Genomic DNA, 60,948 nt, shown 5'->3' with positions numbered 1-60,948 from the left:
AGTAGGCAGAGAGGCAGGCAGAGAGAGAGAGGAGGAAGCAGGCTCCCTGCCAAGCAGAGAGCCCGATGCGGGACTCGATCCCAGGACCCTGAGATCATGACCTGAGCCAAAGGCAGAGGCTTAACCCACTGAGCCACCCAGGTGCCCCGGAACTCTGCTACTCTTAACATGAAGTCCTAGTCTTGGTCCTCAGCATTCCCTGTCTTCCTACTGCAGAACTGAGAGCCTCTTTCAAGGCTACCAAAAAGGCCTGTAGAGCTTTCACACTTAGCTTTTAACTGTCAATTATCTTTGTCCTTATTTATTTATTTATTTATTTATTCTGGAGCATCAGTGGGGCTTTGCAATTGTCACTTTTATTAGCACAGATTTTCACATCCACATATGGAAGAACTTGCAATGGAGTGATAGATGCAAAAATATCATTTTGGGTCTGATGGGTTCAGACAATAAGAGTTTTTAATGGAATGTCTCAGAGTTTGAAGAGAAACCAGAAAACAGACTATTTTTAGTAGTTTGGGTACAAGTGAACAATAAAGACCAAATGGAGGTCTTAGCATTACTTGAAAGCAGTGGTTCTCAACTTGGAGCAAATTTGCCCCCTGGGGATGTTTGGCAATGTCTGGAAACATTTTTGATTGTGAAGACTAGGGAGGAGCCTGTACTATTGGTATCTACCGGATAGAGGCCAGGGGTGCTGCTAAACATCATACAAATACACAAGATAGCACCCCCTAACCCACCCATGAAAAAGTAGCCTGCTTTCCAAATGTCAACAATGACAGCTGAGAAACCCCGATTTAAAGTTCTTACATTTCAATAAGAGGAACACCCCCCCCTCCCCCCAGTTCCTCAAATGTGTTTGGACTCATGAGCCTGTCTTGACCCAGGACCTGATGTTAGGGAAACTTCTTTCATAGCGTATGTTTCTCTAATTCCCGTTAATTTTATATAGTGCTTTACAGTGTTCATAAGGCAGGGGATTACTTTATTTGAAGGTGATCCTTCTTACTCGCTTAAAAACAGAAATGCTCAGTTTGAATATAAAGTCCCAATTTTCCTCAAGACTTTGCTCATAAACCTTTTTATCTTTTGCAATTCCCAATCCAAATTCTCCCTGAAATTGGGATGAGATAAAGGGAGGCCAAGACCTCAAATTCATTACTAGAGATATTGTGTTCCATGGGACTGAAAAAATATGAAATCCTGAGCCTCGGATGACCCTTCTAAGGAAACATTAAATTCTGCTGCTTTTCTTAGGATCTGTACCAGTCTGACCTATTGGTTTTGACATTACTGCTGCCACCCTGCCTCTGCACAAGGCCAACAAGTAACGCGTCCCGGCAGATAAAGCTGGGCAGCCCTCGGTCCCCAGACAGAACGTAACTCCCCGCGAACAGCCTTGTTCGATGGTGGGCGGAGCGCGGGGGAATTGGGGGCCACACACCTCCCCTGCGCACTAGACGCGCACGGTGGCCGCCTAGCCAGGTCCAGGTTGGAGGGGGCGGTCCCGGCGGCGAGCGCAGGCGCTGGCTGGCGCGCCCTCCGGCCCCACCGCCCGGTTCTCTGCCGCGGTCCGCCCTCTGCGGGGCGGGGGAAGGCGCGCGAGCCGCGGCCGCCAGTGCCCGCCCCTTCGCCTTCCCGAGCGGGAGGGCGGCGCGGGGAGGCGGGGCCGCGGCGGCCGGCCCTGTCTGCGCCTTGCTGGCCTCGGAGCTGGCAGACGCTCGGGGGAACATGGCGGCGGCGGGGCTGGCTGTCCCGGCGCTCCCCAACAGCGGCGGCGCGGGGGCGCCGTCGGGCACGGTCCCCGTGCTCTTTTGCTTCTCGGTCTTTGCGCGGCCCTCGTCCGTGCCGCACGGCGCGGGCTACGAGCTGCTCATCCAGAAGTTCCTCAGCCTGTACGGCGACCAGATCGACATGCACCGCAAATTCGTGGTGCAGCTCTTCGCGGAGGAGTGGGGCCAGTACGTGGACCTGCCGAAGGGCTTCGCGGTGAGCGAGCGCTGCAAGGTCCGCCTCGTGCCGCTTCAGATCCAGGTGGGTCCCGCGGGAGGGCCGCGCGCCCAGCCACTGTTGCCGGTCCCCGCGCGTCTCTGTCTCCGCCCCCGCCGCGCTCCTCAGGTGCCCCGCGCCGCGCTGGCGCCGGGCCCTGCGCGCCTCGCTGGCTCGGGAGGGCTGCGCCGCGAGCGCAGTCCTCGGGGACGGCTCAGAGAATGGGCCAGTCGGAAGGTGACGGTCACCAGCTGTCCTCGCCCGAAGCGGGGGCGTGGGCCTCCCGGCGCGTCCGGGCACGCGAGAACGCCCCCACGTGTGTGGTCCTCGACCGGCCGCATCCGCTTTGTGTGCCAGGAGCAAGTCCAGCCGCCTGCGTAACCGAAGGGCTGTGCGGTACTCGCTGTGGTTTTCTGTGCGAGTGCTGCCGAATGGGGGTGAAGAGTTGTTGAGGGTATTGGCCTTAGGGTTTGTTACCCGGAGTTTTGTTTACCACTTGCGGAAACACAAACTTCAGGAGTCAGGCCTTTCCCCCGCTCCTCTCTCCAGTTTGTAGTTCCTGGAGCTTAAGCCTCCGTTAACCTTAAGTGAAATAACCTTTTGCGTAGCCTCATCGTGGTAACCGGTTACTGGATCTCTTAATTATATATGCATCGCCTACCTTCAAAAAGTCATTTGACGCCAGGACTGTAATACCTTGTTAATCACCCAACTTTCCCTCCACCAGGATTTCCCGATGGTGCTGGCTGAGAAAGTTATTGCACCTGAGGATGATTTTATAGCTTTTAAATATATATAGATATATATTTTTAAAAATCATGCACTAATAACTATGCGGGCCTGTCTCTTGTTCTTTTTACGCTCAGAGGATTCACTGGAGGATTTTTATTTTTGGAAAGAGAGAACATAAGATATATTTTAGGTGCTACACTATCAACAATTTTTCTTTTGTTGAGAAACTGATAAGCCATTTCTTCAGAAGACCAAACTGAAATGTGGGAATCAGGCTTAGAAGGCGTTTTAATATTCAAGTGTCATATTCTTTTTCTTTTTTTTTTTTTTTTTACTTGTCATATTCTTAAGATTATTCTCTAGATTTTTCTTCCCCCCAGCTGTAGTCAGTAGCTACAGAATTGGTTTTGTTTCTTATCACCACAGCACCCATGCCAGCCCCAGCACTCCTGCAAGAAGCTTCCAAAGCAGATACTTTTACCTGGATAAATTTCCTGTGTTCAAAGGACAAAGGCTGTGAGGATCCACCGTTTAGCCCTGTGGGGATTCTAAAGGGATGATCTCTGATACCCCAGAATTTGCCCTGTTGTCCATACGGAGAATTGTGAGAATGGTGGTTGGTAGGTGTTTACTACAACTCCCTCCACCCCCACCCCCCCATTTTTATGTCTTCAAGAGTTTTCGTGGCTGACACCTCTCTGCAGTCTTCCTTGTTCTTGTATTTAGGTTATTGTTGCCAAAATACCCAAGAAGTTGGATGCACCTTTGACAAATCCATTAATAAAGGCCAGAATCCAAATTCTAACTGAGGAGGTCTGCAGCTGACCTGAGGATGCAGACTTCTTTGTGATGCATTTTCTGTAGTGGTTGGGAGGGAGGGTGGGCTATACCTAATAAGATATTATACCAAACTAGTGACCCCCCCACTCCACATCTCTAAGTCTATTCCCCTCCCCTGCAAGATAAGACTGACTTATTTTGAAAAATTCAAGGCCCATGTCTGCCAACTGTTTTTAATGAAACGTTCTGGAAATTAGTAATGTATATGTGTATACCTGAAATGTCCTGTACATTCTCAAAAGCCATTTTATAATTCAGGTAACTTGTGGCTTTTGAGATATTTTGCTTGGTATAGGAGATAACATTTTTTTGGTGGTGATGTTTAAAATAATAATTATAATAGCACAACTCTGTTCAGTCTTTTTAAAGATATTATTTATATCTCATTAAGTAGCCCAAGAGTTCTTAAAAGTCTGTTACATAATGCCTTAAATATTTTAAAGTTTTTAACAGTATTTTTCTTAATGCTGTCTCGTTTTAGTAATAATACATTGACTTCTTCAGCCCGGTGCCTCCTCCAGCCATAAAATAAATGTGGAAGTCTACATACATTCCATATATACCCATAAAGCTATTCTGATACCTATTTATATGTATATGAGTATATGTCTCTAATATAGACATATGTGTACTTATTGTATATATACTTAGAAGTGAAAGGGAAGATAGTTCTTTTCATGAACAATTTATTACATGTTTTTGGAACCTAGCTGTGTAATCCTACAGACACGGACATTTTATAGCTAACTGAGACCGTAGAGTTCATCACACAAACATTTGAGTGGCAGCTTTAAGTGCCTGGCACAGTGAATTCAAACATGGATAAGACCCCATTCTTGTTCCTCACCTGATAACCTCTCATTTTGCAAAATAGCAGAAAATGGAAGAAATTGCTCAAGGTTCTCTGGTAATGGTGGAGCCATCAAAGCTTGTGAAGGCCCTCCCTGGTGGCTGACCATAGCATTCATCTTCTCTTCTCATGCTTAATGAAAATATCAAGCAGAATAGAGAACAGGCCACAAACTTTAGCTTGTGATATCATTTGTTTTGCTGGTGTTCATTGTTCTTTGGAATCAGTGCCTATCACTTAAGAAGACTCAGGATGGCCCTTCAGTGAGGCCATGCTCCTGGGGCCTGATGGTCCCTTTCTCCCAGCAGCAGGGACAGAGAGCATAAGTTTGGCCATATGTCGTCCTCTGCTTAAATAATGTAACTTGTTATTTGCTTGAACTAGACCTTAGAGCCTCTAGGGCCCTGGCTCACATACTTATATTCTAGAATATATTCTTAATTTACATAGGGGAGTGGCTTTGCTTTCACGCTTGTTCTGACTGCTGCTGCCATGACCTTGTAACACACAGTGGTTGCCTGTGCCGTATTGTGTGCACCTGTAGTGGGTTAGTGGTTCTGTGGGGACTGATCTTTGAGATCCCCATTGTGAATATTGGACTTTTGAGTGTCTTCTTCTCTGAAATCATCTCACAGGGACCGAGTGTCTGCTGACAGCTCAGGTAGCTGAAGACAGCTCATGTTTCAAGCAAGGTTTATGTGTCTTCTGCTTTGTCAGAATGCTTGAAGTCCGAGGCATTTTGAGACACAAAGGAAGAGATGTAAATGAGAGGATTGAACAGTGGGAATTTAGGTCATTTTTATGACTTCCAAGTTTTAATTTTTCCTAAGGTATTTCCCAAGTTTTTACTAATGGAAACATTCAATCCTGGAAACTCCTGTACATTTGATATCCTACCACCTCCAGTGTATTTTCCAGCTTGTCACCATGGAAGGCAGAGCCCAGACAGAAGAGAGGAAGAAGTGGACATGACGAGGAGGATGCCAGTGAGGCCATTTTCCCTTTGTATGTGGGAGGGAAGGCTCTGGCAGCTTTGTGTGGGTGGGAGATAAGGGCTTCCCTGGGAAGGTTATTTTGACCTTTCCTGAGATGGTTAATTGGGAAGGTATTTGGCTCCAGAGCACCTTCACTTTCGTAGAGGTTTATTACTACTGTTAATATTCTATTATTATTTTTAACAGAGGGCATGGCATTTATTAGCCAGAAGAGACCCCAGAGAGTTCATGGTGGGAAGGGAGAGAAGACCTGGTTTGGGAAGATGAAGGAAAGGAATCTGTTTCCCCTTGGGCTTGCTAGTTTGAAGGTGGTGATTTTTGATTATGAAACCTTTACTGTGGGAGCATGTAGGAGGAGCAGATAGATAATAGTGCTCAGAAACAGAATAGAGAAGCAGGTGGGACAGATCTCTGTGAGGTGAGTAGTGTCAGGGCACTGAGAGGGAACAGCTGGAATGTGAGGGATGTGGTTTGTCTCTCCCCCATTGGTTTGATGGGAGAGAGAGAGAGAGAATGTGTGTGTGTGTGTGTGTGTGTCACTTAAAAAAAAAATTTAACATTTTGTATTACTGCCCCAAGCATTGCATACTTTTTTCCCCTTAGTGGAGGCTACCTGTAAATAAGCAGTGTTTGAGAGTAGGGACTATGAATTTATTATTTATTTGTTATTGTTTGATTATATGAAGCCCATTTAATCCTTGAAGTAGCCCTCTGAGGTAGATACTGTTTTGTTGCTTTGTTACAGATTAAGACACTGCTGTTTGAAAATGTAAATGATTTGTCTGATTTCATGTAATTGAATTTAGGGAAATTGAGATCTGGTCTCAGATTCTATTGCCCACAGCTCTGCTACCCCAGGGGAGCAAGGCCTTGCTGTAGCTGTGGTAATCACATTTCCTTGCAAACATTTCTGAGAGGAAATACTGATACCCGACCATCCCTTCGGGACTCTCTCCCAAGTACATCATGCCTATCTTGTGACTCTCATAGACTGCCTCGGTTTTGAACACATCCCATTTACAATTCCAAACTTTAATAATTCCTAAAGACACACAGTTTACTCACGGTAGTAGTTCTCACTAGAAGGCTGTTAAAACAAAGTACCACACACTGAGTGGCTTATACAACAGAAGCCTACTTCCGCCCAGTTCTGGAGGCTAGCATTCAGGGTCAACTCCTGAGGACTGTGAGAGAGGATGTGTTCCATGCTTCTTTCCTGGCTCTTGGTTTTCTGGCCATCTTTGGCATTGCATGGTGTATAGACCCATCACCTTCATTGCTGCCTTCATGTTCCCAAGGCCTTCTCTGTCCAGATTGCCTCTTTTTATAAGGATGCTAGTCATGTTGGTGTCGGCCTTCACCCTGCTCCAGTGTGACCTCATCTTGACTAATTACTTTTCAATGATTCTATTTCCAAATAAGGTCACTTTCTGAGGTCCTGGGGGTTAGGAATTCAACATACGAATTTTGGGGGACACAATTCAACATAAAACACTCAACGTGAATTGGTTTTGTAGAAACACAGACCTGAGGCACAGAGAGAGCATCCCTGAGCAAGGCCAGCCTCCGTGTATGTGCCTGTCCTGAGTAACTGGGGGCATTTAGCCAAGGAAGCACAGGTTTCTTGCGGATGGACAGCTGCTGTTAGAAAATGGTCAGAACACAGGTGGTAATGAAGAGGGGCATATACTGTCATGATAACATAATAATGTAATAATGGGACTTGGGGATGAAAAGTCTTTTAACTGTTAAATCTGGTTAGAGTCCAGCTGTGACATTTCTTAAGAAAGTGGACAAAAATTTATACTTGAAATTGATCTCTGAAGGGTGCTACAGGTTCTGACCAGTTTTTTGTATTTGAATGTTTATTGAGATATGTGTTATCTATGTATGTGCATGTATAGAGATGTTTGCAGATATATAGATAAATGAAGGTGTGTATGTTCGCACACACACATTTTTTATATGTGATTTTTTTCATGGTTCTTGAATATGCAATGATTTGTAATTGCTGTGTTTTAACTTGTGACAGCATTTGACCCAGTGTACTTTTAATTTGCTGTCTTGCAGTTGCAGCGTATGTCTGAGCAGCATTTTTAGTTATCTTCGAGGTTTTGCTTTAAGAGAAATTCATGAGTCAAGTTAAGAAGTCCCTGGGTTTTCGAGTCAGTGTGTAATTGAATAGCAACTTATTGAATTCATGTGAATTTGGGGGATGGATTGGTGGGACATGGTTCGAGTTTCTGAGGGTAGTTTTGTTTTGTTTTTTCTCCATTTTATTGTAGCCTCAAAGCCTTCTTTCTGGCTTATCAAAAGTAGCAATTTTTTTTCCCCAACTACCATAGCGTAGGGATACCTCTTTGTTGTTGTTGTTGTTTTGTTGTTGTTGTTGTTGTTTTTAAATAAGCTTTTAGTTTTAGCACAGTGTTAGAGCATAGTTGCAGAGATAGCCTGGAGAGTTCCTGGATACTTGTACCTAGTTTCCCCCCTGACTGTCGACTTACATTGCTGGGCACAATGCTTGTCACAGCTAAGGAACCAGCACTGGTACATTCGAATCTCTTGAGTTCTACACTTTATTCACGTTTCACTAGCTTTTCCCGAATGCCATTTTTCTCTTCCACAGTCCATTCCTGGATACTAATTATGTTTGGTTGTCATGTCTTCCTAGGCTCCCTTGGGTTTTCAGACTTGTTTTATCTGTATTGTATTGTATAGTTTTTGATGACATTGACAGTTTTGCGGAGTACTGGTCAGATATTTTGGTAGAATGTATCTCAGTTTAGTTTATCTGATGTTTTTTGCACGCTTCAAATGGGGCTGTGGGATTTTGAGAGGCAGATGGTGAAGGTTGTTCTTATCACGTTTTTTCAAGTCGATATACTAGCGATGTGGCATGACTGATTCTCTCAGTTTTGATCACCTGGCTGAGGCAGTGTCTGCAGATTTTTTCCATTGTAAATAGTCATCCTGTTGCCTCCTCTATATTCTACTTTGAGGAAGCAAGTCATTTTATACAGTCCACATCCAAGAGGGATATCAGGAGTTAAACTCTGACTTACTGAGAGGAGGCTGTCTGGGCATTTTTGATTCACTAAATTATAGCCAGTCATCTCTGCACAAGAACATGCCTTGTCACATTATCTCTGTCATTTCTCTGTTTGCTGAAGGTTAATAGATGAGTTCCTATACTAGGAGGGTTTTGCAAGGTGGTGAGGATTTTGTGGCTGCATTTTTGACATCCTCAGTCTGTGTCTACTATGACATATATCTGATGTGTCCCCCTGCCCAGAATAGGAGACCTCACAGCTGAAAGGAGATAGGAACAGAAATACCAGGAGACCACAACTCTGAATATTTAGGGTTTCTGGATAGGTAAGGCTTTATTCCTTTATGTATCCCAATACATTTGGCCATTTTAATATCATAGTCCTGAAGTATTATATAATTTAACATTTTCTTAGTTGAGTGTGCTAAAATGATGTCCCAATTTATGTTATTATATACATACTGTTCCACTAGAAGTCTAGATGTGGAACTAGTTGAGTTTTGATCTGCTTTTAGTGTACTTTGAATTTTTTTTCTGTCACCTATCATTTCTTGCTGATACCGGTTTGCGTGTCTCTAGCTGCTTACTTTCTGATTTGCTGTTCATAACCTTCTGTGAGTTTAGGGTCAGGAGGACTAAACTTGTTGGGAATGTGTACAGAGTTCGTCCGTTACCTGAGGTGAGATCTGCGAGCTAGAGATAGAGCGGCTATGAGCTCTGCGTATGATAATGCTTGGCCATCTGGCACACTTAGTTTGGCTTACTTTGCTTGCTTACTTCTTTCACTGCCGTGGAATGACGAGAATGACTGAGTTGCATTGCTGTAATTTGAAACAGACCAGTTGCAGGTAAACTGCATTCTGTCATGTGCCCTAAACATATTGTGGGTGTCTAGGGATCCACTTAGACTTTGAGCCCTTTGATCCAGAATTTAATTTTTACTGAGAATTTAAAATACGTATTCATAAATAGTGATTGGTTTTAAAAATTGTGTCCTGGGTACTTATATATATGTCACACTCCCTGCTTTGGAAAATGATACTTGCATTAAAAATTTAAGGGAGCGAACAGTTAAAGATAGAATATATAATTTAAGATGCTTGAATATTTATTTTGATCATCCTTTATTGGCAAAGTAGGAAAACCTTTTACATAGTGTTAGCATTACAGATGGCACTCCCATTCTGCCATGAATTTGGTCTGTAGAGGGAGATGGGTGCCAGAGTTCCTCAGACCAGCACATAGATAAGGAAGTATAAACTCACTGGAAGGATAAGAGATTCCTTTTAATGATGCACCTAATTCCTGTAGTAAGTGTTTCCTGGGAGTGTGTAGGGCCAGGCTGGTGGGGAAGCCACCACCATGTAATTGGGACACAGTGTTTTCTCTAGAAAATTATTAACAGACATTATCCATGGGTGGTTTTTGGGCAAAATGGGAAAATTGAGGGGAGATCTAAGGGCTGGCTAGTAAGAGGAGGGGCATGGGTTCATCCAGGACCAGATTGCGTCCTCTGCAGTGCTTTCTGAAATTTGAGAAGGCAGGAAGAACAGCATCATGGACCTTGAAGAATGCATGAGTGACATGAAATTCTTAACATTCACCAGCGGTTTTCCACTTTTTTGTAGACTCCTCTTGGGCCCACGTTGTTACTGTAGACCAACTATGGCAATTAACGTCAAGCTGGATAATCTAATACCTGTTTTTAACCTTAATTCATTAATTTCCTGATGGTGATGAATTTGTTGACGAATGCAGGTGTCCAATTTATGTCTGTCCATTGAACAGTGGTGATGTGCTTGGCATTATTTCATTGCATTTCTTTTTTTGAACTCTGAGAAGTTATTCCTGAGAACAGCATCTTAATATTTCTGTCTTGATGACAGCGGCAGTTCTGAATTTGTTCTGATTTTTTAGTTTTATGTTCCATAGTCTCTGCTACAGATTATTTTCAGGGTTACTTTTTGTACTTAGAAGCAATGCCATCATCAAACTTAAGTTGTTTACCATCATAACATTTTTTTTCTAACAGTAAAAGCGATGTGTACTTTTAAATAACGTTTGGGAAGGGTTTTTAAATAGCATTTGGAGAAGGTAAGAAAAGTATAAAGAAAAAATATTACTGACACCCATAACTGTGTAACTACTTGTTAATATTTACATGTATTTGCTTCTACATTCTATTTATATTTTTACATGATTGAAATACTGCTGAACTTCAGTGCTCTCTTTTTATTTATTTACTTATTTATTTTTAAAAGATTTTATTCATTTATTTGACAGAGAGAGAGACAGCGAGAGAGGGAACACAAGCATCTGGAGAGGGAGAGAAAGAAGCAGGCTTCCCGCCAAACAAGGAGCCCAATGCAGGGCTGTATCCTAGGACCCTGGGATCATGATATGAATCAAAGTCAGACACTTAACGACTGAGCACCCAGGCGCCCCTGTGCTCTCTTTTTAAAATTAATATTAGATCATGAGCATTTCTTCATAGATGGTTCAAATATTTTTAAAAACTTATTTGCATATGTTATTTTAGTTCTCTAAAAAATATTTTCTCATGGGAGTGTGTTAAACGTTGTGAAGTCTTTTCTGTATCGTTGGTCCTTGGTTTTCTCATTTTCATTATTAAAAACAATTCAGTCAACATCCTTGTGGATAATTTTTTTTTTCAATAATTCAGATCACTTCTTTTGGATAATAGTTGCAGAAATTGACTTACTAGGTCAAACAGTAGGAACACTTTTCTCCTTTATTGACCTCCACTGAAAATAAATGTCTTTGTATAATGAGTGCTAAATCATTCTTTTTTCTTCTTTCCTCAGCTCACCACCCTGGGAAATCTTACACCTTCAAGCACTGTGTTTTTCTGCTGTGATATGCAGGAGCGATTTAGACCAGCCATCAAATATTTTGGGGATATTATTAGCGTGGGACAAAGATTGGTATGTTTGCTTGTTTATTTTTTCCAATTCCCTGAAGCATGGTATACATTTATATGGTTACAAAATACATAAATTGCTAATTATCCTTGTTTTCTGTTTGTTTTTTCCAGTTACAAGGGGCCCGAATGTTAGGAATTCCAGTTATTGTAACAGAACAGTACCCTAAAGGTCTTGGAAGCACCGTTCAAGAAATTGACCTAACAGGTGTAAAACTGGTCCTTCCAAAGACCAGGTTTTCAATGGTAATACCAGAAGTAGAAGCAGCATTAGCCGAGATTCCTGGAGTCAGGAGTGTTGTATTATTTGGAGTAGAAGTAAGTACATTTTGTTATGTTTGGGGTACAGTGTCATTTGTAGAAAAACTGCAGTGCGATTTTATGTGTAGGCTAGGTGGTAGGTGATAGTAATGATGAGAAACATCCACCACCCTTCACTGAGTGTGGACTCTTTGCATGGCAGTGATCTGTAGCTCTTCAGTCATTCAACACTCCCAGTGACTTTCTGAGCCAATGAAGTACTTTGGGTCTCCCCCTATTACAGATGAGGAAACTAAAACACACATTCTTTGTAACTTGCTTGGAGCAGGTAGCTGGTTAAGGGATGCATATCACAGCAGAAAAACACAGTGCCCCAAAAGTAGTAGTTAAAAGCAGAGGCACAAGAATCGATCAGCCTACATTCAGAGGCGTTATTTTTGTTTATGTGTTATAGCATTTCACCTTGGTCATATTTTTGCTGTAGAAAAACCTCAGAAGTTATGTAGTTCTTGTCCTTCCTACTTGAATCACTTACGTACCTTTTTGAAGGAAAAAAAATACTCAAGGATTCTTTATGTGGATTAAAATGATTTTTTTAATCTTTTTCTTGGCATTTGTATATACAGAATATATGTATTTATTCAAAGCATTTAAACAGCTATTGAATTAAATTTTTAAATTATGGAAAAAAACCGATAAATACACTGAAATCCAAATAGTATAAATTTAATATACCTATGATGGTAGGTTTTCTACTGTAGGTTTTAAGAGTAGAAGGATGCAGCCTTAGTTTTAGGTGTGCATTAAATATTTTTGTATTTTGACTTCAATAATGATAATACAGAGGAAGCCTATTGATACAAATATGTCATGCCAAATACTTTTGCTGACTTGGGCACTTTTTTTGCTCATTCGTCATTATTATACCTCATGCCTAATCAAAATCATCTTTGAACAGTCCTCCAGTGCCAATTTTAATGGCATGCCAGTTGATAATTCTCCAAAGCTCACTCGTCACATGCACATAAGGTTGGCATCCTGGTATTATTGAAATGTGCTTTCATTGCTTATGTAACAGAGCTCTTGTCGGGCATGGTTTTGCTCTGTATTGTCTGCTAATGAATTGTTACAAGTTAGTACCTACAAAGACGGAATCTGTATGATACATCTGCTTGTGCTGTATACTGGATATTTTTTGCCTTTGTCACTTGTTATTTTTAACTTGGCCTACCTTTACTACTGGGTACCTCGTACCAACTTAGTTTTTCTACTTGTTTCTCCATGTACAGTACTGCTGACTCATTCTTTGTGTTGGGCACTCAGAGTGAGTTCAGAAATAAACCCAACCATGAGCAGTATCAAAACGGAGTGGTAGTAGTCAGCCTTAGGAAGGTCATCCAGATGACAGATGAAAATCCTTTTGAAAAAATTGTCACGGAGCTCCAAGTATATGCTCAAGGATCCTAGTGTGAGGAAGCTTGATGGAATTGTTTCTGAGTTTACAGTGAGGAAACCAAAGCCTGAGATGTTTATTTTCAAGATGACCTAGCAAGTTAGAGGCAAAGCCAGATGGAGGGCAAGGTCATGAGAACTATAGTGCTTTTTTCTGCTTTATCATGTTGTCACATGTTTGTAAAACGTGTGCCCGCATTATTACATAGGATTTTTAATGTTCCTCCTAGACTCATGTGTGCATCCAGCAGACAGCTCTGGAGCTAGTGGGCCGAGGTATTGAGGTTCATATTGTTGCTGATGCCACCTCATCGAGAAGCATGATGGACCGGATGTTTGCTCTTGAGGTAATTGTCCTCTTTGAAAATGAGTAATTTATCAATTTTTCCCGATTAATTTGAAGAATCATGAATACTTCATAGCAATGAAAAATTGACATCTTCAATTTGCGTGTCTTTTGACAACTTCAGATTCACTGACTTCTGGAGTCTTGGTGGTGTGCTGACCGACCTTTGAGGTCTTGCCACTAAATCTTGTTTTATATCTTCCATCTCCTCAGATCTAGATTTCTAGTGATACCAGAAGCTCTCATACATCTTTCCTCATGACTTTGCTATGGTTTGATGTATGAACTTGTAAGAAGCCTTCTAGTAAGCTTAATTTGCATCACTGAGAGATTTGCAAATCAGAAACAGCCCACCTAGTTTAACTCAGCCCAACCCTAGGGCATGGGGGAGCCTAAGCCTGGTTCAACCTCTGTTGGGTTTCCTCCGTCTTGAGTTTCTGGGCAATGGGAGGTGTGTCACTGCCTCTGGACACCACTCACACACAGTATTTCTTGGCTGTCTGCCCCAGAGGATCAGGGTGGACCATAGTCAGGGAATCAGAGATATTTTGTCAGTGTTGCTTAACAGTACTCTTTGTAAGCATTTTCTCTTCCAAGACTGTTGAAAGGCAAACTACCACATAATCCTTTGAAACACTCACTCCATATTGTAGATTGTTCTCTCTCTCGCATTTAATTCTAGTTCTGTAATAATTTTAGAGTCATGTCCGTGTGGATTGAGTTGCCATGTTCTTTAACTGATGATTTTTATTGAGAATGGGAAATACAGATTTTTTTTTTTTGTCGTTGTTGAGATCCTCCAGTGTTCAGGCCCAAGCTGGCCTATGAACCACTTTCTGTGTTGGATTGCAAACACAGAAAGTGTTCCCAGGAGTGTTGAGGTAGGGCAAATGAGAGAGTATAGGCAAGAAAGGAGAAAAGTCTGTGCAGAGGGCCGAGGCAGAAGCAAGTGGGGAGCTGGCAGCAGCAGCTTCTTTAAGGCCCTGGTTGGCCATCCCTTCTCTAGGAAGGATGAGGGCCAGAACTTGAAGTGTTTCCACAGAAGTGGAAAACTAAAAACATCCAAAAATAACAATCTTGCTTATAAAGAAATTGCAAGGACTTTCGTCCTCCACTCAAATAAGTTTTTGAGACGTGTCTTTATTATGGCATTTATTACAGAAAATTATGATCGTTGGCAATTCTGTCTCCTCCTAACACTGGGGATACAAACATGGTGACCCTCTTTACCATCTGACTGTCTTTGGGAAGTTGTCTCATCTCAGTGATTAGGAGTCTGGACACTGGAGGGATATTAGGGGTTTGAATGCAAGGCCTGGCGTTTTGTAAATGTGTGTCTAGGGACAAGTTATCTAGTACACGTGCCTCAGAGTTTTTTCTTTCTTTCTTCCTTTTTTTTTTTTAAGATTTTATTGGGCAGAGAGAGACAGTAAGAGAGGGAACACAAGTAGGGGGAGTGGGAGAGGAAGGGGGAGTGGGAGAGGAAGAAGCAGACTCCCTGCTGAGCAGGGAGCTCAATGCGGGTCTCTATCCCAGGACTCTGGGACCATGACCTGAGCCGAAGGCAGACACTTAATGACTGAGCTACCCAGGAGCCCCACTGCCTCAGATTTCTTACCAGGGAAGTGGATATAGTGAAAAGCCACCCCACCGGGGGATTTGGTATGGGTTAGTGAGGTAACGTGTTGACGGCACTTAGTGTGGCGTCCGATGCAGTAAACATTCAAATGTTAGCTGCTGCATTTATTTCTCTTGTGGTTATTATTTGTTGTTGTGTCCATGCGGTTAGTCTTACCCAAAATGTAGAAGCAGTAGGTCAGCTTCTCAGACCCGGCAGGAAGGAGGGAGTGTGGTTCTCTGGTGGCTTCGGGTGAGGCAGAGCAACCAGCATCTCGTGGGTTCAAGCACGGAGGTTGTAAAGTGAAAAGAAAGAATCAGGTCAGATGGCGATGGGGGAGGCGTGCCACACTGCAGATTTTTCTCTTAGTCTTAATTTTCGATGGAGGTGTTGTAGTTTGTACCTAGATTATTGGGAGAAGTGTTAGTTTTATTTCTTTTACTGTAGGACTTTGAAAGTTAAAGAGCGGTCTGGCCAGCTCGCCTTCCCTGTTCCTTTAGAACACAGCTCCTCACGGGAATTCCTGAGACTACCCACATTGCCTGTTGAGATCATTATATTAATAAGATTTATAGATACTGTTACTGAAAATTCAGGGCCTGGGTTTGTGGTATGTGCTGTCTTCAACAGAATATTTTGAGCACCAACCATTTGTCAGGCATTGTTTCTTTCAACTAATAATTGTAGAGTAAATGCAGAATAAAATAGAATGAAACCCTCTCTGGAAGTTGATACCCTTGGACTTGCGGTAGGGGTGGGGGGGTTCGTGTTGATTAGAAATTTACTGGGTATAGCCCCCTCCCCCTTTGCCTTCTCTGAAGGTCTCATGGCTTTGTGCCCTTTCATTTTGAGGTTTGTGGGTCAGAGTAACTTTTCCTTCGACCTTGCTGGACTGGTTTTGTAAGTGTAGGGGATGAACTTTGGTAGTCGATGGAGCCCTATACCTGTGTGCATTAAAGAGGTGCGGTTTGAAGTTTTTGCCTCATTTTCAGCCGGGAAAGAAAGAGAGTTTGGGAGAAGGACTGGAGGTGTCCTTATAGCGCCTGTGGGTGTGCCCAGACCTGCCTGTGTCTGCAGAAGCTCCTGCTTTTCTCTCTTTGCTCAGGCACTCGGTTTGGGGTTGGCAGGCACCGTGGGAAGGTCCAGGAATCGGTTCTGAAAACTTTGCATGTTGCCGAGCCACGTCTTCTGCCTACACAGGTTCTTTGCTTGATTTGGGGGCGGGGGGGCGGGGGTTGATTTTTTTTTTTTTAATCCAGTCAGCCTTGGCCATATCTCCGTTTTGAAGCCATGGTTGGCGTCAGTTGACTAAGATGTGTTTCTGTGCCTCGAGCATCCCAGCCCACCTCTGCCACAGTGACCCGACTCTCACCAGGGACTATTGACCTGCCATCAGTCCACCAGATTGTGGTCAGCAGAGCCCTAGGAAAAGCTGGTGTTTTCAGGGGTTATCTGCTTTCTTCCGTAGACCTGGGAGCAGTTCTCTATCCTTCCTGCCTCACGGAGGAACTAGAAAGATGAGTGAGAACTGACTTCTTTGGGACTTCTGCACGTCAGGCGTGTTCACAGACACTGCAAGTGTGTGATTAAGAGTCAGAGTGAATCCTTGAGAGTCCCCTCATTGAACCACAAGCTGTGAGGAAGGCCAGGCCGGGCCTCCAGCTGGTCAGGGCAGGAGCTGCTCTGGTCTTACAGTTGTCCCCTGCTCTTCTCTGGGAGGGAAGCACACAGTCCTGGAGATGTCTAAGGGTTTTGATAGGATAGTCAGAAGTGGACTAAAAGGAGGAGGACTTTAGTTTCCAGAAGTCTTCAAAAAACTCACTTTTGCGTGTTTGTCCCCAACATACAGGCTACTAGTGCACTTGGTTTTTTCTCCCTCTTTCCTATGTAATTCTGCTGTTTTTTCTTTCCTCGAGCTTGCTGGTCAGCTGCCCTGCATGCTTTTCCACACAGGCTGCTGAGGTCCACGCTGGCTTTCTGAGAAGTGGGCTGAGCTTCTCCCTTCTGCATCCTTGGGGACAAAAAGGAGGGGTTTACTCAGCCAGTGGGAAGGTTAGGCCTGCACATCTGCAAGCGTCTGAAGGCTTCACCTTCACTCCTGGAGGATGTCCTCGTTCTTGTTCTGAATCCTCCTTCATGAAGAGTCACTGACCTGGGTCTTTTCCCCTGACCTGCCTGGGAATTATGTCTCTGCCTGTCTCCTGGGTTCTTACAGCAGAGGGTTCGAGGGACAGCAGTTGGCCAGGTTTTTCCCTATGGTTTCTGATAATAGAGACGGCCAGAGAAGACAACTCTAACTCTAGAATTCTCTCTCATTCCCTTCTCTACCCCTCTCCTGCTTGTTCTCAGTTTTGTCTTCTTTGCCCTCCTCTCTCCCTCCTTCCCTTCTTGAGACTTCTGTCCTTGCTTCTTTATTATGATGCCACTGGGGCAGTTTGGCAACAGCATTCTTTGATCTGTCAGCGAAACTTTAAATTTTATGCTCTTGTTTCATGATTCTGAAGTTTATGGTGGCGGCAGTGCTGGTGGGTCTGTTATCAGCCCAGGGGCACACTCTTTTTTTTTTCCCAAGATTTCATTTATTCATTTGTTAGAGACAGTGAGAAAGGAACACAAGCAGGGGAGTGGGGGAGGGGGAAGCAGGCTTCCTGCAGAGCAGGGAGCCCGATGTGGGGCTTGATCCCAGGACTCCAGGATCATGACCTAAGCCAAAGGCAGGCACTTAAGGACTGAGCCACCCAGGTGCCACAGGGGCACATTCTTACACGTTGCACGAGGCTCTCCTACCACCAGTTCTTTCTGACTTATGGGAAGGACACACATTGCTGTATGTCATATGTTTGGAGACAGAAAAAAGAAATTAAAAGTCATTGTTTTACCCTCATAGTCTTGATGTCCCTTCTGTGCCTGGCACATATGAGTCATAACATTAGCTACATGTTTTCTTTTCCTTGTTTCTAGTGCACATTACTATTACTGAGAATAATTCTGATCAGTTTGTGGTGTGACTAGTTGGAAATCTGTCCCCATCACTTAATTGGATGGTCTGGCTAAGGACCATGGTTTTAATAGAGGACACTAATTATTGTATCCCGCCATAGCTTTTGCTATTTAATACAGTGTTCCTTGTCGTGCTCATTTCTTGATTTGCCTTTATTTTATTTTATTTTTTTTAAGCGTCTTGCTCGAACCGGGATCATAGTGACTACGAGTGAAGCTGTTCTGCTACAGCTGGTGGCAGATAAAGACCATCCAAAATTCAAGGAAATTCAGAATTTAATTAAGGCGAGTGCTCCAGAGTCAGGCCTGCTTTCCAAAGTATAAGGACATTTGAAGGTCTGGTATGCTGCTCACCATCAGGTGACAGGACTGTAAGCCTGGACAAGCTCTTGTCTCTACTAGAATTAAAATGTTAAAGTCAAAACTTGGCTCCTTTTTTGCGCCTCTTAGTCAGACATAACCAGTTAGACCATTTGGGTACCAACGTTTAGTTACAAATGTCAAAGGCTTCAGGTGCTGCCTACCTTCTTCTTCTTCTTCTTCTTTTCTTTTTTGGGTTAATGTGCTTTTATTTATTAAAATAATTATAATGAAGGTGCCTGTTTTGTGTATATTGTGTCCACTGGTCATTATTTTTTTAACATGAATATTCTTGTGACATTTTCTCAAATTGTGCACTGTAAAGAAAAAAATGTACCAATAATGGTTTGACTTTCATAGTATTATTAAGATGTCTGTTGTAGACCAGACTCAGTGCTTTTACTTTACAGATAGATTGAAATAGGATTATTAGGTGAGAATTTCAAACAGACCTATGGATCATTCTACCCCTTTCTTTCACAATGCAGTCAACTTACTTGAGTAAGTAGCGTTGATCTAACCAAACAAATGTATATTGAATAATTATGTATCTTTCTTGATGATGCTAATTTTCTTATTCTAGTCACTATCACTCATTCTCTGTTAATATTCTCTCTTTTTTTTAGCGGTATCTTTTCCTTAAAATACTCATTGGGCCATTCTCTGTTTTAATTTTTTAAACAGAATGGTTTGCAATGTTACAAAATCAGGGGAGAACTGTTTTAGATTTTTTTACTTTGGCCGCATGCGTTTACAACAATTTTGAATATGTCTTCTGATAGGCACCAGCTTTAGCGAAGAGTCACAGGCTGGATAAAATAGGGTTTTCAAACGTCCATATTCTTGTTTGGTATTTTCTCTACCTACCCTCCAAATATTACAGTTAAGGCAAAGGCTTGAGTCATGATTTGGTGATATTAATTTTGTAGTCATTGCTACCCTTCAATAAATTTATTTTCATTAAAAACTTATCAGAGGGTTTTAAAACTTTTTTTTTATATCATGTGAAATATGAAACACTGCTGTCTTTTATATTAAAGTAATTAAAGAAAATGTATTATGTGAATGAAATTATTTTGTCCTCCACAACATGGCTCTGTGAGTACTATGCCAGGAATTCTAATATTTTTTTCCAAAGTGTAAAACTTTTGACATTCAAGAATCTATCAACCGAAGGGAATTTTTAAAGGAAAATTCTTTGCAGGTGGGGCAAATGGATTTTCCTGAAGGGCCTTGTCATTATTTAAGAGCAGTAGAAATGCTGATTTCTTTTGTCAACGGTAACAAACTGCAGCCAGCAATCTTGTGGGTGTGGTTGAGTATTCTTTCCCCCAAGGCAATTTGGGTATCAAAAATATTTTAAATCAGTTTTGAAATAGTTTTGAAGAACTTCAAACCTACTGCTCCTCAAACTTTAATATGAATGTCATTCACCTGGGCTCTCATTAAAACACTGACTCTGGTTTCGTAGGTGTGCAGGAGGGCCTGACATTTTGCATTTCTAAAAGAAAGGCCTCTGTGCACCAGGGCTGCTCAGAATGGACCACATTTTGAGTAGCAAGCATTTCAGAAACAATACCTGTTTCCTTCTGCTGCATCCACGCCCTTTGTTTCTCATGAAATACCACTGCAGTGAAGCCTTGTCAGAGCTGAAACCAATTCCCTGATCCCCAAGTTAGCTTCCTATGACTCCCATAAGAAATTAGCGCAGATTTAGTGGCTCAATACCACATTTATATAATTATTACTATATAATTATTATTACTATAATGTATTAATATAGTTTTGTAGGTTAGAAGCCTGAAATGGCTATCACTGGGCTGAAATCCCTCTTTCCCACTAGATTGTCAGTTTTTTGAAAGCAGAATCTGTGCAGTTTCTGTACTCATTCTGGAAATACATTTTGAGAACCTGCTAAGTTCTAAACATTGTGCTATGTGCTGAGAATAAAAAGATGCTTGTAGGAAACTCCTGGTCTGGTACAAAGTCAGATCTATCATAACCTCTCAGCAAGTGTAAATTGAAATAGGTTATGTCAAAAGTTCAGGAATGTCTATATTCCAGAGTTCAGAAGAATATAATTGGGAATTCTGGCTTCTTCTTTTTCACAGATCATGCAAAAGCAGGGTGACATGGCCTTGTTATTATGAGAAGACTGAATTGATTTTAATATATTAGGCTTTGAATTAGGAAGTACCTACAATTTTGTAGAACAGTGTTCTTTTAATTGATGGAAACAAAGGAGTTGAGCACTGAAGCAGAAGAGGAGTCCGGTATTGAGGGGTTCGGAACAGGATTAAGATGCTTCGTTTACTGAAATGTAAAAACATGTGCAGAACTTTAAAAGGAATGAAGGTGGAAAAAAAAAAAAAGGGAATGAAAGTGATAACTAACTCCAAGCAGGAACCAAGTACCCTGTTACTACCCTTTTTGAATACCACATTTCTCTAATCGGAATATTTTCCCTTTTGACAAGTTGATGTTTGGATAAATATGACTCGAGCTGCTTGGAACTTGAAAGATCATGATCTCAAAGGTGAGATTCAGCTCTAAAATTCTAACATGGTTTTATGTTACAGATGTGGCCAGTGAGACCCAGAGATAAATGCCTTTTCTAAACATGCCCGAATGATTAAAGGTGTAGCAGAATGAGGATAAGGTTTCTTTTTTTTTTTTAAAGATTTTATTTATTTATTCAAAAGATAGAGATCACAAGTAGATGGAGAGGCAGGCAGAGAGAGAGAGGAGGAAGCAGGCTCCCTGCTGAGCAGAGAGGCCGATGTGGGGCTCGATCCCAGGACCCTGAGATCATGACCTGAGCCGAAGGCAGAGGCTTTAATCCACTGAGCCACCCAGGCGCCCCGAGGATAAGGTTTCTTAACACATTATCTTGTACTTCCTGATACCAGTGGTTCATGCTGTGAAGATGATCATAGGGAAAGGGGAAAACAAGGAAAAGGATGCACGTTACAGTCTAGAACAGCATGGCCGTTGACATTAGCAAAGTCATGGGATACCCCCAGTGTTCTATCTCTCCCTGGGCCTGCTGTCTTCAGTCTAGTCTTATTTCTCTCCGGACAGCTTTCTTAAGTAATTCAGGAGGATGGCTGGTAATATGGAAATTATTTACATTGTCAAATAACTATAAATCAATGTTCACACATCATTAATGCTTCCTTAATCCTCCACAGAGCCTAATTATCAACAACTAACCTTTGATTAAAAAGAATTTAAAAACCACTAGGCTACCATAATGGGAATTATCAATTATTTAGATGAGATGGAAATGGAATTTTAAAAGAATTGCCATTGGCTTTTAGAATTCTGGTTTCCAAGTTGCTTTTCTTTCTCTGTTAGGCTGAACAAATCAAGAAAGTTTATTTTTTTAGAAGAGATTAAAATCCAAAATGCTGGTTCAGGAAAAATAACCTAATAATTCCTATTGGATAGACTCTAATCCCTGTTTGCCCGCCATAGGAAACAAAATTCCGAAATGGCTCCTCAAGTGCGCAGGGAATTAAACCTCCTGGTGTCAGTGTAGCAGGAAAGGGTTTTTGCTCAGGTGATTCAAGTTTCAAATCAGTGCCCCTTAAGATAGACTGGCTTGGTGGCTTGTAGCTAATGAGGGGAGATTTTAAAAGAGACTCGGCTCTTCCTGAGCAAAGAGATCCTGAGTATGAGAGGGATCCCCTACTCCCTGGGGTTGGGGGAGTGCTCTGCTGCTGACTTTGAACTTGGATGGGATTGCAACCCTCAGAAATGTAGGTGGCTGGCAAAGAAACGAGGACCTCAGTTGTATAAGCACAAAGAGCTGAATTCAGCAAACAGCGTGAGTAGAGTTTGGAAGAATACTCTCCAGAAGCTGCAGAAAAGAACGGGGTCTGGCTGGCATCTTGTTTCTGGCTTGAGAGATCCTGAGCAGGAATGCAACCACGATGTTCCCGGACTCCTACCTGCAGAACTGGAAGGTAATACGTTTAAGTCACTGCATTCCTGATAATTGGTTATACAGCAATGGTAAACATACTTTTTTTTTTTTTTAATTTGTAACCATGTTTATATGAAGAAAAGGAGGAAGGAAATAAGTGGGGTGCTCTCGGGAGAATAAAATAATATCTGTATTTTACGTTCCAATGAGCTCTTACTAATTTGTTTCCAGAAAAGTGGGGCAGGGAGGGAAAATGAATGTCTCGTAGTTTGTTATGGTTAATACTGCATTTTTCCTTGTCCTTTTGGCTTTTTGTATTTCTCAGAGCAGCAAAAAGGCAACTTAGAGCACACCTGTCATATGAGGCTTGATTTCTTGATATAATTGTTGGTTGCACAGTGTATTTTACTACAGAACTCTAAGAGTCGCTAGGCTTTAGATTGGTTCATTGTTCTTGCAGCTGTTTCCTTGTTAAATTGTTCCTCCCACTTCAGGCACTAAATGCAGGAAATGAAAGGGGATGTGTCTCCGAACGTACAGTTAATACACAAGTACTCATTGTTGACGTATATTGAATACACGCAGCTTTGAATTGGGGTTTTGGAAAATGCCTGTGTGCTTTCAGAATAGCCTGTTTGGTAGCCTCAGCCGAAAATGTGGAATACTTTGTAAATTACAAGTTGGAAATGGGGAGTTCTTAATTTTTTTTTTTAAGAAAGTAAAGGAATGCATGCTACCTACGAAGAACACTAGTGAAAATTATTGGCTGCCACCCAAAACGTTAGTAGCTTCTTGGCTGTATTGTTAATTTGCCAATAAGTAAGCGCTTTATTATTTTAGCGAATTTGGCAAAAATAAGCACCTTATGATGTCAGTATTGCATTTTAGCAATTTATTCCTGTAGATAGCACGATTTCTATACACCACTGTTTGGGGTGGTGGTGGTGGGGGGTGTCTCACATACCTTTCTGCTCAAGTTAAAAAAAAATGGTTGGGCTTGTTGGTGAATGGAGTTGGTAGAAAAGAACGGGAAATTTTCTTTTTTTTAAAGATTTTATTTGTTTATTTGACAGAGAGGGGAGGAGGGAACACAAGCAGGGGGAGTGGGAGAGGGAGAAGCAGGCTTCCATTGAGCAGGGAGCCTGATGCGGGGCTCAATCCCAGAATCCTGGGATCATGACCAGAGCCCAATATCTGAGCCACCCAGGCACCCCGGGAGATTTTCTTATTGGCAAAGTAGCCCCCACTCCTGCAGTGCATGGAGATGGGGCACCTGGCTTCGTACTTCCCTACCTTTGGCACCTGGAGCAGATTTCCTGTCTGTACAACAGAGAGATCAGCCTACACTGCATCCTGAGTAGGGTTCGTTTGCAGTTGTAAACCCTATGCTTCAGATTTTGAGAGTGAATTAAATCCAACATTTGTTTGAGTGCCCGTCATCTTAGGAAATGTGCCAGGTAGCAAAGTACTTTATATGAACTGAGTCCTTATAGCCCTGTTACGTAAATGCAGACCTGAGTGAATAAGTAACTTGCCCAAGGTCATTGAGCTCCTTTGAAGTGGTGAGACAGATTCTGACTGCAGATTTGAGCCTGGAATTTAGAGTGTGCAGGAACGTTGCTGCCATGTTCCCTCCTGCTGTCCTGTGAGCCACACACCCTCCTCCAGGCACTAGGGAAACCTGAGGAAGCCGTAATGACGCCTAAAGCATGGGTGGCAAGGGGGAGTTCTTTACGCCCAAGTTCGTTCTTTGTATAGATAACCTTCTCTGCACTCTGAGATTTTCTATAAATAGCTAGGTTTTTGTTTTGAAGACTTCACTTTTTACTTTAAATATTTAATCTCTTTAGAGAGCTCCTTGAGAAACGTAAGAATTTCACTAAATGTCAACTCTCTCGCTCTCTTTAAACGTCCTTGAGACGTTCATTAAATTGCTTTAAGATTTGCCTTCCAAAATACAGTTTTCTTAGCTGGAAATTGTTCTATCGACTCACTCAACCTGTGTGCTCAAAACTTTCAGAGGTAAATAGCTTAACTATGGTGAATGCTCATTGCCTTTGAAAAATTAATTTCTGCTTATTTCAATAACAAAATATACTAAAGACTGAAGCTATCTCTTAAGCACTTGAATATTTTAGTTGGCTCGAAGGTCTGTGAAATATAAAGTCTTCTGAGACCTGAATGATGAGGACCAAAAATAGCCTAAGAACGTATTGGAATGGTGAGTAATGGGAACACACATCTACTAGAGTCCTTTAATGCTTTTGTTTGCTATGTTGTTTGCCAGTCTCCGTATTCTGAGTAATTCTAATCAAATCATTTGCTATAATAAGCTGTAAACACAAATTTTCAAGCTGAATTTATTGCCAGGCGTCGGAGCTGATGTTACTATACTTACAAGCTAAGGCAGCTCCAGGGGTGATGAAGTGTGTGCTGGCTGGAAGGCTTGCACTCAGTGGGTACACCCTGAGCTTTCATAGCAAGCTACATAAGCAAGGCTGCCCTTCACCCAAAAGGAGTTCTCAGGGTCCTCTCTCAAGGTGATCAGCTGCCTAAACAACACTGAGAAATTGGGTGGAAGTGTTCAGGGTCCTGGACAAATGGCACATCACTCTGGGGGGAGCCCAAGAAGGACTGTATCTGCCCATAGCTGGCTGAGGTGTGCTGCAGGGCAAAGGGCAGACAGAGTCTGTCAGGTTCTGATTCTTGGGCTAGCTCTCTATGACTCTCTCAAGACTTTGTGAGAGATCTCTGGGTTCTCTCCCGTAGGATGTGGAGTTAGGGGAGATGCCCAAAAGTGTCTACCCCTTCATCTACTTACTAGGTGTTAGCATTTTCTGAAAACCTTGATTTAAAATAACACAGGTTGCCTACGGCTAAAAAATGAGGCTTAGAGCCTTTTCACATAACCGAGCAGTGCAAACATAATACGGCTGATCGCCCTCATGTGTTAAATGGATTCTTAGAAGAGAAAATGAATCATTGTAATCGTTCAATCAAGGATGCCCTTTGTAATTTCAAGAGAAATATATCTTAGAAAATGAAAACACAATTATAAATACATGACTAAGAAGTACTACCTCATTTTCTTTTTCTTTGAATAATCATAAAAAATGCAGTGATTGGATAAAGCATAAGGGTGTCATGAGCATTTAAAAAACGGCCATCTTTATGGGATGTCTGAACTAGCTTAGAAAAACTTTAGAGTGATTGCACTGTTAGAAAATTGTTTTTCAAGAAGAAAGGGATGAGTTCATTGGTTGCTTTTTTGAAACACATTGATGGGTTTTTATTTTAAATTGACAGAAGTAAATTCTGTGAATACAGCACTTTTGCTGAATAGTACAGTACAGCTTGGTGGATCGAAACATCTGGAAGTAGGTTTAGTCTCCTCTACCTCTTGAACACTTGTACTTACTGAAAGATCTAATAAAGATAAAAATGAAAGGTATGTGGGAAAGCGTTCAATGATTTTAATCCATACTAACTCGCAAAATAATGAAGCACAGTTCTGGAAAAATGAACCATCCTATCGTTATTGATTGTGTACAATCCAAATTTTAACACTTTTAGCTAATTGGGATGTGGGAAATGGGTAGTCTCAGTGCATAGGGCTGTCTTTCTATTAACATTCTCCAATAACAGCTGTTTGGTCACTGATAGACTGACAGCGTAGATTCTGAAATATTTTAACACCTAAGAAAAATAACACCAGCCAACATCAGCTACCAAGACTTCTCTGGAATGCATGTATGTGGGTTTATTTGTTCATTTTTTGAGTACTACTTTAATAATTACCTACCTTGTGAAAGCCTCCCCAGTGGGGTTAGTGGAAATTTTGCACCAAGCTCACTGTGCACAGGGCCTACCCAGCTTCAGTGCACAGGTGAAGGGCAGCAGAGCTACAAAATGGGTAACAGCAGCTTGATGTTGATTGAGCACTTGTTTAGGAGTCCAGCACTTCAGTAGGGGCTTGATGTCTATCTCTTGATTCTCAAAACCTTGACAGGGTTGTTATTATCCCCACAAATAGAGGGTAAGAACCTGGAGCCTAGGGATGGAATGTGTGACCTGTTTCAAGGGCTTCATCCCTAACTCTCTCCTTTAATATTCCTAAATACCATGTATGGAAAGGGCAGCTCGTCAATGCATATACAGTGTCTAAAAACTGAAGAGGCTAATTTTTCTTTTTGTGTACAGTCACTCTTGATTAAAGCAAGCTCTGCTGGGGACTTGCTCGTTGAACCCAGCGACCTGGAGTCCGGGTGCAGTAGGCTTTGCTGAACCCCAAGTTGTCCAACTCAACTGCCCGCAGGGCAAGGCAGGGAATACAAGTGAAGCGAATGGGGCTGGTAGGCTGGCATGGGGGAAAGGGCATGTGCGGTCTAAAGGGGCCGACTCTACGTGGTCCCACCTGCTTGCTACCACGGGGGAATGCAAGCTCAGTGATGGCAGAGCTTCCAAATCCTGTAGAAAAGAAAAGCACGACTTGTCATACATTCCATTGGCCATGAGACCTATATGTGCAACCTGTCACTTAAACATGATGCTTCTCTAATTCCTCTTCATTCCTGGTTTACTAGTCTTCGCTGTTTCACTCCACAGAAGCTAAGGCAGTGGCCTCAGAGCTTGTTGCCTATTAGAATCACCTGGTAAGTTCTTACAACCCAATACCCAGAGCATGCCCCACGTGAAGGAAGTCAGAATCTCTATGGAAGGACCCCGATACTTTGGACTATTAACTCCCCAGGTTATTTGCAGTGTGCAGCCCACTTGGAGAACCAGTGCTTGAAGACTTGGCTAGCTAAGTCAGTATGGCCCTCAGATCATTGCCATCATGCCTGTGGCAAATACAGAATTGCAAGCCCTACCCTGTGCTTCCTGGGTGATTCTTCGGTGGGTTGAAATTGGAGAATCATTGGACATCATTTTTAATCCTTAGCACAGTGGTTCTTAACCATGGATCCCCATTATAATCACCAAGGAGTAAAAATGCACTCATATGCATGGCCTGTCTTGGGAGATTCTAACTGAATAATTGTTCAGCGCTAAGTCCTGGGCATCAGCATTTTATTTTTTTTAATTTTTATTTTTTAAAGATTTTATTTACTTATTTGATAGAGATCCCAAGTAGGCAGAGAGGCAGACAGAGAGGAAGGGAAACAGGCTCCCTGCTTTGCAGAGAGCGCGATGCAGGGCTCGATCCCAGGACCCTGGGATCATGACCTGAGCCGAAGGCAGCAGCTTAATCCACTGAGCCACCCAGGCACCTCTGGGGCATCAGCATTTTAAACACTTTCCAAAGCGAGGCTGATGTGCTGCCAGGGTTGAAGATCACTGCCTTAGTTCAGTTGTGTTCACGGTGTCGTCCTCTGATACCTCAGAAAGACACTGGGAGAGTTTTGCGGGTCACCAAAACTGTTAGCTGTTCCATCTAGGTGGTAGGATTGTTTTGTAATCACTTACATTAACTCTCCACTCACCACTCTTGGAAGTGGAATGGAGAGTTAGTCTTTTAGTTGTGGTATTTTCCTCTAAAAACTTAGTATTCTTTGTGTGCCTGCCCTTTAATAAATGAGCCTTGGTTACACAGCCCTTCGCTCTGTGCTTTTTCATCTGTCTAGACAGCCAAATTGTTCAAAAAAATAAGTAGGAGTAGAAGCATGCACACTTACTGTGCTTTCACAGAGAACCCAAAAAGGCGATTCTGATGGGGTAGAGAGAAGAGTCAGTCCCCAACCTGCAGTCCTGCACAGGCCCATAATACGGTACAGAATGTGTCAGCCAGATGTCTTACCCAAGGGGATTCGGAGATCACCTGGAATAAAATGAATTATGTCACTGTTCAGCTGCAAAAAAAAGGACAGGATTTTGTGTTACTTATCAAACTCCAGAAAATGTTTATAAAGCAATTAACACAGTGTCAAGTCTGTATAGCTCTCAGAGCCTAATTCAACTGGGCAGAATGTCTTCTCTTGACAGAAGATACTTTAAAATGGTGAACCTCAAGGAACTTGGTTCCCCTTTAACTTAGACCCAAAAGCAGTTTTTTTTTTTCTTAAATGAACTACTTGTATGCCTTCCAATCACATAAAATAAAAATAATTACCTTTGTTTATGCAGATAGCATGGCTCACCATAATGAGGCAAGAGGTAGACCTGAGAAGCCAAAAGATCCTTATTATTGTGTAAATGGAGTTCCATTTCTCCCCCCAGACAAATAAACCAGTTCAGCTGAGCAGTTCAGTTTATTAGCCTTGTGGAGCATGCTGGAAAGCTAATGCATGTGGATGAGCCTGCAACCCAGTGTATGTGAAGGTTCTTTTGTCAAAGCGGCCAAAAGATCACACCTGTTCATCATGAGTAACAGGCTCATTTATCTTGGTCATGTACCACAGTGGTTTACAGTCTTTGTATCATAGCAGGAATAGAAATGAAAAGCTAACAGCTGTAAGACACTTTGGGGTAAACTGATCACATTTGTCCAGGAGAGGCAACATACTCAAAGCTCTGGCTGTTCAGAGGGCTGGAAAGATCTTATCACAGTACATATTTGAAGCCTAGCCACGAAACACTTGCACTAGCTCTATGGCGCCCCCTTGGGGCACGCTGTGGAAATAAGGCTTTAACACTGCCTTTATCCTGAACAGTTTGACTCAAGTTATGTTTTTTCATGTTCCAAAGACATCTTCACTTATAGGAGAGTAAGAGTCCTTAGCTTTGTGGAGCTTACATTCTGGAGGTAGCTCGACTGTTCATTTTATAAAAATGGATCGGATCACCTAGAAACCACTTGAAGAAAATGAAAACCATGAATCTTTTCTTACTGTGGTATCTCCAACAGTGTCTTAGATTGTCTTTTAGTAACAGGTTCCCAGGTATTTTTCCCCCTCTGGTTGTCTGTTCTTGTCTGTGGGAAGGCATATATCTTTTGTGATGATATTAATCTCCCTAGTGAGCTACATTGAGAGGGAGTGAATGCTTAATTAGAAATTGAAGAATTTATCCAGTAAATGCAACCTGAGAAATTCCCTCCATCTTTCATGGACAAGATTGAGGTGCAGACCTCTGTTCTCAGTCATCAGTGTGTTCAGTGGGCTTCACGGTCTACCTAACCAGCCCCCATCCAGGCCTCTGAGATTCCCCTGCCGTTTCGAGGGGCTAGTGTTGACTTTAAGCAAAGCTTTTTAAGGCCTCATAGCTTCAGAAAGAGAAAGCCTGCATCAAGATATGAAAAATAGGGATTCATTATTTATTAATGTGAACTGATAAATTGGAAAATTATTGTTGAGTTAGTATGATCACTATTTTTAGCTAATTAGAATCCTATACTGTTTGATGCTAATTCCTGAGAGGCTTTTAACCTACTCATTTGTGGTGTTTTTGAATGCCTAAATGTGATGAACATTTGTATTCAGTGTCTCTTCTGCACTGTGAATGCAGTGATGCCTAAAAAAAAGTCACACAGTGGGGAGAGAATGAAATCTCCATTGCCCTGCTGAGTGTTGGGGCCATCAGCTCGAATTGTTGGATTCTGTAGTGTTGTCTGTTCTGATTGTTCCCTCCTTTTATTACAAATAACTAGTCAGAAATGTGACTAATACTGAACTGGACAGAGATCATCACTCCTTCTCTCAGATTTGTTTTATCTCTAATTGCGATTTTTGTGTTTTCTATTTGTGAGATGAATTCTGGCCAAAAGTCACTAACAAGGAATGATCTTACCTTAAGGCACTTAAATATTCTTCAGGGAAAGTCTACTTCATCTAAGAATGCAGAGGTGAAACTTAACCATAATTGCTCTAAGTAATCAGTAATACCATATATAATAAAAGCTTAGATCTTCAGTCAAAACATTTGGTGAAACTAGAGTCATTCATGTATTTGGAAGTATTAGAATTTTTCTTTTGTAATGGAACTAGAAACTGTATCACTAGAGGAAATGCTAGGAAACCTAATTTAATGAGATAAAGACTTTTGGCAAAGCCATAACCCAACAATATATTTTTCCACAGTGAATTTTGTGTAGTTCTGTAACCCCAGATGGTTAAAAAACAAACACAAAACCTTTCTGTATGAAATTGAGGAGTATACTGTGAGCTAATTGTTTAAATTTTATGACAAGTAAGTTTGTATGTATTATTTCACTTAAGTAGTAAAACAGAAGTGAATTTTCACTACTAGGCCTACTTTCTAGGTCATTTTATTTTTAATTTTTTAAATTTTAATTTTTTAAAGATTTTATTTATTTATTGGGGGGGTGGAGGCAGAGGTAGAGGGAGAAAGAATCTGAAGAAGCTTCTGCACTGAGTGCAGAGCCTGACGTGAGGCCCAGTCCCTCCACTGTGAGATCATGACCTGAGCCAGAACCAAGTCAGGAGCTTATAGGACTAAACCACCAGGGCACCCTCTAGGTCATTTTAAAGGCAAGATAGACTGATGGCTGGTCCTTTATTTTTCAGTAGTTCATTCCTTTTTTTGTCCCCCATTTTCATTAAGTGTTTTAATTCCAGTAGAGTTCACACTGTTGTGTATATTTTGTCCTCCAAAAAAGAATTTTAAATGAATACAGTTGCCTTCTCAAGATGGCTGATTTTGTCCACCCGACAATAAGGACAAATGGAGGTGAGCTGGCAAATGCAGGGTAAAACAAGGTGATCTATATAGCCTCTAAATAGAGTGTGTGTTTTCTGTCGAGGAATCACACTTAGAAGGTAGCTGACAAAGACAACTGGGTGTGATTGAAAATTCATCCACAGGGGTAGAAGGACTCAGAAAGGAGACTGAGGAAATGTCTGAATGAGGTGCACTTGAAACAGCACCACTCAGACCACAAAATGGTCATTTTCTAAGTCTACCTGAATTAATCTTACAGAAGCGAGAATGATAATAAAATATATTTAAGAACAACATTATGAAAAAATATTCCAAACACTCATGCCTAGAATGTGTATTTCTTTCATCAAATGTATTGACTTAAACAGCAACTACAGTTTTCACTCTCCTTTAAACTAATGATCCCCCCCCCCATACGTAATGACCAAATATATACCTTTGATGACTTTAGGCTTATCTCAAGGTTGAAAAAAGTCATACAATACCAAGGAATGTGATCACAACATAATTAAAACCTTTTATTGGACAAAACCCTGTAAAATTAAAAGGCAAACAACTGGGGAAAATTCTATGACATTTAATTTAAAAACTAAACATTCTTTTTTTTTTTTTTTAAGATTTTATTTATTTATTTGACAGAGATCACAAGTAAGCAGAGAGAGAGAGAGGAGGAAGCAGGCTCCCTGCTAAGCAGAGAGCCTGATGCAGATCTTGATCCCAGGACCCTGGGATCATGACCTGAGCCGAAGGCAGAGGCTTAACCCACTGAGCCACCCAGGCGCCCAAAACTTAACAATCTTATGTACAGACTTTTCCACTAGAAATTGAGGCAAATAAGAAATTATCAGGCATGTACCAAAAAAAAAAAGAAAGAAAGAAAAGAATGCAAATGACTGTGGCATGAAAAAAAATTCAATAATTAATCCTCAAAAATTACAAGCAAATACAGGAAGCTACCACTGTTCACAATACTTCCAAAAGTAAACAAATAAAATGGCAGTCTACTACAGTTTTGAGTGTATATTGGTGCAGACTTCCCAGAGGACAGATGGTAAAATAAAAAATACACATTAATACTGGTTAATATATAGTCTTGAAATTCAAAGAACAGTTTCTCATCCCTGTTATTTATTAGGGAAGAAGCATGGATGGATATAAATGATTGTGAGGAAATTTGTCAGAATAACCATTAGTTATCATTGACTTTTGAGTCACATTAAACAAATATTTATTGACTAGCCAGTTTGACTGTTGCCAAAGTCCTGTATATACACCATCGCCTCAAGCAAAAATCCCTGTGCTTAGCGCTTACATTTTAGTTGAGGCTGATACTTAGTGTCTCGTGTTTTATTCCATATGGTTTTTATTATTTACCATTTTTTCTCCAGAGCGTGTGCTTTCTTGCATAATCAGAGGAAGGTTATGTAGCTTACTCTCGTAACAAAATGAGTATCTCTTCTTTTTAAGATGGTTCTCCACCATGTCCCATGAAGAGTTTGGGCATGTTAGATAGTGAAAGCCCCCAGCTGTATTCAAAAATATATGCCTGTCTTTCAACTGTTTCATGTAGAGCCATCCTCCTGTCAAGCTCCTAATAGACTTTCTGAACATCATTTTTTGAAATGCCTCCTGACAAGGAAATACTGTGAGAATTTGAGTAATGAGAACACCTGTAAAGAGGCTTTCTTTCATCTCGCGTGCCCAGGGATCCTAACAGAATCCTGAGCTGCACTTGACATTTCTGCCACTTGGAATAGACCCTCCGTCTCCTGGGTAGCGGGGAGGGAGAAATGGGTTTCTTCAGGGGTAGGGGCTGCGTGGTTGCCTCATTACCCATTCCCCCTGAGTGGTTGTTGTTGCTCTGGGCATCGGAATGACCTGGGGCCATTTGTGTGAAACAGATTGGCAGGCCCAAGAAATTGTGATTCTGTAAACTTGGAATTGGGCCAAGTGTTGATTTTTATCAGGCTGTCTGAAGTGTTTCTGATGGCAGTGGCTACCTCATAAAAACACTGAGAAAAAGCGCCCTAGGGCCTGAAGCGTATGTACCAGGAAACAGGAGGGGGTAAAATTGTCTCCAAGCTCCTCTGCCTCCAGTCTGGCCCGCAGAGGCTTGCAAAGTCTGCACAATTCAACTCCGAGCATTTCTTAACAGGTCAGCTTGAGGAGCTTTGCTTTCCTCTCAACAAAAGGGCTGGGTCACCTTGAGCATGAACAGTTGTTTTCTTTGCAGGTTTTCCTATTTAGTTGTTGCGTCTCAAGCTGGAGCTGGCTGTGCTCCATGGTAGGCCGCTTTCAGGTGGAAGGGTCTTCCAGATACCTCTGTGGGGCAAATACCAACCTGGGAAAGAGCTACCTGGTTCTAAGAGAATGTTTTCCAGTTGGAATCATCATAACAAAGGGGATTTTTCACTTCCTGGAGCAGAACACATTTCCACTGGATTCAACATCAGTGAACACATAAGAATTAAACACTTACCTAGAGCTTAGGGATTCTTAAGTGTGTATGTAAATCCTGTGGCTCTTTTGCTGCCACTTTAAGGTGTATTTTTAAATCTACTTAAATGGAAAGATGCTTCATGCCTGGTCATGACCTAACACTGGATCAGATCTGTGAAGTAGATTTAAGTGGTCCCTTACCTCTGCTTGCTGATCATGCTTTACCTGGCAAGGTATTGATTTTACTACCTTCTGGAAACAGGCCCATCACTTCTTTGCTGTGTGAGCTCAAACCTGCTTATGTGTTTTTTTGTTTTTTTTGTTTTGTTTTTTTTTTTTTTTTTGGTAAACTCTACACCCAAAGTGGGGCCTGAACTCAAAACCCCAAGGATAGGAGTCTCCTGCTCTCCGAACTGAGCCAGGCAAGTGCCCCACACCAGCCTATCTCAGCTGCTAAGAGTAACTTCCAAAAAGAAGTGAATGTTTTACTTCTTCCTGTGATTTTTGGCATTTTGTAGACCGGTATGATGCTGTTCAGGAGGGAACATGAGCAACCGTTCAGAAAACATTGGTGGGGGACTTTGGGGTTTTCTCTGAGATAAAAATCTCGAGATTTACCCTTGAGATTATTCCCTCTCCCTGGGAAACCACCCTGACCTTTGATGTTTCTCCCTCAGTAGTGTAATAATAGGGTTGTCACAAGAATATCTTTCTCATCATAGAATTAAAATGTGCCTCTGAATGTTTGTTACTTTCATTTTCCTTTTACAGTTTCCTCAAGCAAAACAAACACAGGGAGACGCATCTATATGAAATCCTATGCATAGATAATGTATGCCTGAACACTTACCCATATTTCCTATAAATTGTTGTAAAAATTGAAATTACTTTCAATTGGTTTCTGGATGAACCGACTCCACTGTGCAAGCCTGGTGTGTGTTGTCTTGTATCCTAGAGACTTAGGACAATGGAGTCCTAAAGTACATATCGTGTTGAAAAAATGTGCTGCAGTAAAAAGAGCAAGAAAACAGCTGTACTCGCTAATGAAACTGTACAGACGTGTTTTGTCAACCCATCAGATATTGGAGCACTTAAGTGTAGTTTGTGATTTTTAGTCTTGAAAGGGTTTTGTTTTTGTTTCATTTTGAGAGTCTATCGATGAGAGGCTGATGGAAGAGTTGGGCCACTTTTTTTTTAGACATACGTAAGGAAAACTTGTTAATTCAGAGCTTAATGTGTTGCCTCGCTTGAAGTAGGCGCTCACTAGGTGTTTGTTGATTGATTCAGGAAGTGTTAGATGTCTACAGACTCTACAATGGCCAAGTGGAAAGTACACTAGGTTAAGTCTTGTCCCTGGCAGGCTCTGTGAGACCAAGACATTCATTTCACCCAGACTGAAATACTCATCAAATCATAAATTTACCCAGCTCACAATTACTCACTTCTAAAATTCCATAGTTGATGGAAAAATCACATTGTCTGATAGAGCACCCTCTTTCACAGGTGGGGAATCAGAGGCCCAGATGTGTTGGAGGACTGGCTTTAAGTAACTGGGAGCAAAACTTACTGATTTTCATCCCAGCTCTTAAGTGTATACTTAGGTCTAATGCCCTTAGGGGTTTATAGAGTGTAACAGGGTACTAATAGTTCAGAGCTGACGTTTTAACCCCTCCACGACTCTGTGTGGATGGAATTTAATAATACCCATTTAACAGATGGGGGCACTGAAGATTAGGGAAGTGACTGACTCAAGGACCTATATTTTGTAGGAGTAGAAGCACCTTCCTTTTTTGCTCATCGTTATGTTGCCTCATGAATATTCAGTTCTCCTAGGTTATCTACCAGAGTTATGGATACAGTTGCTTTTGTTGGTGATGTTTTCATTTTCCCTTTTACTCTTTTGGAAATAGTGAACTTCCATCTGATTGTGAAACTTGAGGAGAGTTACCTAACTAGACCCATCAAATAGGAAAAAAAAAAGGATAAAAAATATATGCATTCCTAGGAGCTAAAATTAATAAGCTTTACCATTCTGGATTTATTTTTAACCTGATATTATAGTTAAACTATATTATAACTATATATATATAGTTATATATATATAGTATATATATATAACTATATATACATATATACTATATATAAACTATTATTATAACTGTCCATCAGTGGGGGTTTTTACTTGGAAGCAAAACATTGATTTTCAAAATTTTAAATGACTGTTTAGGAGAATGAAAAGGAAGGTTTTCAAATGAGGGGCCAAAGTTCAAGAAGCCAGAGTGTTCAAAGGTAGGAAGTTAAGTGACACTCATTTTCCCCTTCATGTGACACTTTCCTTTTTCTTCAAAAGATACTCTGTAGAACCACAGATCTCACTGGAAAGGTGGGGGAGGAGGAGAAGTCCAGATGTAGCAAGAGGCCTTGGGAAGGGAGAAAAGTCACTGAAATTTTGGTTCCAAATGATGAAGCTTTGGAACCACCATGAAGCAGAAGAGACCTGCTTTCATAACCATGCTTGGGAACTGGTTTATTTGAATGATAAGACTGGAGCTAGGTCCCTTGTGATACCAGCCATATTTACCAGAACAGTTGATGTTTCACCCTTGAAAATGAAAATGCATCCATGGCACTTAGACTAAGAAACAGACTGTTGAGTTAATACTCTGATTTTACTGTTGAGAAAGCCAAGGTTTAGGGAGATGAGGGGACTTGTCCACGCTTCTACGCCCAGGTGCCAACCAGACCCCAAACCCTCTCTTCCTGAGCCTCTATTCTAAAATAAACTATGTTCATTGAAAAAATGATCAGTAGACAGTAAATAGATTTCTGGGATCATTGTACATGGGACATCTGCACCGTCAACAAGGTGACATTTCTGCCAAAGATCGAGAATGTAGAATCAGCCCGATTGTAGGTGCCATTCACAGCTGGTAGAATGAGATGAGCTCAGATAGAAACCTATGAAATAAAGATGGAATTTTTCAGTCAAGACTGGTAACAGCCCAGCTTTGGGAATAGCAAGTACATGTTAGAGGAGGTCATGAAGACAACAATGACTGACTCCACAGCTGGGTCTGGGCATTTGGAAGCCCCTTGTCCCCTCCCTGTCCTTGGAATGGAGTTCCAGCAGTGTTGTCACAGCTGAAGCCCTTGCAAGGATGTAACCTTGAGAGAGTAAGGTCTTGAGACCCTGATGGTGTACGTGATTTTGTGTGTGTGTGTGTGTATTATACGTACACACACCTAGATGCATGCATACGTACCTACGTACATACATACAAACTATGAAGATTTGGGGCAGGTGGATGCAGATACCTCCCCATCTTGGAGCTGCCTTGTTACCTCCCTTGCCTATTAGAACTGCCATCTATGAATCTGGAATGGTCTGACTCTTTCTGTGGCCTCTCCTTAACCTCTGTGTATGGGGAAAAATAGGTGAGTGTTTTAGGATATAGTTATTAAAATGCCAGCAAGTAGATTTTTTGGTTTTTTCAACCAAATGGCACAAATCTGCGAGACAGGCTTACACAGAAAATAGTCTCTGTGGCCCATGTACTCAAGAGAATAGAGCCACTTTTAAGCCCCTGAAGGCAAAGGAGTTGTATTCTTTCACAGATGCTGGAGAGAAGTTACCTTTGATAACTTGTTCCAGTGTTTGACCTCGTGTATATCAGGAATTTTTTAAAGCCTAAATATCACTCGACGAGGTTTAAACCTGTTTGAGTTGTAAAATCCAAGTACTTTTGACTCCCTGATTCTGTTCACCTTCAGTTTTAGTGCCTTCCCTAAGTCCTCTTAATACCCTTTTTGGCCTTATTTTCTACAGAAGTTACTCAAGACGTGATTTTCTCAAGCAGATTTTTTATTTTTAAGATTTTATTTATTTATTTGACAGAGATCACAAGTAGGCAGAGAGGCAGGCAGAGAGAGAGGAAGGGAAGCAGGCTCCCCGCTGAGCAGAGAGCCTGATGCGGGGCTGGATCCCAGGACCCCGGGACCACGACCGGGGCCGAAGGCAGAGGCTTTAACCCACTGAGCCACCCAGACGCCCCCAAGCAGTTTCTGATTTACAACAAAACTGAGCTGGAGGTTGAGATTTCCCATATCTCTCCCGCCACCTCCCCACCCCTGCCCACACTCAGGCATAGCCTGTTCCCCTTTCCTAATCACACTCACCAGGATGGTATTGATAATTACTTCCGTGTTAACCAGGATGAATCTTCGTACATCATTGTTACCCAAATTCCCTTGTTTATCTTAGGGTTCCCTCGTGGTGTTCTACATTCTCTGGCTTTGGACAAATGTTAAATTATGTAGATCCACTGTTATAGTATCATACAGACTATATTCTTAGCCCTGAAAACCACCTGCAGTCTGCTTCATCATCGCCCACCCCGGCCCCTGCCTCCTCCCTGCACATTCACCACCCTGTGGCCAACACTGATGCTTTGGTTTGCATAGTTTTGCCTTTTCCAGACTGTAATAGAGTTGGCATCTTACAGTGTGTATGACTGGCTTTTCAGATCAGCTTCTTGTACTTAGTAATAAGTGTTGAAGTTGCCTCTGTGTCTAAACAGACCAGGATAGCTTTGTCCTTTCTCTTTGCAAGCACCGAATAACACTGTCTTGTCTGGTAATGACAGTTTTGTATTCATTCACCCACCAAAGGACATGTGGTGGCTTCCAAGGTCTGGCAATTGTGAATAAAGTTGCTGTAAACATCCGCGTGCAGAAGACATGAATTTTCAGCTGCTTAGGGTGACCATAGAGGGATGCGTTGGCTGGATCACATGTGAGAATAGGCTTAGTTTTGTAAAAACCTGGCAAAGTGTTTGCAAAAGTGGCTCTCGCCTTTCACCTCCCTACCAGCTGCGAGTGAGAGTTCCTGTGGACACATGCCGTTGGCCCCACGTGGTGGTGTCTATGTTTCCAGTTTCAGGTCATTCTAATAGGTGTGTAATGGTTCCCTTCATGTCTTTAAGTCAAATACAAATGGATGTTTATTTTCCAGGTTAATGAGATATACCTATGATTTTTGGGTCTCCGGGGAAACCACTTGATGTTCTCAGAGCTCTTGGTTTGCTTTCCTGTAGCTCTGAAGTCCCTGCTTCCCCCCTTCCTGCACTCATGCCCTCATCCCCTGTATGTTCAGTGTGTACCTAGTATCTGGTAGACAGCATGTTTTATGCTGGAGATAAAAAGTTAAATTAGATAATTCCTGGCCTCTGTTGAAAATGCAAATTTTAAAATGCAGGTTTGAAAAATGAAGTAGTTGAACATGTCTGTTAAAACAACACAACTGCTCCTTTGTCTCCCACCCCAATTCCTAAACTCCAACCCCTAAAAAAAAAAGTTTTGTGGCGCCTGGGTGGCTCAGTGGGTTAAGCCGCTGCCTTCGGCTCAGGTCATGATCTCAGGCTCCTGGGATCAAGTCCTGCATCAGGCTCTCTGCTCAGCAGGGAGCCTGCTTCCCTCTCAATCTCTCTCTGCCTGCCTCTCTGCCTACTTGTGATCTCTCTCTGTCAAATAAATAAATAAAAATCTTTTTTTTAAGTTTTTTTTATAACTCTTTTGCCTAGAAAAGTATGCATATCCTACTGAACATCAAAATGAATTCAGAGTGACCAAACTCCTGTAACCAGCAAATTAAAGAAACACAGCATTACCCATTCTTGAGGAGCACTCTTTGTATTTTGCTTTCCTCCCTTCTCCCTCCCTTTGAAAGTCAATTCTGTTCTGACTTCTCATGCAGCAGATGAGTTTTGTCTGTTTTTGAAGATGATAAAAATTTTGCATCCACTCTAATGTCAGTGGACATCTATGTGGTTCCCCCTTTGGGCTGTGACGAATAGGGTTGCTTCAAACAAGTGTTGTGTATCTTTCTAGTGAACAAAGGCACCGATTTCTCTGAGGTTTATTAGTATAGATGGAATTACTAGGTCTTAAGTAGTCCATTCACAGAGATGTAGTAGAAACTGCCAGACTGATTTCCAAAGAAGTTCCATCCCTTTACAGTCATTTGACTGCAGATAACCTTGTATATGCACTTAACTGTGCCCCAACCCCTGTCCGTCTTCCTCCCCAAGTGATGGTTATCTCTTCTGTTGATCATAGATGTATATATTTTATATGTATATGTATTTTATCTTAATATTCTTATGCATACCTCCTGTCGGCTTTAAGCGATTTCCTTTGCCTCTCCACTATGTCAGATGTAAATACTAGTGACTAACATCAGATTTTTTATTTGAATTCATTTTGAGTTTTAGATTTACAGAAGTGTGGCAAAGACAGTACAGTTATCACTACTCTTAACATCTTACATTATCACTGTCTGCTGGTCACACATGAGAAACCAACATCGGTATGTTTCTAATAACTGAACACCAGACTTTATTTGTGTCAGACTGATGTCTGTCCCTTTCCCGTTTGAGCTTCTAGGACAGGTTACAACAATTGAACTGACTCCTTGTGTTTATTTTCCTTTGGTCTGTGAACGTTGGTTCATTTTACCTGGTTTTCAGTGACCTTGACGGTTTTGCAGGCCATTGGTTATTGAGGACAGTGTGCCATGGTTCTCCTCAGGATTATACGGGAATTAAGAGGCCTGAGGAAGGATGCCCCAAGAGTGAAATGCGCACATCACATCATTCTCAGGGGCACAGGACCTACCCATGAACTCCTGGTGCTATTAGCCTTCCTTGTTGGTTGAGGCAGTGTTTGGCAGGTATGTTTACTGTCAAGTTATTTTTATTGTTGTTCTTACTTGATCTTTTAGAAATGAGTCACTACGTTGAACTTGTACACTTTTTTTTTTAAAGATTTTATTTATTTATTTGCTTATTTGACAGAGTGAGAGAACACAAGCAGGGAGAACAGGGCAGAGGGAGAGGAGAGGGAGAAGCAGGCTTCCCACTGAGCAGGGAGCCCAATGTGGGGTTCGATTCCAGAACCCCGAGATCATGACCTGAACCAAAGGCAGATGCTTCACCACTGAGCCACCCAGGTGCCCCCTGGTACACACTTTTAAATAATGAAGTAGGCAGAGTTATATGATGACACTAAGGTCCCCCACCCCCCGCCCCAGTATATGTGTTATGTATAATCTCTTTGCCTTGAGTGAGGGCAGGGCTAGTGAATACAAGGGGACAACAATGAAGGTGATGGCACAGTCTGTCTTGCAACTGAATTTTGCTATCTGAGACAGAAGGGAGATTCTCATGGTGGATTTGAAAAAGTAAGCCCTGTGTTAGGAGAACATCAAATGGTTAAGACCTGTGAGTGACCTCCAAGAGCTGAGATTTTGCTCTAGAGCAATAGACAATAAATGCTCCCAATTCTAGGAAATTAATATAAATACGTAACACAGACACATTTCCTTTTTTGCTATCAACATAGCCTATGGATTGCAACTAACTCAAAAGCTTCTGCATAGCAAAAGAAACAGTCATCAAAACAAAGAGGCAACCCACGGAATGGGAGAAGATATTTGCAAATGACAGTACAGATAAAAGGTTGATATCCAGGATCTATAAAGAACTCCTCAAACTCAACACACACAAAACAGATAATCATATTAAAAAATGGGCAGAAGATACGAACAGACACTTTTCCAATGAAGACATACAAATGGCTACCAGACACATGAAAAAATGTTCATCATCACTAGCCATCAGGGAGATTCAAATCAAAACCACATTGAGATACCATCTTACACCAGTTAGAATGGCCAAAATTAGCAAGACAGGAAACAACGTGTGTTGGAGAGGATGTGGAGAAAGGGGAACCCTCTTACACTGTTGGTGGGAATGCAAACTGGTGCAGCCACTTTGGAGAACAGTGTGGAGATTCCTCAGGAAATTAAAAATAGATCTTCCCTATGACCCTGCAATTGCACTGCTGGGTATTTACCCCAAAGATACAGATGTAGTGAAAAGAAGGGCCATCTGTACCCCAATGTTTATAGCAACAATGGCCACGGTCACCAGACTGTGGAAAGAACCAAGATGCCCTTCAACGGATGAATGGATAAGGAAGATGTGGTCCATATACACTATGGAGTATTATGCCTCCATCAGAAAGGACGAATACCCAACTTTTGTAGCAACATGGACAGGACTGGAAGAGATTATGCTGAGTGAAATAAGTCAAACAGAGAAAGTCAAGTATCATATGGTTTCACTTATTGGTGGAGCATAACAAATAATATAGAGGACAAGGGTAGATGGAGAGGAGAAGGGAGTTGAGGGAAATTGGAAGGGGAGGTGAACCATGAGAGACTATGGACTCTGAAAAACAACCTGAGGGTTTTGAAGGGGTGGGGGTGGGAGGGTGGGGGAACCAGGTGGTGGGTATTAGGGAGGGCACAGATTGCATGGAGCACTGGGTGTGGTGAAAAAACAATGAATACTGTTACGCTGAAAATAAATAAAAAATTTAATTAAAAAAATTTTGGTAAAAATGTTATTTAAGACCCTTGATTTTTTTTTTGAATTTTATTTTACCTCTTTTTTTTTTTTTTAGTGTTCCAAAATTCATTGTTTATGCACCACACCCAGTACTCCATGCAATATGTGCCCTCCATAAAAACCCTTGATTTGGAGGTGCCTGGGTGGCTCAGTCGGTTAAGCGTCTACCTTTCGCTCAGGTCACGATCCTGGGGTTCTGGGATTGAGTCTTGCATCAGGCTTCCTGCTCAGTGGGGAGTCTGCTTCTCTCTCTCTCTCTCTGCCTGCTGCTCCCCCTGTTTGTGCTCTGTCTCTCAAATAAATAAATAAATAAAAGTCTTAGAAAAATAAAAAAATTTAAAAAAAATAAAACCCTTGATTTTTCTTAAAAAAAAGTTTCCCTTTCTTAAATACTTAAATCTGCCAAACTTTCAGTCATGACATTCTCATTGGAAGGCAGACATTTTAGAGTGTGTGGATTCCTATTCTAATTTGGACCATTTCAATTCTAGACCTGAAGGAACAGACTTATATGATAAGATAAATCAGAATCTGGGCAGCTTACTACATTTTTTAAAAGTCTCTTTTAATTGTTAAATTACTTGTTTATCAAGATCACTTTTGTTTTTCTTACTGTGCTTTGTTGCTGGGTATCTTCAAATGGCCAGTAATCAGTGGCTTTTTGCTCAAATTTAAGAATAAAAATTCATGATAATAAAATCTTAAAAAACAAAAACAAAAACAAACACAAATTGGGGCAACTGGCTGGCTCCTTTGGGAGAGCATGGTTGTGAGTTTGAGCTCCACATTAGGTATAGAGATTATTTAAAAATAATAAAATCTTAACCAAAAAAACCCATCCAAAACCCAAAACTGTGATGATAGCAGGTATCTGATATGGGTCTCTGTTCTACATGTACATGTGCTTTGCTCATTTGGACTCTTCCCTGAATGAGAAGGCTGAGGGTAATATCTGTTTGTCTTGCTCTGAGTAGGTCTTGTTGACTAATAGGTTATGTGATTGGAGTCGGAGAATGGCCTTGTAAATGGGGAGGTCCCCAGATGCCAGAATGAGGACTTCTTCTGGGATATCCGCATCCACAAAAGGACTATTGCTTTTTCCAGGCAGCTTTTTACAGATCTTTACGAGAATTTTAGAGTCTTAGCATGAAAGAGGGAGGTAAGCTGTGGGTACTTGGTGGCGTATTTTCTCTACAGAAAGACACCAAATGAAAACTTGTGTTTGATTTTGCTCTTCTCCTTCCTGTGCTCTATGATGCATGCACTGAGTTTAAGCTGGTCTGGGGTTCTACCGGGGAGTTTGGCGTTCATCTCCATTTTATTTATTTTTTATTTTTAAATTTCTTTTAAAAATTTTATTTATTTGTCAGAGAGCACAAGCAGGGGCAGTGGCGGGCAGAAGGAGAACCAGGCTTTCCACTGAGCAAGGAGCCCGATGTGGGACTCAACCCCAGGACCCTGGGATCATGACCTGAGCCGAAGGCAGACGCTTCACCAACTGAGCCACCTGGGCATTCCTTTCATCTTCATTTAACTCCCTGGTGGATTTCATTTTCATTAGCATATTCCATGTACTTTGACAGTTGCAGGAAATTAATGGGCTCTAATAGCCCCCAGTCCACCTACAGTTCTCTTTATGCTCACACATTCATTTATCTTTGTTTTCATCCACTGTCATGCGTAGGAGGAAGTGGAGAGGCAAGCCTCTGAGCCAGACACTTGCACCAGCATCAAGGGGCTCCCCTTTCTGTCCTGGCTTTCACTACCCCTCTCAGGCTGCTCCTTAGTTACTTCTGTGTCTCCCTAGTTGTACTTCTGGTTACCTGCCAGTAGCCAATGTTTTCAGGCACGTGGGCTTCTTAAAAGTAGTAGTTGAGATTCTTGGGTTTCGTGCTTGGCTCCCAATGCTCCCTAATGCATCACTCTAGGAGAATTGCTTGATTGGTGCCTCCACCAGGACACAGTCATGATTATGGCTGCTGTCTGCTCTGCAGAGTCCTTCGCTTTCATTGCCGCAGTGTTTCTAAAGCTGCCTTCCGATTTTAAAATAACCTTCTTTGTCACAAAGACCATAAGCAGACACAGAAAAATGCCAGCAGGCAGAGGTAAACTGAGACTCTTCCAATGTTCCATCAACACATCTTGAAAATTCTTCATCATTCTCACTGGTGAGTGATTCCTGACCACCATCCAGAATGCGAGGCTGAGAGGCCAGCAAAGAAGAAAAACAGCCATGTAGCTTTTCTCAATCCTGCCCCTTGGTCCAGATTATCCTCAGTGTTGATTTCATGATGATTGCTTTTTTATAATTCTCTGACTAAATGAGAACTTGATGAGTCACTGCATAATTAAATATCCATGAAACAGCGGGATGTATACCCTGGCAGGACCTGTTTTCACTTCATTGGGTTGATAGAAGAAAGGTGACTGTTGGTGAACAGTCTACTTCTTTTTTTTTTCTACTTCATTTTTTTTTAACCTATAAAATATGTGTAAATAGGGATAAAGAAAGGGCTCACATCACACACATCAATATTTTTATTAACTGTATAAATTTTATTAACTATTAACTTAAGAAGAGGTATAGCCTTTAAACTTTGCTCTATGTCTTTCCAGGATTGGGGATCACATGATCTTTTCCCTCTGGGATCTGTCACTGGCAGAGACACCAAAGCATTATTGTGAGAGGGCTTGTTTATTGTCCTTTCTAACAGTATCAGGAGATAAGTCAAAGAGCCAAAATATACAGATTCCTTTGATAGTTCACAGGGATACCAACATATATGCCTATCTCTAAAACTTGGGTATTTTCTTAATAGTTAGTTACTATTTTAGGTTAAAAACTCTGTAATGGAAAAAAAAAACTACAATAATATTACTGCTTATGAAATGCTACTTTTTCAGTATAACTTTTCTTTTTTTTAATATTTTATTTATTTGACAGAGAGAAACACAGCGAGAGAGTGAACACAAGCAGAGGGAATGGGAGAGGGGGAAGCAGGCCTCCTGCCAAGCAGGCAGCCCGATGCAGGGCTTGAACCTAGGATGCTGGGATCATGACCCGAGCGGAAGGCAGACACTTAACGACTGAGCCACCCAGGCACCCCTTCAGTATATCTTATAAGGCACAGATCAGGTCCTCAGTAGGTGACCCTTCTTCCTTTTCCTTCTATTCATGTCTCCTTTCTGACTTCTGTGATCACTGTCTAGTATTGGGTTCAGGGGCTAGGAACCATGGAAATGCGCCCTCACCTGGTTTACTACTGGTGATGGACTCTGGAGCTGGAGCCCTTTCTCTCTAAACAAATTAGTAGACACACTAACTTGACCTCATGTGCGCTGTTTCTGTCCCTATCATCTTTGGAGCACTCCTTCATCAGTTAGATACTTGAATGTCCAGACGTGTTCACTGTGGCCATCTGCAGACTTAGGAAGACCATATCCAACATGGATCCCACCAAGGCCCTTTGCTTTATGCTACTTCTCTTGGGGATAAGCTTATCTGTGTATGTGTGTGTGTGTTTTAAACATAAAAATATTTTTCTTTATGCCCGTTATCCATAACAAAAATGTCTTCCCCTTCTCTGCTTTGAGTTTATAAGAGCAGTTATGTATGGATAGAAACTTGTTACTAGGGGCACCTGGGTGGCTCAGTCAGTTAAGCGTCTGCTTTCAGCTCAGGTCATGATCCCAGCATCCTGGGATCGAGCCCTGCCTCATGTTCCCTGCTCAGCAGAGAGCCTGCTTCTCCCTCTCCCTCTTCCCCTCCTCATGCTCTCTAGCTCTCTGTCAAATAAATGAATAAAATCTTAAGAAAAAAAAAAAAAAGAAACTTGTTACTGATTTCTGAAAACAGGTTACCACCCCTGCTTCTTCACATTGCCTCACTCCCCCACCTACAAAACATTGTGTTCAAATAGTTTATAAAATAACTTGTCTTCCTGGTAAGTTAAATTTACCAAAACCGTTTAATTTCTTCATTGATTAATTCATCAAAACTGCTTCAAGAAGGAATGGTTTTCCTTTAGGAACTTAGTTTCACATTACCCCGTAAAGGTGAGGAACCTTGGGTTGTCACTTAAATATTTTCTTGACTTAGGGTAAAGCAAATTCCAACTTATTTCTATTTTTATTTTTTGTTATTTTTTTAAGATTTTACTTATTTACTTGACAGAGAGATCACAAGTAGGCAGAGAGGCAGGCAGAGAGAGAGAGGGAAGCAGGCTCCCCGCCGAGCAGAGAGCCTGATGTGGGGCTCAATCCCAGGACCCTGAGATCATCACCTGAGCTGAAGGCAGAGGCTTAACTCACTGAGCCACCCAGGAGCCCTCTATTTTTATTTTTTAGAAGGACAGAGAGTGAGTACACTGCAGACAGGGGGAGAGGCAGAGGCAGAGGAGAGAATCCCAAGCTGCCTGAGAAGGCACGGAGCAAGGAGCTTCACAGAGGACCCTATCTCGTGACCCTGAGATGATGACCCCAGACAAAATCAAGAGTCAGATGCTCAACTAAGTAAGCCACCCACGTGCCCTGCGAGTTCCAGCTTATTGAGAGAATATATGCTCTTACATACCTAAACAATTCAGCCCAGTGCCTGGGATTTTGTTGATAGAGAGTAAAAGCTATATAATTTAATCTAATACCTACATTTTAAATTTACCTTCATTTAAGTTATGATTAAACATAAAACTTGTCTGGGTACCTTTTGTAGTCTATCTTTATGTGTAGGTCTTTAAAAACTAGAATGAGTTATGAGCACACATTTTGAGAAAAGTACCTTTAGAATACGATGAGTGATTAATACGTGTTTGGAATGAGCTATGCAGACTAGATTCTTCGGCAGAGAAAAGGCGGGCATATTTCATGCAGTTTTATAACATCCAAGTGCTGTATGTGGCTTAGTGTCTTACAATTCCTAGGCAAGGTGCTGAAACTATATATTTTTTTCTTACCAGAAAATAATTGGTATTTTGTTTCTTCTGAGGAGGATAAGAATCAGCCTTTCTAAAGGGCAATGTGGGAACATTTGGTGCCTGGGGACTCCTCAGGTCAGGGTCCTCTAATCCACCGTTTTTAACTCACTGAACATTTATTTACTGTCTTCCTTTTTTTAAAAAATATTTTATTTATTTATTTGACAGAGAGAGACACAGCGAGAGAGGGAACACAAGCAGGGGGGAGAGGGAGAAGCAGGCTTCCCACTGAGCAAGAAGCCTGGTATGGGGCTTGGTCCTAGGACTCTGGGATCATGACCTGAGCCAAAGGCAGACGCTTAACAACTGAACCACCCATGTTTACTGTCTTCTGTGTGAAAAGGACTACACTGACTGCAAGAGTTAGAGAGATAATGAAATATTATCCCTGAACTAAAGCTGATGACAATTTAGTAGAAGAAGGAAGAAGACCAAAGACTCTCTGGAGGTACAAATTTCCGTGGGAACAGTGAGAGAGAGGCCATTGATTACATTTGGAGTGATGGCCAAAGCTACAAGGAGCTTGCATTTGAACCTAAATTTGTTGGCGCCCCTTCAAGCAGCCGTCTCTTGCTGGGAGAGGTGAGAAGCTGTCTGATTCCACCCAACCAGCTTCTAGTCTTGTTTGCTGCCTAAGTTTCTTGCCCTGTCCAATTCATTTTAAGGAACTAATTTTGTACATGTGGAATTCCTTGCAAAACTGGAGATGGGATGGAGAAGATAAAATGGTTCTTGAACTTTTGTACTTTGTGGGCAACACAATGAATACCTTGCCAGCCGCTCAAGAGTTTTCCCTGTTTTTAAAGGAATTCTCAAAATAAATGTGAGGGTAATTAAAATTCATGATTTTGGCAGAAGCATTTAGAGGTTTAACTTGAGTTGACAAGTTAGCCTCACACCTGTTTCCAGTGAAGTGAAAAGTGACAAGAGAATGAGGAACATGGGCGTGTTTCTCTGACCACGCTGTCAAGGATAATGTCATTTTGTCCATCAGTCTGAAAGGCGTAGCCTAGGATTTCTAGCTACCCCAAACCTCCTGGTGTGTTATATTTCAGTGTCTATTTGCCTGATCACCCTTTCACCCTCTTTATTGTGCTGTTTAATTAGTATTATTGACAGGTGTAAAAGAAGGCAAAATTAAAACCAGATAAACAAGCATAAACACCTCAAGTGGGGTGGGGTGTAGTGGGGGGTGTGCAGCAAGGGGGAGGAGGCCACATTGTCAGCGGGTTATTTGTTTGAGATGTCAGGCTTTTAGCTTTTCTGTGTTCTTAGTGTACTATCTAATATAATATGATTTCTTTTGTACTCTCAAAGATTTCCATTATGAAATGTCAGAAGCTTTTAATAATAGTAGAAGTACTATTCAGTCCTTTTATGTTGTACTAAAAATGTTTTTTAAAAAAATGTTAGGGGCGTCTGGGTGGCTCAGTGGGCTAAGCTTCTGCCTTCGGCTTAGGTCATGGTCTCAGAGTCCCAGGATCGAGCCCCGCATCAGGCTCTCTGCTCAGCAGGGAGCCTGCTTCCCCCGCTCTCTCTGACTGCCTCTCTGCCTACTTGTGATCTCTCTCTCTCTCTGTCAAATAAATACATAAAATCTTTAAAAAAAAAAATTTAGTGCCCAATCTTCCTTGAGAGACCATCTGACCACTCTGGACTGTGGAGAGCAGAAAATACTGGTGTCTGACTTATTGAACCTGTACAGAGAGAGGAGTGGCTTTGGATCAGGTGCCCTCTGGGTCAAAGGTCTTAAAAGTATGACCATTTCACTGAACTGTCACTGTTGCAGGTACAACGGCTTTTTCTCAAAAGGACTGGGTTCTTTGGTAACCAAAGCTGACTTTCAACAAGCAAATGACTATTCCCAGGGCACATTGATCTATACCCCTATTATTGGCTATTTTGTTTGTTTTTTTTGAATTTTTATTTTTTATAATTTGAATTTTTTATAATTTGAATTTTTATTTTTTATTTATTTATTTTTTTCGTTATTGGCTATTTTGAATCAGTGAACCAATACTAACCTTGAAGCAGGGATATTTATGCTGAAGTGCTTCAAAGTCTACTAAGTTTTACAATTAAGCAGTACTAAAAATTAAAAATAAGTAAAAATTACTAAAAATGATAGGAAAAATTAAGGCACTAAACTATAGCTATTGAAGATTTTTAAATTTCAGCATTAACCAATGGGTTATAAGAGAAATCATAATAATAAATCTGGGGAATTTATACATATAAACTATATGATTATAAATTACAATCACAAGATATTCTTCAGTACAAGGTTAACTTTTTACTTTTAACCTTTAAGTAGATAATGTCAGGATTCTCTGGTTTCCTGCATCAAAAAATAAATGGTGGTAGAATTCTAGCTTTATGTGAAAATTCTATTCTACTGAAAAAAGATACACAGAAAAGTAAGTTATGTATTTCCTGTAATTTTTTAATTGAATTGCTCTTAAAATTATGTCATATGATAAGTAAGGCATGAAGAATTGAACTTTGTTTAACTGAAATTCCGAAAGGGATGGCAATTAAAAGGAATATTTGTTTACTTTGTAATAAACCTTGGGTCAGAGGTTATGAATGGATATTGTATTCTTTCTTTTTAAATTAATATTTAATGTATTATGTGCTTCAGGGGTACAGGTCTGTGAATCATTAGTCTTACACAATTCACAGCACTCACTATAGCACATACCGACTCCGATGTCCATAACCCAGCAACCCTATCCCTCCTCCCCACCCCCCAGCAGTCCTCAGATTGTTTCCTGAGATTAAGAGTCTCTTACAGTTTGTCTTGCACCCTGGTCCCATCTTGTTTCTTTTTTTCCCTCCCTTCCCCCATAACCCCCCACCCTGCCTCTCAAATTCATCATATCAGAGAGATCATATGATAATTGTCTTTCTCTGATTGACTTATTTTTCTTAGCATAATACCCTCTGGTTCCATCCACATCATTGCAAATGGCAAGATTCTGGGGTTTTTTTTTGATGGCTGCATAGTATTCCGGGGTGTGTGTGTGTGTGTGTATGTGTGTGTATCAGTCACATCTTTATCCATTCATTTGTTGATGGACATCTAGGTTCTTTCCATAGTTTGGCTATTGTGGACATTGGTGTTATAAACATTCGGGTGCACGTGCCCCTTCGGATCACTACTTTTGTATCTTTAGGGTAAATACCCAGTAATGTGGTTGCTGGGTCATAGGGTAGGACTATTTTGAACTCTTTGAGGAACCTCCATACTATTTTCTAGAGTGACTGCACCAGCTTGCATTCCCACCAACAGTGTAGGAGGGTTCCCCTTTCTCCTCATCCTTGCCAACATCTGTCATTTCCTGACTCGTTAATTTTAGCCATTCTGACTGGTGTGAGGTGGTATGTCACTGTGGTTTTGATTCATATTTCCCTGATGGTGAGTGATGTGGAGCACTTTTTCATGTGTCTGTTGGCCCTCTGGATGTCTTCTTTGCATAAATGTCTGTTCATGTATTCTGTCCACTTCTTGATTAGAATCTTCATTCTTTGGATATTGAGTTTGAAAAGTTCTTTATAGGTTTTGGATTCTAGCCCTTTATCTGATATGTCATTGCGAATACCTTCTCCCATTCTGTCAGATGTCTTTTGGTTTTGTTGACTGTTTCCTTTGCTGTACAAAAGCTTTTGATCTTGATGAAGTCACAGTAGTTCATTTTTGCCCTTGCTTCCCTTGCCTTTCACGATGTTTCTAGGAAGAAGTTGCTGTAGCTGAGTTCAAAGAGGTTGCTGCCTATGTTTTTCTCAAGGATTCTGATGGATTCCTGTCTCACATTGAGGTCTTTCCATTTTGAGTCTATTTTCATGTGTGGTGTAAGGAAATTGTCTAGTTTATTCTTCTGCATGTGGCTGTCCAATTTTACCAACACCATTTGTTGAAATGACTGCCTTTTTTCCATTGGACATTCTTTCCTGCTTTGTTGAAGATTAGTTGACCAAAGAGATGACAGTCCATTTCTGGGCTTTCTATTCTCTTCCATTGATCTATCTGTCTGTTTTTGTGCCAGTACCATACTGTCTTGATGATGATAGCTTTGTAATAGAGCTTGAAGTCTGGAATTGTGATGCCACCAACTTTGGCTTTCTTCTTCAACATTCCTCTGGCTATTCGTGGTCTGTTCTGGTTCCATAGAAATTTTAAAATTATTTGTTCCATTTCTTTGAAAACACTAATGGTGTTTTGATAGGGATTGCATTAAATGTGTAGATTGCTTTAGGTAGCATAGACATGTTCACAATATTTGTTCTTCCAATCCAGGAGCATGGAACCTTTTTCCATTTCTTTGTGTCTTCCTCAATTTCTTTCATGAGTACTTTATAGTTTTGAGTACAGATTCTTTGCCTCTTTGGTTAGGTTTATTCCTAGGTATCTTATGGTTTTGGATGCAATTGTAAATGGGATTGACTCCTTAATTTCTCTTTCTTCTGTCTTGCTGTTGGTGTATAGAAGTGCAACTGATTTCTGTGCATTGGTTTTATATCCTGACACATTACTAAATTCCTGTACAAGTTCTAGGAGATTTTGAGTGGAGTCTCTTGGGTTTTCCACATAAAGTATCATATCATCTGCAAAGAGTGAGAGTTTGACTTCTTCTTTGCCGATTTGGATGCCTTTAATTTCTTTTTGTTGTCTGATTGCTGAGGCTAGGACTTCTGGTACTTTGTTGAATAGCAGTGGTGATAGTGGACATCTGTGCTGTGTTCCTGACTTTAGTGGAAAAGCTCTCAGTTTTTCTCCATTGAGAATGATATTCACTGTGGGTTTTTCATACATGGCTTTGATATTGAGGTATGTGCCCTCTATCTCTACACTTTGAAGAGTTTTGATCAGGAAGGGATGCTATACTTTGTCAAATGCTTTTTCAGCAAATATTGAGAGTATCATATGGTTCTTGTTCTTTCTTTTATTAATGTATTGTATCACATTGATATGCAGATGTTGAACCAACCTTGCAGCCCTGGAATAAATCCCACTTGGTCGTGGTGAATAATCCTTTCAATGTACTGTTGTATCCTATTGGCTAGTATTTTGGTGAGAATTTTTGCATCCGTGTTCATCAAGGATAACGGTTTGTGATTCTCCTTTTTGATGGGGTCTTTGTCTGGTTTTGGGATCAAAGTAATGCTGGCCTCATAAAATGAGTTTGGAAGTTTTCCTTCCATTTCTGTTTTTTGGAACAGTTTCAGGAGAATAGGTATTAATTCTTTAAATGTTTGGTAGAATTCCCCTGCGAAGCCATCTGGCCCCGGGCTCTTGTATGTTGGGAGATTTTTGATGACTGTTTCAATCTCCTTACTGGTTATGGGTTTGTCAGGTTTTCTATTTCATCCTGGTTCAGTTGTGGTAGTTTATATGTCTCTCGGAATGCATCCATTTCTTCCAGATTGTCAAATCGACTGGTGTATAGTTGCTCATAATATGTTCTTATATTTGTTTGTATTTCTTTGGTGTTGGTTGTGATCACTCATCTTTCATTCATGATTTTATTCATTTGAGTCCTTTCTCTTTTCTTTTTGGTAAGTCTGGCCAGGGGTTTATCAATCTTATTAATTCTTTCAAAAAGAAATAGCTCCTAGTTCCATTAATTTGTTCTACTGTTCTTTTGGTTTCTATTTCGTTGATTTCTGCTCTGATCTTTATTATTTCTCTTCTCCTGCTGGGGTTAAGCTTTATTTGTTGTTCTTCCTCCAGCTCCTTTAGGTGTAGGGTTAGGTTGTATACTTGAGACCTTGCTTGTTTCTTGAGAAAGGCTTGTATTGCTATATACTTTCCTCTCAGGACCACCTTTGCTGTGTCCCAAAGATTTTAACACTTGTGTTTGCATTTTCATTTGTTTCCTTGAATTTTTAAAATTTTCTTTAATTTCCTGGTTGACCCATTCATTCTTTAGTAGAATGCTTTTTAGCTTCCATATATGTGAGTTCTTTCCAACTCTCCTCTTGTGGTTGAGTTCTAGTTTCAAAGCCCTATGGTCTGAGAATATGCAGGAAATGAACCCAGTCTTTTGGTACTAATTGAGACCTGATTTGTGACCCAGGATGTGATCTATTCTGGAGAATGTTCCATGTGCACTGAAGTAGAATGTTTATTCTGTTGCTTTGGGATGGGTTGTTCTGAATAAATCTGTGATATCTATCTGGTCCAGTATGTCATTTAAAGCCTTTATTTCTTTGTAGATCTTTGGCTTAGATGATCTGTCCATTTCAGTGGGGGGGGGGGGCGTTAAAGTCCCCTACTATTATTGTATTATTGTCAGTGTGTTTCTTTGATTTTGTTATTAATTGATTTATATAATTGGCTGCTCCCATGTTAGGGGCATAGATACTTAAAATTGTTAGATCTTCTTGTCAGACAGACCCTTTAAGTATGATATAGTGTCCTTACTCATCTCTTATTATTGTCTTTGGCTTAAAATCTAATTTATCTGATATATGGATTGCCATGCCAGCTTTCTTTTGATGTTCATTAACATGGTAAATTGTTTTCCACCCCCTCACTTTAAATCTGAAAGTGCCTATGGTGTAAAATGAGTTTCTTACAGACAGCATATCAGTGGGTCTTGTTTATTTATTTATTTTTTTAATCCATTCTGATACCCTGTGTCTTTTGATTGGGGGCAATTAGCCCATTTACATTCAGGGTAAGTATTGGAAGATATGAATTTAGTGCCATTGTATTGTCTGTAATATGACTGTTACTGTATATTGTTTCCTTCCTTTCTGGCCTGTTACTTTTAGGCTCTCTCTTTGCTAAGAGGACCCCTTTTGATATTTCCTGTAGAGCTGTTTTGGGGTTTGCAAATTCTTTTAGTTTCTGTTTGTCCTGGAAGCTTTTCATCTCTGCTTCTATTTTCAGTGACAGCCTAGCTGGATATAGTATTCTTGGCTGCATATTTTTCTCATTTACTGCTCTGAATTTATCATGCCAGTTCTTTCTGACCTGCCAGGTCTCTGTGGATAGGTCCAATCTAATTGCTGCCAATCTAATATTTCTCCCATTGTATGTTACAGACTTCTTTTCCCGGGCTGCTTTCAGGATTTCCTCTTTGTCACTGAGACTTGTAAGTTTTACTATTAGATGACAGGGTGTGGACCTATTTTTATTGATTTTGAGGGGGGTTCTCTGTGTATCCTGGATTTTGATGCTTGTTCCCTTCACCAAATTTGCTCCAATATTATTTGCTCCAATATACATTCTGTCCCTCTCTCTCTTTCTTTTTCTTCTGGGATCCCAATTATTCTAATATTGTTTCATGTTATAGTGTCACTTACCTCTTGAATTTTCCCCTTGCAGTCCAGTAGTTGTTTATCTCTCTTTTTCTCAGCTCCTTTATTCTACATCATTTTGTCTTCTATATCACTAATACTCTTTTTCTGCCTCATTTATGCTAGCAGTAAGGGCCTCCATTTTTTATTGCATCTCATTAATAGCTTTTTTTATTTCAACTTGGTTACATTTTAGTTCTTTTATTTCTCCAGAAAGGGATTTTATTTCTTCAGAAAGGGATTCTCTAGTATCTTCCATGCTTTGTTCGAGCCCAGCTAGTACCTTGATAATCACCATTCTTTTTTCTTTTAAAGATTTTATTTATTTATTTTACAGAGATCACAAGTAGGCAGAGAGGCAGACAGAGAGTATAATCGTCATTCTGAACTCTAGTTCTGACATCTTACTAATGTCTGTATTGATTAGGTCCCCAGCCATCAGTACTGCCTCTTGTTCTTTTTTTTGAGGTGAGTTTTTCCACCTTGTCATTTTATCCAGGTAAGAATGGGTGAATGAGAGAACAAAATACTAAAAGGGTAGCAATGACCCTAGAAAAATATACACTAACCAAATCAGAAGAGACCAGAAACCATGGGGAGAAAAGAGGAAAAAAAAAGAAAGAAAAAAATACTTTAGATAGATTGATAGATATTAGATATAGATATCTAATTAGATATCTCTCTCTCTCTCTCTCTCTCTCTATATATATATATATATATATATATATATAAATTAGACTGGTGAATAGAACAGAGCCACACACTTGATTTTGGGTATATTTTGGTCTGTTAGAAGAAACTGCAACCCAAAATTTTAAAGAAAGAGAGTGTGTGTGTGTGTGTATATATATATATATATATATATATATATATATATATATATATGTCAACATGATGAAGGGATGGAATATGACTGTAAAGATATAAAGATGAAAATTTAAAAAGATTCTAAAAATGGAATTGATAAGATAAGAAGTTGGTTGAATAAAAAAAGAATGTGATTAGGCTGAAGACTAGAACAAAGCCATGTGCTAGATTTAGGGTATATTTTGATCTGTTAGAAGAAACTGTATCCCAAAATTTTAAAGAAAGAAAAATCTATATGTATACAAAAAATAAGGTTAAATACAATGAAGGGGTAGAATATAACAATGAAAATTTAAAAAGATTTTTTAGAAAGATATTGATAAGAAAAAATAATTTTGAAAGGTTAAAATAAGAAAAAAGAAAAATTTAAAAAGAAAAAAAATTTAAAATTTAACTCTGAGAGGCTACAGAATCATGGGGAAAAAAGCCATGAATTCTTTGTGCTTTTTTCCCCTATCTCTGGAGTTTTCCAGTTCTCATTGATTGGTAAACTTGGTCTTGGCTCCATGTTCTTGCTGATCTCCCAGGGAAGAGGCCTGTTGCCATGATTCTCAAATGTCTTTGCCTGAGGTGGAATTGCACGGCCTTTGCCAGGAGCCAGGCTAAGTAATCTGCGTGGTTTTGGTCTCAGGAGCTTTTGTTCCCTGAACACTTTCCATAGAGCTTTGGAGGACAGGAATGAAAATGGCTGCCTCCCAAACTCCGGCCCTGTAGGAGCTGAGAGCTCGGGACCCCACTCTTCAGTGTCCCCTCAGAGAAAAGCAGTCAATCCCTCCCGTCTTTCTCATCTCCAGCCACACTCCGTGCCCGCCCAGCCTGTGACCGGGCGTTTCTATCACAGGCACACGGCCCTGTCTGGAGTCTCCAAACCCAGCAGATTCCTACTGTTTACTCCTGTGCCACTCTTCCTGAAAGAGAGAGGAGGGGGTCTCCAGAAATCTGCCACTTGTGGGGTCCCTGCTTGAAGCGCAGTGGTCCGACTGTGCCTCGGATCATGGTTTAAGGTAAGCCTGAGCTGAGAACCAACTCCTCAGCTCTGTCTCTTGAGCCGGCTTCCCTGCTCCAATACTTGGGAGCTTCACGACACTCAGAACCCCATGGTCTTTTTGTGATTCCACAGGTCCTGAGACCACACTTGTCCCCGGGAGGGCTCCACCCCCCCGGTTAGCCTCTGGAGTGACATCATCAGTGGAGCAGACTTCTAAAAGTTCTGATTTTGTGCTCCGCTGCTCCACCGCTTGCCGGGAGCCAGATCCCCACCACCACCTCTCAGACTATCTTCCCATCGCATCATATTCACTTCTCTGCACGTCCTACCTTCCAGGAAGTGGTTGCTTTTCTGTTCCTAGAATTGCTGCTCTTCTTCTCTTCCATCTCCTGTTGAGTTTATAGGTGTTCAGAATGGCTTAATAACTATCTAGCTGAACTCCTGGGACCCAAGGATATTTAGGTCTCCAACTTCTCTGCCATCTTGCTCCCTTCTCCTAGATATTGCACTCTTAACATAGGAAATATTTTGCACTATAAAATGTCTTATTAAAATACTAGTATGTTGGGGGCACCTGGGTGGCTCAGTGGGTTAAGCCTCTGCCTTCGGCTCATGTCATGATCTCAGGGTCCTGGGATCGAGCCCCATATGGGGCTCTCTGCTCAGCGGGGAGCCTGTTTCCCCCCCTCTCTCTGCCTGCCTCTCTGCCTACTTGTGATCTCTCTCTCTCTCCCTTCAAATAAATAAATAGAATCTTTAAAAAAAATACTAGTATGTTGGAAAAAATACCTACAGTTCATTAGGTAAGAAGATGTAACACACACAAAACCTTGGCACTCTTGATCATTCTTTTTCTGGTTTACTTTTTTCTTTATTCTTTTCCCTCAAATCACTTATTAACTACTAACAGGTTACTTTACTAATCTATCATATGTATTAATCATTGCTTTCTCTCCATGGTACAATAAAAGTTACATGAAGGAAGAGATCTTTTTCTGTCTTTTTTGGTCTACAAGCATCTACAACTATGCCAAGAGCATTTTAGGTATTCAATAATAGATATCTGTTGAATGAATAAATTAACAAGATCAGTGAGATTTTTTTCTTAAAAAGCATCATTTTACCTGTGATATAATTTTTATATAAGGTTTCCTAGGAATTGATATTTAAAGTGCACTATAGGAACTTAAGTTACTAAAATACTTCATAGCATACTTTACTATGCTAATTCTAATATTGTTTAAATATTAGGTACTTTTTGTTGAGATAATCTTGCTTCTTTATATTTCATGGTATCCTTTTAAGGAAAATGGGTTTGATACCTAGAATTGACAAATTATAAATTTGTCATTGCTTTAAAATCAGCAGTTGCTATTTTTATTTATCTCAATTAACTTCTTTGTTTTCCTGCTTTATGGCCCCAGAATATTTCTCTCAAAGACACCAAATATATTTCTCTGGAAGTAAAAGGTTATATTTGATAGGATAAAAGGAAATTTCTATAATTACCTATAAAGTATACCACTTTAGAGAAAAAGAGAAATTTTTTATTTTTTAAAAATAGAACTAAAATTTTCCAGCCAATATTTGTAATTTAAATCTAAAAATTCTTAACACAAATTGTTTTAATATAGGCTGCCTGAAATGGTTCTCTTAGAAATACAATGAAGGTAAAGAATATAATGTGAAACTAAAATATGTTTAATGAAAATATATCAGTTGTTATGTATTTTGTTATGTTTTCTACTATTAGAGAAAGAGAATCCTCTCAAAACTAACATTCATGGAGAGAAGGAGAGTTTTCCTGGTTAGTTTTGATAATTTTCATTTTTCAGTTCCTATTTCCTATCTGTTCATCTATCAAGACTGTATTTTCCTCTATGTCTTTGACCACACTTTTCTCTAGTTTTTGAGCCTATTTTTACTTCCTGTGTTAAATATTGTCTGCTAAATTTACCATCTTGGCCAATTTAGATTAGATGTCTAATAGTAATTTTTTTAACATGTTCAACAATAGGTTTTATAGTTCTAGCATTATTTTTCCTTCTTTTAAAATTTTTTTTATTTTTTTTTAATAAACATATAATGTATTTTTATCCCCAGGGGTACAGGTCTGTGAATCACCAGGTTTACACACTTCACAGCACTCACCATAGCACATACCCTCCCCAATGTCCATAACCCCACCACACTTTCCCTCTCCCCCACCCCCAACAACCCTCAGTTTGTTTTGTGAGATTAAGAGTCACTTATGATTTGTCTCCCTCCTGATCCCATCTTGTTTCATTTATTCTTCTCCGACCCCCCAAACCACCCATGTTGCATCTCCACTTCCTCATATCAAAGAGATCATATGATAGTTGTCTTTCTCTGATTGACTTATTTCACTAAGCATGATACCCTCTAGCTCCATCCATGTCGTCACAAATGGCAAGATTTCATTGCTTTTGATGGCTGCATAGTATTCCATTGTGTCTATATACCACATCTTCTTTATCCATTCATCTGTTGATGGACATCTAGGTTCTTTCCATAGTTTGGCTATTGTGGACATTGCTGCTATAAACATTCGGGTGCACGTGCCCCTTCGGAGCCCCACGTTTGTATCTTTAGGATATATACCCAGTAGTGCAATCGCTGAGTCGTAGGGTAGCTCTATTTTCAGTTTTTTGAGGAACCTCCACACTGTTTTCCACAGTGGTTGCACCAGCTTGCATTCCCACCAGCAGTGTAGGAGGGTTCCCCTCTCTCCGCATCCTCGCCAGCATCTGTCATTTCTTGACTTGTTAATTTTAGCCATTCTGACTGGTATGAGGTGGTATCTCATTGTGGTTTTGATTTGTATTTCCCTGATGCCGAATGATGTAGAGCATTTTTTCATGTGTCTGTTGGCCATCTGGATGTCTTCTTTGCAGAAATGTCTGTTCATGTCCTCTGCCCATTTCTTGATTGGATTATTTGTTCTCTGGGTGTTGAGTTTGATAAACTCTTTATAGATTTTGGATACTAGCCCTTTATCTGATATGTTGTTTGCAAATATCTTCTCCTATTCTGTCAGTTGTCTTTGGTTTTGTTGACTGTTTCCTTTGCTGTGCAAAAGCTTTTGATCTTGATGAAATCCCAATAGTTCATTTTTGCCCTTGCTTCCGTTGCCTTCGGTGATGTTCCTAGGAAGAAGTTCCTGCGGCTGAGGTCGAAGAGGTTGATGCCTGTGTTCTCCTCAAGGATTTTGTTGGATTCCTTTCTCACATTGAGGTCCTTCATCCATTTTAAGTCTATTTTCGTGTGTGGTGTAAGGAAATGGTCCACTTTCATTTTTCTGCATGTGGCCATCCAATTTTCCCAACAACATTTATTGAAGAGGCTGTCTTTTTTCCATTGGACATTCTTTCCTGCTTTGTTGAAAATTAGTTGACCATAGAGCTGAGGGTCTATTTCTGGGCTCTCTATTCTGCTCCATTGATCTATGTGTCTTGTTTTTGTGCCAGTACCATGCTGTCTTGATGATGACAGCTTTGTAATAGAACTTGAAGTCTGGAATTGTGATGCCACTGACTTTGGCTTTCTTTTTCAATATTCTTTTCACTATTCGAGGTCTTTTCTGGTTCCATATAAGTTTTAGGATTATGTGTTCCATTTCTTTGAAAAAAAAAATGGATGGGATTTTGATAGGGATTGCATTAAATGTGTAGATTGCTTTAGGTAGCATAGACAGTTTCACAATATTTGTTCTTCCAATCCAGGAGCATGGAACATTTTTCCATTTCTTTGTGTCTTCCTCAGTTTCTTTCATGAGTACTTTATAGTTTTCTGAGTATAGATTCTTAGCCTCTTCGGTTTGGTTTATTCCTAGGTTTCTTATGGTTTTGGGTGCAATTGTAAATGGGATTGACTCCTTAATTTCTCTTTCTTCTGTCTTGTTGTTGGTGTAGAGAAATGCAACTGATTTCTGTGCATTGATTTTATATCCTGACACATTACTAAATTCCTGTACAAGTTCTAGCAGTTTTGGAGTGGCATCTTTTAGGTTTTCCACATATACTATCATATCATCTGTGAAGAGTGAGAGTTTGACTTCTTCTTTGCCAATTTGGATGCCTTTAATTTCTTTTTGTGGTCTGATTGCTGAAGCTAGGACTTCTAGTACTATATTGAATAGCAGTGGTGATAATGGATATCCCTGCCGTGTTCCTGACCTTAGCGGAAAAGCTTTCAGTTTTTCTCCATTGAGAATGATATTTGTGGCAGGTTTTTCATAGATGGCTTTGATAATATTGAGGTATGTGCCCTCTATCCCTACACTTTGAAGAGTTTTGATCAGGAAGGGATGCTGTACTTTGTCAGATGCTTTTTCAGCATCTATTGAGGGTATCATATGGTTCTTGTTTTTTCTTTTATTAATGTATTGTATCACATTGATTGATTTGCGGATGTTGAACCAACCTTGCAGCCCTAGAATAAATCCCACTTGGTCGTGGTGAATAATCCTTTTAATGTTCTTTTGAATCCTATTGACTAGTATTTTGGTGAGAATTTTCGTATCTGTGTTCATCAAGGATATTGGTCTGTAATTCTCTTTTTTGATGGGATCCTTGTCTGGTTTTGGGATCAAGGTGATGCTGGCCTCATAAAATGAGTTTGGAAGTTTTCCTTCCACTTCTATTTTTTGGAACAGTTTCAGGAGAATAGGAATTAATTCTTCTTTAAATGTTTGGTAGAATTCGCCTGGGAAGCCGTCTGGCCCTGGGCTTTTGTTTGTTTGGAGATTTTTGATGACTGTTTTAATCTCCTTACTGGTTATGGGTCTGTTCAGGCTTTCTATTTCTTCCTGGTTCAGTTGTGGTAGTTTATATGTCTCTAGGAATGCATCCATTTCTTCCAGATTGTCAAATTTGTTAGTGTAGAGTTGCTCATAGTATGTTCTTATA

At 40.7% G+C, this 60,948-nt stretch overlaps 1 protein-coding gene across 1 annotated transcript; it reads left to right on the top strand.

Moving 5' to 3' along the window:
- The first annotated feature begins 1,649 nt into the window (after positions 1-1,649).
- On the top strand, positions 1,650-19,489 carry ISOC1 (isochorismatase domain containing 1). The gene is made up of 5 exons (XM_080804409.1): positions 1,650-2,037; positions 11,284-11,403; positions 11,514-11,717; positions 13,343-13,459; positions 18,254-19,489. The coding sequence occupies exons 1-5, from the start codon at positions 1,735-1,737 to the stop codon at positions 18,398-18,400; spliced, it is 891 nt and encodes a 296-aa protein (XP_080660535.1). The 5' UTR covers positions 1,650-1,734; the 3' UTR covers positions 18,401-19,489.
- The last annotated feature ends 41,459 nt before the right edge of the window (positions 19,490-60,948 follow it).

Source organism: Martes martes (assembly GCF_963455335.1).
Source record: "Martes martes genome assembly, chromosome: 5".
NCBI classification, from domain to species: domain Eukaryota; kingdom Metazoa; phylum Chordata; class Mammalia; order Carnivora; family Mustelidae; genus Martes; species Martes martes.
Note: the sequence above shows the minus strand (reverse complement) of the source record. Positions and strands in the feature narration are given on the sequence as shown.

Excerpts from the sequence above, each read along its gene's own strand:
- ISOC1 (XM_080804409.1), top strand. The coding sequence starts at position 1,735 with ATGGCGGCGGCGGGGCTGGCTGTCCCGGCGCTCCCCAACAGCGGCGGC. Across the intron at positions 11,404-11,513 it reads TTAGCGTGGGACAAAGATTG|TTACAAGGGGCCCGAATGTT; the intron begins GTATGTTTGCTT and ends TGTTTTTTCCAG. Across the intron at positions 11,718-13,342 it reads TTGTATTATTTGGAGTAGAA|ACTCATGTGTGCATCCAGCA; the intron begins GTAAGTACATTT and ends TGTTCCTCCTAG.